Here is a 72,089-nt window from a genome sequence, read left to right as displayed (position 1 = left end):
CTGCATCATAATAATTAGGATCATGACCTGTTGGTGTCTTTTGTCGCAACCTGTTTTCCTGACAGCATCTCTTGATGTAAAGTAGAAGGTGCTTCAAAAGAAGAAAGAGAGAGGAAATGAGGGAGGGAGGGACAGAAGGGGAAAAGAGGATTAGAAAGACGTTTGTCATCGGTTTCAATGAGCAACATGAATAACATTGAAACCATGGTAACTCTTGGAATTTTGCAGCGCAGGCCTGTGACGAATCAGAACGTTGATGTTCTTTCTCTGCCTATAGATGGAAGGGAGGATGGGTGGGCATGGGAAGGAGAGAGGAAGGGAGGATGGGTGGGCATGGGAAGGAGAGAGGAAGGGAGGATGGGTGGGCATGGGAAGGAGAGAGGAAGGGAGGATGGGTGGGCATGGGAAGGAGAGAGGAAGGGAGGATGGGTGGGCATGGGAAGGAGAGAGGAAGGGAGGATGGATGGGCATGGGAAGGAGAGAGGAAGGGAGGATGGATGGGCATGGGAAGGAGAGAGGAAGGGAGGATCGGTGGGCATGGGAAGGAGAGAGGAAGGGAGGATGGGTGGGCATGGGAAGGAGAGAGGAAGGGAGGATGGGTGGGCATGGGAAGGAGAGAGGAAGGGAGGATGGGTGGGCATGGGAAGGAGAGAGGAAGGGAGGATGGGTGGGCATGGGAAGGAGAGAGGAAGGGAGGATGGGTGGGCATGGGAAGGAGAGAGGAAGGGAGGATGGGTGGGCATGGGAAGGAGAGAGGAAGGGAGGATGGGTGGGCATGGGAAGGAGAGAGGAAGGGAGGATGGATGGGCATGGGAAGGAGAAAGGAAGGGAGGAGGAGAAAAAACGGAGAAAAGGGAGGCCAGGAATGTGTTCGCTATTGTTACAATATTATGATTAGAAAACATAACCTCGGGCAAAGCCTTCGCGAAGCCTGTTAAACTCTTTGTAAGGGCTATATTATTCAATAAAATATTTAAAATGATGGCTTATTATGATGATTATTAGGAAACCTTTTCAAGTAGGACTTGAGATGGTGACCTTCAGATGTGGAATAAAACCGTTGCATTGTCACCTGCTGCTGTGGATTTAGAAGGCCAAATGAAGAGTTTGGTCCTAGGGAGCACAAGGACACCTGTCAGCATGTTAGGAACCAAACCAAACAGAGCTGAGAAGTCCTGTGTAATCAACACTTTTCACCCTGTGAATGTGCCGCCACATTCAAGGATAACAGATGAGAGTTTATCAAAATAAATGTTTGTGTAATTATTTGTCGACACCTGTCAACAGTTTTACACCTGATTCAACTGTTACAAAAAATCTTAGGTTTTATTGCATATGAGGATAGAGAGTGTTAGTGATTGGGCAGATGGTTAAATATAGGATCTACCCAAATACACATATCTCCCAACAGATAGGCCTGCTGTAATTGTCAGAAAGGCCAGGAGAGTCCTCAGTCCCAAAGAGATCCCAAATAGCGTCATCCACCAACAATCGATAATGAACAGTTTTTGACTTAAGATGGATGCTTGAGAGTGTTCTGTTTTGGGGCCATGTTTGAGTCCTGTGAGAACAGATGAAAGCTAAGCAAGATGAAGAAATTTGGAATAGTCCAGGAGTCAGGAAACCATGAAAATGAATATGAGGTAAATAGAATCTGTGTCAGAAATGGTACATAGTTCCTAGTGCACTATCATCCTTTGGTCAAACAGAAAAAGTGGTGTACAATATACAATGAATATGGTGCCATGTGAATAATAGACAGAGCCTAGAGAAAGAAGGCTCTTGGGAAGTCCCCCGGCTTTGTTTCCAGCATGACCTGAATTTCCCTTTTATTCCAGAAGACAATTAACCGAACAATTAATAGCAAAATCTGATTAATCCCGTGGAATGAACTTGGTATGTGCATCTCAGGTGACATCCTATTCTCTATGGGTCCTGGTCAAAGTAATACACTACAAAATGAATATGGTCACATTTGGGATGCATCCAGTGACAAGTATTCGGGTGGATCAGGACACATTAATTTAGTCTGCTAAGGCTTTATGTGCCACTGGAAGGGTGCAGTACAGTGTAAATGCTAGGACAGCTTCACCTCGGCTTGAGACTCAGGCTGTTCTAACTTGGCAACTTCTCTTTTAGAAGTGGGGTATTTTAGAGGAACTGAAGAAAGATGTGATAAGAACTATCACAAACTAAAATACTAACATACAGTGTGACCACGGGATACACATGTGGTGGTTCCACTCCTGAGATGCAGAAATGAACTATTATGGTATATTAAACATGACAGTAGTCAGTAGAATTGTTAATGGTATATTAAACATGACAGTAGTCAGTAGAATTGTTAATGGAATATTAAACATGACAGTAGTCAGTAGAATTGTTAATGGTATATTAAACATGACAGTAGTCAGTAGAATTGTTAATGGTATATTAAATATGACAATAGTCTGTAGAATTGAAAGTCAAAATCTGTGGTTGTACATAGAGAGCTGTGTCCCCAAGTCTGATCTTCAAATTTTTGCAAACTGGTACGTTCAGGTTGGAGCATTTAAGCTGATTTTACAAGCCTGTACAATGAAGTCTGAACACATTTTACAAACGTGCAATTCTGTAAGAGCGTTCCTCAGTTATCAATCACAAAATAATTTCTCAGCACGGCCCTGAACCAGTAAGTACATTTTGTAATAGACAGCTACTTGGTTGATCTGCAATGATTCATAGTCAATAGAATAAGCTACTACAATGATTTCTGATGAAGTGTATATATTGTTGCCTAGTTCAGTGGTTGTAAAACCAGAAAAGGAAACAGGCAAGCCTAGTTCAGCTGGATTCAAACCCAGGTCTCCCACATAAGAGGCTATGTCTTTAACCATTATTACAGTGTTATACGTTTGCTGTTTGTTGGTATAACATCTCGAGATTCAATCATTTTTAACATCACGCCAAGTTTGATTATTTCGCTAGACACCATTAAGCATTGTGTTAAACTGACTAACGTTTCTTATTAAGTTTACCTCCACCACAAATAGCATCTATGAACTGTATGGCTTTTGCCACTGGCAGTTTTAACAGCTTATTAGTCAGTAACAGGCTTACTAGTATCTACTAACTTCCTAGGAATAGTCATAAGAATTGAGCAAATGCTAGCAAGACTGAAGATGAGCTTTACACTGCCAAAGCAATTTCATTTCATGGACCACAACGTTTGTTTTTCTTTCATTCGTGAATGACATTGATATAATAACTATCAATATTTTGCACCACCCTAACAACAAAATAGCTTACATTTCAGTAACAAGGATGTAGTGGGTATTAGGTATGCCTCTCTGATGTGGAATATAGGTGGGGATGTTAGGCCATAGGAGGCAAATAAAGATTTCACCAGTCATGATTAGATTTGGTTAGATTCAACTTTATTGTCATTGAACAAGTACAGAAAAACGAAATGCAGTTAGCATCTAACCAGAAATGGAAATAGAAGAGGGCAGATCATTTACAAGTATTAAGTGTATACATAGATGTGCAATGAAGGCAAATGCAGTACACGTATTTACAAGTATTAAGTATACAGCTCTGGAAACCCTTTTTTTTTCCTTTCCAAAAAAGCCAAAAAGCAAGGTTTCGACTGAGGAACAGACGCGTTCAATTTGCAGTAGTCTCTTAATTTAAAAAAAATCCGGAGCTGTATGTACAGGTGCTGGTCATATAATTAGAATATCATCAAAAAGTTTACTTATTACAGTAATTCCATTCAAAAAGTGAAATTTGTATAATGTATACATTCATTCTACACAGACTGATATATTTCAAGTGTTTATTTCTTTTAATTTTGATGATTATAACTGACAACTAATGAAAACCCCAAATTCTGTATCTCAGAAAATCAGCTGTCAAGTCAGCAGTCTTCCCCATGATTGTGTTGCCTACAGAAATAGACTGAGAGACCATTTAAAGATCTTTGCAGGTGTCTTGGGTTAAATAGCTGATTAGAGTGTGGCACCAGGTGTCTTCAATATTGAACCTTTTCACAATATTCAAATTTTCTGAGATACTGAATTTGGGGTTTTCAGTAGTTGTCAGTTATAATCATCAAAATAAAAATAAATAAACACTTGAAATATATCAGTCTGTGTAGAATGAATGTATACATTATAAAAGTTTCACTTTTTGAATGGAATTACTGAAATAAATACACTTTTTGATTATATTTTAATTATATGACCAGCACCTGTATATTTAAAGCGGAATGTATAGATTTGCAATGAAGGCAAATTAAGTACAAAGGGCAATTGTAAATGTGCAAAGAAGGCAAATAGAGGATGGCAGAAAATATATATGTATTAAGTATAATGTATGTACAAGAGGGATAAATAGTTGCGCGGGTCCAAATGGCACTTCTAAATGTACAATCGAGACAAATTGAAGAACTAAGGTAGCATGTGTAACTGAGATGCAGGGACAATAGCAATGAGGTTCCAGAGGTAGACATGTACATGTAACAACTGAAAACCTCCTTATCATACTTTGCAAGGCGGTGTCAGAGTCCTGTAGTACAAAGGAGTAGTGCAACAAATTGCCTAAGAGGCGGTACAAAGCAGTGGGCGGGTGTGTATGGTTAGGGTTACAGTATATGGAAAGATGTAGACTTGTAAGGGTACTGGCTAGTGTGTGAGTTGCATGCTCAAATCGATTAATTCCTAATTAATATATTGCCTGAGTTTATCTTGCTGGAACTGATGTTACCCTACTGGAAAAATGTATGTGGTACATAAATAACCTCCCCACTATCTACTGATTCTAGATTGATAACTAAGGAAGGCTCTTACACAAATGAACACGTTCGTAAAATGTGTTCAGACTTCATTGTACAGGCTTTTAAAATCAGCATACATGCACCAACCTGAATGTGTCAGTTTGCAAAATGTGATCACAGATTTGAGTGTGCTATTTTCATAAATACAAATCATTTGTCAGTGTTCACCAAAAAGAGCAGTTCGTTCACAAACAACCTGTCAGTTGTCCAAAGATGAACTAACTTCACCCCAGTCAGAAACCATCTGGCTGACGCAAAATGGCACACTAATTTGTCTGCCTCTTTCCCCCTGCAAACACACTCATGAGACACCCAGACCAAACGACACTAGCATTTCTTAAATAATTAACAAAATATAAAACAAGGTCAAATGAAGATGCTTAGCAGCCCATTAAGAAGCTTACAGAGCTGTCAAATTTAAAGCCGTAACACGTGCAAATATTTTTAAATACTGAAGGTCGTTACTTCGTTTGTTGCTGTGAACACATTTTTGTTTTTGAGTAGCAGATCCATCCGTTTATTCATTGTTTGAATGGGAGCACTCTGGAGGGTGATACCTGAACTTGCTGTTTTTATTACAACAGCATAATGGTAACTTTAAAGGCGCTTGACTTGTCCAGTGCACCTCAAATGTTATCAGGGATCACTGGTATATTGTGTTGACGCCCACCCCCGTAACAAAACATATGGAGCGATATTCATCCCCTGAAAAAATTAAGAGACCACTGCACCTTTTTCTTTCCTTTCCAAAAAAGTTGAAAAGGAAGGTTTTGAGTGAGGAACAGAAGTGTTCAATTTGTAATACGTGATTTATGTTTTGAATTGAGGTCTTTTTTATGAATTCTATCTCTTTATGCGTTAGTCTGCATTTCTGTTACTACAATGGATACACTTTTCCAAGTTATTGAGATATCTCTTGCATCCCACACCCCAGTCTCCCTCCAAAAACCCATCGAATGAAAAGCTCTGTGGCACCTCCTATAACTCTGATACTCTTCTCCAACTTGTCCCGAGACCGTTGCGTGAATTGCTTGTAGATTGGTACATTTTTGCTAGCCTAAGCCAAGCGTTTGTGCAATCCATATGCCTTTGCATATTATTGTTGTAGTCCACCCTATGCAGTTGGTTGTGGCCAACCATCCATTGTGACAGTTACTGTTCTGTTCTGGATTCTAACCACATTTCAGCTTCAATATCAAAGGACAGTACCTTGAAAAGCAAAGGTGAGATTCAGTGTTGGCTCAAATTCCTGCCCACCCAACCTCAAGATAAGAGCGGCAGATAAGTGTTTTTTAAAGTAGCTGAACATAGTAATTATTGTATTTGGTGCCTTAATCAAGAGCACAATGGTAGGAAATTATAGAAATATTGCCAGAGACCATCAACCATCTATATAGATGTACATGAGCTCCAAATAGATGCTGCCAGTTATTGTGGTATGTTGGTGGCCAATACCCTGGTCTTATAGACTGATTTCAAAAAAAAATATCCAGCTCCTACACTTATTTAATGGACTGTCCATAGTTTACAATGAAACAGTATAACAAAATTCACTGCTATTTTCTTAAACAGAAAATTGTGTTTACAGGGACAAATTTGAATAAATAAAAATTTTATTAGAAGTTTGAAATGAATTCCTTAAAAATGTGTGTATTAGGAAAATGAAGGTAAATGTATTACAACCATGTTTCCAAAATAGTTGGGACACTGCGCAAAATAAATATGAAAACAGAATGCAATTAAATGCAAATAATTTATCCCTATATTTAACTGAAAATAGTACAAAGCCCACAACATGCCCAGTGCTGGCTTTTGAACTGTGCGCCCGATAACCAGCCAAATGCTCCCTCTCCACTTTAGCCCAGAGGACGTGATGATTCATCAGACCACAAGACAGTTTTCCAATTTACCACAGTCCATCTTAAATGAGCTTGTGCCCAGAGAAAGCAGTGGCATTTCTGGATCTTGGAAATATACAGTTAGGTCCGGAAATAAGTGGACACTGACAGATGTTTTGTTGTTTTGGCTGTTTACCAAAATATCTTATGTAAATAATGAATATGGGCATACTGTGCAGTCTCTCGGCTTTAATTTGAGGGTATTCACATCCAAATTGGAGGAAGGGTTTAGGAATTACAGCTCTTTAATATGTAGCCACCACCACATCATCTGTAAAACACGGTGGAGGCAGTGTGAGGGCTGGGCCATGCATGGCTTCCAATGGCACTGGGTCACTAGTGTTTATTGATGATGTGACAGAACACAGAAGCAGCCGGATTAATTCTGAAGTGTATAGGGATATACTGTCTGCTTAGATTCAGCCAAATTCAGCAAAGTTGATCGGAAGACGCTTCACTTTACAGATGTACAATGAAGCGCAACCCAGGAGTTTAAGGCAAAAATATATATATATTCTGAAATGCAGAGCAGATCACCTGATCTCAAACTGATCGAGCATGCATTTCACTTGCTGAAGACAAAACTTAAAGCAGAAAGATCTGCAGTAAAGGCCTGGTAAAGCATCACAAAGGAGGAAACCCAGCAAAGTATAGTAAGTAAACTATGTTAATTTGTCCAATTACATTTGAGCTCCTGAAATAAGGGGACTCTCTATAAAAAAATTGGACTTCCTAAATGTTTCATACAATATTTTTGTTCAACCCCTTTAATTAAAAGACTTGACCCCTCCATGAACTGCCACCTTAAGGTGGTGGAGGGGTTTGAGTACCCGAGTGACCCTAGGAGCTATGTTGTCTGGGGCTATATGCCCCTGGTAGGGTCTCCCAAGGCAAACAGGTCCTAGGCAACGGGTCAGACTAAGAGCGGTTCAAAACCCCTTAATGATGATAAAACTTTTGAGGTCCGTGACGTCGCCCGGTATGGCGCAGCCGGGGCCCCACCCTGGAGCCAGGCCCGGGGTTGGGGCTCGTACAAAGGAGCAACGTGGGGCCGACTTCCCGTGGGCTCACCACTCACAGGAGGGACCATAAGGGGCCGGTGCGGAGAGGATCGGGCGGCAGTCGAAGGCGGGGGCCTAGACAACCCGATCCCTGGACACGGAAACTAGCTCTAGGGCCGTGGAACGTCACCTCGCTGGCAGGGAAGGAACCTGAGATCGTGCGTGAGGTGGAGAGGTTCCGACTAGAGGTGGTCGGGATTACCTCTACGCATGGCTTGGGCTCTGGAACCACACTCCTTGATAGAGGATGGACTCTTCACCACTCTGGAGTTGCCCATGGTGAAAGGCGGCGGGCTGGTGTGGGTTTGCTTATAGCTCCCCAGCTCTGCCGCCATGTGTTGGAGTTTACCCCGGTGAACGAGAGGGTCGTTTCCCTGCGCCTACGGGTCGGGGATAGGTCTCTCACTGTTGTTTATGCCTACGGGCCGAACGGCAGTGCAGAGTACCCAACCTCCTTGGAGTCACTGCACTCTAAAAAAAAATCATAATTTTACAGTAAATTAATCTAAATTTTTTCAGTCGTTTTTCAGTTTTTTTTAAATAGTATAAAAAACAGTAGAATTACAGATATTATCTGTAAATTAACAACCCGCCTGTTATTTTACGTGTTTTGCCAATAATGACAAACTATAGTTATTTCCCAATTTTTTTACAGAAAATGACTGTAATAATTATGATATTTGCCCATTTGTTAAATGTTTTGCTCATTATATAAAGGTTTATCTCCATTCTGACAATTGTCTCATGTCTCATCGTGCCACAAACTGAGGACAACCAGTGGAAACTCGGATACTGTAGTGAACACCAGGACCAGAGTTGTGTGGGTCCAATTGCAGGAGTGCACTGGTAGATTTATTTTTCGTCGCACAAGGGAGTAGGTTAGCACACAAACGATAAAGCCAGGCAGAGAGTCGGAAACCAGAAGATCAGTCCTTGAAGGCAAAGGCACAGGCAGGGATGAGCAGAGACGTGAAACCGAGAAGCAAGCCAGCAGGTCAGGAAGCCGGGTGATCATTCAGCGGAGGCTACAGTACAGGCTGGGAGAGACGGTAAGGATATCCAGGGGCAGGCAGGAAAGTCGGTGTTCCGGGAAGGCAGTCCGTACAGGTAACTACACAGGTAGGGTAGGCAGGGAGAGACACGACGGGGCAAACGAACAGGTCAGGACGCAGGATACTGTAAACGAGGAGAGAGGACGGGACAAGAGGGTAGAGAACACAACAGGCTGGGAATCAACAACGTAATGAGAGCGCACGATAAATTGCTTGGCAGGTCCACTGGGTACAATACCTCACACTGGAGGGGATGTAGAGCACAGGCTAAATAGAGGGGTTAACAGGGCACAGGTGTTCAATATTCAGGTGATTGGGATCTGGAGTGTTGGGTGCGTTCATGCGTGCTGGGAAGTGAACCGGTGGCAGGTGCGGAGCGTGGCGGGGAGGAGTCGGACCGGGAGTGACGGGAAGACCTCACAGATACATATATAAAATAATTGATTTTTTTAAGTTTTTTGTGTTTTTTTTAACACACACACACACACACTCACACACTTACTATTTTATTTATCTATTTTATTTTAATGTATTATTTTCATTTTCTAACACATTCAGTACGCTTACTATTTTATGTATTTATTTAAATTTTTTATATATTATTTTAATTTTCTAACTTTTTTCTTCTTCTTTGTTATTACTGTTATATTGACAACAGACTACTTGTTTTAACTGTAGCCTGTAACTTTACTACTGTTTTAATGACAATTTTAATTGACACAAACGTATTGATAGATAGATTGATTCATTGTGATTAATTACTTATTGACGGAGATTGATTGATTGTGACTGTGATTGAGTCAATCATAGTTACAGTATTACAAAAAGTATAGATTATTATTAATCTATTATAAATATTGTTTCATATTAATGTTATTAATATTTTAACATCCAAACGCTTGCTTTGGCAATATGTACAGTGTTAAAGCCATCTGATAAAGCCATTTGAATTCATATGATTGGTCAATATGGCTGTCATCCAGGAAACAGGCCAATGAGCACTGAGCGCGCCTTCATTTGAAAGTAGCTAAGTCAGTTTGAATGCTGCAGGACTTCAGCACTGCTGTCGCTCCACTCCTAATGAATTACGTGGATCATTACCTGGATTATTTTACATCTGCAAGCCAAATTATTATTTGAGTGAATATGAGTTGTGGGATTTCAACAGAGAACAAAAATGGGAATATGGACACAGTGGAAGAGTCAGGATCTGTTTGCAGTCCTAGCATGAACTTCACACTATAACGTTGTCCTGGAGATATCAGGTAAGAAAACATTTCCCTGTTGTTTTTCTAAGTTAATAACCTAACGTAATGTTTGTGTTCATATCCATAATTTGGACTGTAACATTGTCAGACTGTTAGGTTAGCTAAATGCTGAGTGATTAACGTTAACTGATGTTAAAACCTCCATGAACTGCCACTTTAATGTGGTGGAGGGGTTTGAGTAACCGAGTGACCCTAGGAGCTATGTTGTCTGGGGCTATATGCCCCTGGTAGGGTCTCCCAAGGCAAACAGGTGGGGCCGCCCTCCCGTGGGCTCACCACCCAGAGGAGGGACCATAAGGGGCTGGTGCGGAGAGGATCGGGCACCAGTTGAAGGCGGGGGCCTAGACAACCCGATCCCTGGACACGGAAACTTGCTCTAGTCACCTCGCTGGCGGGGAAGGAGCCTGAGATCCTGCGTGAGGTGGAGAGGTTCCGACTAAAGGTATTCAGGATCACCTCTACGCACGGCTTGGGCTCTGGAACCACAATCCTTGAGAGAGGATGGACTCTTCACCACTCTGGAGTTGCCCATGGTGAGAGGCGGCGGGCTGGGGTGGGTTTGCTTATAGCTCCCCAGCTCTGCCGCCATGTGTTGGAGTTTACCCCGGTGAACGAGAGGGTCGTTTCCCTGCGCCTACGGGTCGGGATAGGTCTCACTGTTGTTTGTGCCTACGGGCCGAACAGCAGTGCAGAGTACCCAACCTTCTTGGAGTCTCTGGGAGGGGTGCTGGAAAGTGCTCTAACTGGGGACTCTATTGTTCTACTGGGGGACTTCAACGCCCACGTGGGCAACAACAGTGACACCTGGAGGGGCGTGATTGGGAGGAACGGCCCCCCTGATCTGAACCCGAGCGGTGTTCAGTTATTGGACTTCTGTGCTAGTCACAGTTTGTCCATAACGAACACCATGTTCAAGCATAAGGGTGTCCATCAGTGCATGTGGCACCAGGACACCCTTGGCCGCAGGTCGATGATCAAATTTGTTGTCATTTCATCTGACCTGCGGCCGTATGTCTTGGACACTCGGGTGAAGAGAGGGGCGGAGCTGTCAACTGATCACCACCTGGTGGTGAGTTGGATCCGATGGCGGGGGAGGAAACTGGACAGACTCGGCAGGCCTAAGAGTACTGTAAGGGTCTGCTGGGAACGTCTGGCCGAGTCTCCTGTCAGAGAGCTCTTTAAATCCCACCTCCGGCAGAGCTTCGACTGGATCCCGAGGGAGGCTGGAGATATTGAGTCCGAGTGGACCATGTTCTCCACCGCCATTGTCGAAGTGGCCGCTCGGAGCTGTGGCCGTAAGGTCTCCGGTGCTGGTCGAGGCGGCAATCCACGAACCTGGTGGTGGACACCGGAAGTAAGGGATGCCGTCAAGCTGAACAAGGAGTCCTATCAGGCCTGGTTGGCTTGTGGGACTCCTGAGGCAGCTGACGGGTACCGACAGGCCAAGCAGACTGCAGCCCGGGTGGTTGTGGAGGCAAAAAATCGGACCTGGGAGGAGTTCGGTGAGGCCATGGAAAAGGATTATCGGCTGGCCTCGAAGAGCTTCTGGCAAACCGTCTGGCGCCTCAGGAGAGGGAAACAGTGCCCTACCAACACTGTTTACAGTAGAGGTGGGCAGCTGTTGACCTCAACTGGGGATGTCGCCGGGCAGTGGAAGGAATACTTCAAGGATCTCCTCAATACCGCCGTCACGTCTTCCATTGAGGAAGCAGAGGATGAGGGCTCAGAGGTGGACTCATCCATCACCCGGGCTGAAGTCACAGAGGTAGTCAAGAAACTCCTCGGTGGCAAGGCACCGGGAGTGGATGAGATCCGCCCTGAGTACCTCAAGTCTCTGGATGTTGTGGAGCTGTCTTGGTTGACACGCCTGTGCAACATCACGTGGCGGTCGGGGACAGTGCCTCTGGGATGGTAGACCGGGGTGCTGGTCCCTCTTTTTAAGAAGGGAGACCGGAGGGTGTGTTACAACTATAGGGGGATCACAGTTCTCAGCCTCCCCGGGAAAGTCTATGCCAGGGTTCTGGAGAGGAGAGTACGGCCGATAGTAGAACCTTGGATTCAGGAGGAACAGTGTGGTTTTCGTCCAGGCCGTTGAACACTGGACCAGCTCTATACCCTCTACGGGGTGATGGAGGGTTCATGGGAGTTTGCCCAACCAATCCACATGTGTTTTGTGGATTTGGAGAAGGCATTCGACTGTGTCCCTCGCGGCATCCTGTGGAGAGTGCTTTGGGAATATGGGGTCCTGGGTCCTTTGCTAAGGGCTGTCAGGTCCCTGTACAACCGAAGCAGGAGCTTGGTTCGCATTGCCGGCAGTAAGTCAGACTTGTTCCCAGTGCATGTTGGAATCCGGCAGGGCTGCCCTTTGTCGCCGGTTCTGTTTTACATTTTTGTGAGGGAAGGATGGAACGGGAGATTGACAGACGGATCGGTGCAGCTTCTGCAGTAATGCGGTCGATGTATCGGTCTGTCGTGGTGAAGAAAGAGCTGAGCCGCAAGGCGAAGACCTACGACATGCTGGAGGGACTATGTCTCTCGGCTGGCCTGGGAACGCCTCGGTGTCCCCCCGGAAGAGCTGGAGGAAGTGTCTAGGGAGAGGGAAGTATGGGTATCCCTGCTTAGACTGCTGATAGTTTAGAATTCTAACAATGGAACAATTTAATAAAGGCCTATTTAGGAAAAGCCATTAAAGGAGGAGGGTGTAACCCTCTGTGACCCAACACTAACCATACCCACCCCCCGAACACTTGGTACTTTTTCTCAGGGACCTTGATGAACTACTCTCTTTGTACTACTGGACTCTAACATAGTACATTATTGATATTGCATGTATACATCTAACTCAGGAACCTCATTGGTGCTATCCTTGCATTTCAGTTGCACATGCTACCTTCAATTCACCTTCACTGCACATTTAGAATTGCCATTTGTACTTGCATTTGCCTTCATTGCACATCTATACATCCCACTTTTAACGTAACATACATTTTCTCTGACTCTGACACTGCTTTGCAAAGTCTGATAAGGACGTTTTCAGTTGCTACCAGGCTTGGTATTTCGTCATTTTAGGGGCCTACTATTAGGCCTAGTAATAATAACAATAATAGAGCATACATTCATATCAGAGGTCTGGTGCCAATTCCCAATTATAGCAATAGCCTAGTAATGATAATAGGCCTACTGATGATGATAATAATAATAATACCAACAATAAAGCATGTAACCTCATAATTATATAGCAATAGCCTAGTAATGATAATAGGCCTACCTAACGCTACTGATGATAATAATAATAATAATTATGTGTGGGCCTAAAAATAATAGCCTAGGGGGCTATTTATCTATCTATCCATCCATCTATGCAAGGTGGTGTAGTGGGGGTGGTGCCGGGAAGGCGGGCCCCAATAACAATGAACCAGCTTTGGGGGGGCCACCAGTTTGCAAAAGGTTGAGAAGCCCTGCTTTAACATAATTATCACCTGCGCTAATGAGTAAGACCCGAAAAAGCGTTCGGGTGTATTCTCCCACTCGGAGGTCAGAACCTTCCCACCTACCAGTTGCTCATGAACGCACCTTCCAGATCAAAGAGGTTTGATTCAGGTAAGCACTAAAGACAGCTATCTATCAGTAACTAACTAGCTTGCTTACCTGCATGCTTGTTCTCAGTTGCGAACTACAAACAAACTTACGAACAAACTGCTGACTGTGAGATTTTGACAGTAGCAGAGGCACAAAGGTCAAGGTGGTCATAGGGCGTACAATGATTTTCGAGGCATCACGGCCAGAGCGAAGGGCAAAAACGGCCATGGGCTATGTGAAATTCCTATGCTGGTTGCTACATGTACATATCTACCTCAGGAACATCTTTGCTGCTATCCCTGCATTTCAGTTGCACATGCACCTTCAATTGTCCATCATTGCACATTTAGAATTGCCAGCTGTACTTGCATTTGCCTTCATTGCACATCTATACATCCAACTTGTAACATACATTATATTTAATACTTCTAAATGTTGTGCCCTCTGCTATTTGCATTTATGGTTACCCAGTGAGCAATGGATGGCGGCCCACCGGCGTTATGTCATACAGCCAGCGGGCCACCAGCTTTTGCCGCTTTTCTCCTGATCTCCATTTGCATCACCTAATTTGCATCTTAGATGGCTTTCCACCAGCGGCCTGACTGTTTTATGCTGGTGGCTAGCCGAGAGAGGGTGTGCGGTGTGAACTGCTCTATCTGCTTGTGTTGTCATTTTCTTCAAGCAGAGACGCTATTGTACCCCTTTTATTCTTGTATTGATTATTTGTATACACATTAATAATAATAAATAATAATACATATTTATGTAGTGCTTTTCTGGGACCCAAAGATGCTGTACAAAAGTGACATGGAACAGAAAACAAATAAATACTATGAGAAAACAACAAAGATTGAGAGTCTGGGATTTGGCGTGGCTATGTGTAGCACTTACTATGAGTAGTAGATAAGTTAGGACCAGGCTCTAGGTTCGGAGGTGCAGTTTGTGGATTAATAATGAATACCCCAGACAGTACGTTTAAATGCCGGCTTGTTTTTACAAAAGATTAGAAAGAATTTAGAAGCAGATGGAAATAGTAAATGGTACCAAATAACACAATTTACATACACAATTCACATAACATGGACACAATATTTACAATTAAATGCAATCTATTCAAGTTTGAACCCCTTCTTTTGAATGGAAAATAAATTAAATACTATATTTCTTGTCTTCAGCTGGATTCAACCTATTTGGTTTCAAGAATGAATTTCAACTAAAGTTAAATTAAAGTTTCTCTTTAATTTGCCATTAAGTTTTTATTATTTTGAGTTAACTCGATTTTCAGTACTATTTTTGTCTCAGTTAACCATAAATTCATGTTTCAACTTATGCAATTTTTTCTCCATCGCTGTTATTTCCCTATTAACATGCTACGCCAGTGAGCTACTGAAGCTAATCTTTTTCAATATCAACCCAATTTGCCAGTTTGGCACAACATAGGCCACATGGAAAACAACACAAGATCCTCCTACTGACACAAAACCCTAAACAACATCGCCCTTGCCTACCTCTCCGACCTTATTCTTCCATATCAACCATCACACACACTTGGTTCCAGTACTGCAGGCCACCTCATAATCCCCAAGTCCAAGCTCAAAGGCTTTGGTGACAGGGCATTCTCAAGGGTTGCTCCTAGGCTCTGAAACTCTCTCCCCAAAACCATCCGTAACTCTGAGACTATCCCCATCATACAGCAACACTTCAGGACTCATCTGTTCAAAATTGCCTACCCATATGTAACCCAGGTTAAAATAGCTTAAGTTAATATTCATTTTAATATAAATATATTTAAATACATATATGCAGTCAAATGTCATAATATTGGTTATAAAGTTCATGATTCGACCAGGTAAAATAAGATTTAACTGTGTGTGTTGAATATTATTCACTATAGTTTTTAATTCTTTTGAACTGTGAATGTTACATTTGATTGTACATTCCTTATGTTGTTTTCCATGTGGCCTATGTTTGATATTGAAAGAGATTAGCTTCAGTAGCTCACTAGTGTAGCATGTTAATAGGGAAATAACAGCGATTGAGTTGATGCGTTGGGAGATAGGAAGCCAGTGTAACTCACAGAGCATAGGGGTGATATGCTGCCAGGACTTGGTGTGTCTGAGTCTGGCCGCAGAGTTTTGAACCATTTGGAGCTTATGGAGGGTAGATTTGATGCCGGTAAGTAAGGGGTTGAGGTAGACAATACGGGAGGTTATGAATGCATGTATTAAGGTTTCAGCAGCAGGTTTGGAGCTGTAAGGCAGCAATTCTTTCAAGAGTTTTTGCCAGGAAGGGGAGGATGGAGATGATTCGGAAATTGTTAAGGATGGTGTGGTCTAGTTCAGGTTTCTTTAGGATGGGGGTGACAGAAGCAGCTTTGTAGCAGTAGGTGACAATACAGAACAGAGAACTATCTGGCAAAATGATGAGAGGGGTCAAATACTAAGTTAATTAACTAAAATGCAAATCAATTAATAAAAATGTTGACACGTTTTTCTGGATTTTTTTTGTTGTTATTCTGTCTCTCACTGTTCAAATAAACCTACCATTAAAATTATAGACTGATAATTTCTTTGTATGTGGGCAAATGTACAAAATCAGCAGGGGATCAAATTTTTTTTCCCTTACTGTAGATGTTTTTCACATGAGAAAGCCCACTGCATCAAGCCCTTTCTCCACATCTTCAGACAGCAGTCCTTTTTCCAGGGCACTGGAGTTCAGGTGGGTGCTGCTAAGGTCTCCCCTTTGTCTCCACCAACGCTCACTGCATTTGCAGACAGGCAGCAATTCCCAGCAAACCACCCTTGGTCAAAAAAGTTTACAGAGATAATAGGTCAAATGATTTGCACTGCTATGTTTTCCAGGGACCGCTTCTGTTTAATCTCTATATGCTCCATCTGCGTCCCATGAGCAGCTTTTGTGCAGAAGAATGCAAATTGTCTGCCAGTATTTTCTAAAAACATGCTGTATTCATCTTGTCATACATTTTCACAACATTCCCCTGCCTTTACAGCTCACACCCCCCCAAAACATCAATGAGCCACCACCATGCATCAAGGTGAGAATGGACCCGTATGTCTTTGGCCCACCACTAACAAATTGAGCGATTCTCTCACCATCCGGTAACTCATCGGTCAAGTCACCCAAGAATGACCCCAGTGGGGGTACCCAATCCCCATGGCGTGTGACAAAGATCACTGAATCAGTGTCTGTGTAGAGTACACGTCTATCCAACTTATCCAAGAGTGAATACAACTCAAGTCTAGCATAAGCAGTTGTGAATGCGGCAATAACATTTTTGCCGTTACACGGTTTGATTGGTGTTTGTTTTGTGTAACGCCACTGTACCATTGCAACTGTGTCTGAGATATAAGAGAAATAACCAACTTCTATTTCACTGGAAAAAAGGTTGTGGCTAAACTTCTGGTATATATGTATATACTGGTCTTTAGCACCGTCGTCAACCACAGGTGGCGGGAAGCCACTAGCTTCCTGCTTGTGCTTTTGGAATGTTTTCATGTAATCTGCAAAAAGATCATCTGATGTCCTGGTGAAATCCCAGACTTCAAATATTTTCACAATGCGATAACCTTTCTCAACAGCCTTAACCAGCTCAATAGAAACCTAGGTACCGGTTAAAGATCTTTCTGAATCAGTATGTGAACAATCAGTTACCTGGTTTTCAGACTCTGCACATAATCTACACAAGGGAAAGAACAGCTTACCGCCAACCCTGTGTGGTAAAACAGGGTGATAAAGGCCTTTCGGTGGACACACTGTAGCCCTAACAATACCAAAGTAGTTGTCTAGTGGTTTGAAATCTCGAAAGATTATGTCTGGATGCCCAATCGGATAAGTCTTTGTCTTGTTGCAGAATGGGTAAAGACTACAGACATCGTTATATTGAATAGTCACCCCTTCTCTGGCCGTAAATTTAAAATGAATTGCGTTGGTACAGCAGCCAAAAGAAGCATCCTGAGGGTCAAGGCGCTCTGGAGCATAAAAGGTCTTCAAGAAAGCTTTGACATCTGAGGATTTGTTTTTAAGCTGATTCCACTCATACTCCCATATGTGTTGAACATGTACATTGTGTTGTTCTTTTAAAGCCTCTAGCTTAGTCAGCCATTGCTGGTGCATCAACCCATACTGAATCTTTCTCACCGGATTGATTCTTGCTGAAGAATGACACTTTGGGTGACTGTGTCAGAAACAGCCTAGAAATTAATAGACTGTGCACAACCCATCGCGTTCAGCATATCCATCAACGTAGTAGGCACCGATTTTCACTACTGTTGCATAAGACTTTCATGCAAGCTGAAGCAATAGTATTTGACCGGAATGGGTCAACACCACCACACTCCAGGAACTTGAGTCTGTAGCGCATACAACCCTCTCTCAAGATGACCACATCATTCACACAGTAAGCCTTTATTTCATCCTGCATGACAAAGGGGTCTGCGGAAACAGTTGCATACCATTGCAAAAACTCATCTTTTTCTTTAGCCATCATAGTATTCACACTGTAGTAATGCTGTTTCGGATAGGGGCCAACATAGTTCTCATTCTCCTAGATCACAGGTGTCGAACCGGTTCCACAAAGGGCCGAGTGTCTGCAGGTTTTTGGTTTTTCCTATAAATTGGTTCCTAGTTCATACCTACACAACCAGGTGAGGGTAGAAACTAACCAATCAGTGACCTAATTAACCAATCAAGTACAAGGAGAGAGCAAAAACCTGCAGACACTCGGCCCTCCGTGGAACCGGTTTGACACCTCTGTATGTTTAACACTCTGTTTGAATGTGCTGTCTGTAAAAATCATGAGCTTGCTACCATTAGCAATAAGTGTCGTGCCAATACCATTGTTAGCAAGGTACTGCATCAAGATGTAACCATCGAAACCTTTAGAGTTGTGTGCTATAAATGTGTAGTCATTATATTTCGGTTGCCTAAACTTTTGGAAAAAACAGCGACACAACCATCTCCAACTGAACACCACATCTCGTTATCAAAGCTTATTGCACACACAAAATTTATGGATTGGCAATTGTCTCAAAATCATAAAATATGTATTGCTCACTGGGGTCCTCAGGCTTGGAGGGTTTTATGAAACACTGATGATTCATTTCAACATTCAGATCCACCTTACAATTGTGACACATGTTAGCCGTGCACTTGTGAGCTTTATAGTTGGTAATACTAACGTTGTAATAACGGCCGCAATCGACACAGTATTTCTTCTGGTCACACCTGTTAACCCAACGAACCACACCTTTGTGCTGCTTCAATTGTTTATGCTGGCTATATCAAAAATCTGAATAACATATCAGTTTACAGTCAGGGCGCTGCTTTGTGTTATGGGTTTGTGTATGACAATCTTCATGATGACAGACACTACAGCTATGTTTACAACCATGATCACCACGGGTGTTGAAACTGGTATAGGACCAGTCACAGACACCCAGAAAACCCTTCAGATTCATGATGCCGTAGAAATGGTTATCGTGTAAGTACAGTGCTAGGGTGGGTGTCCTTGCTGTTTTGACCATCCTGTGTTCGATGAAAGACAACAGTTTTACACCCTGTCCTTTCTTCAAACCGAACAATATCTGTGAATGACACATTCATCTAACGCTAAACCAGCCCCCTTATGTAGCTCACGACCACTAACCAGGGACTCAGGATATGTGTACTGCGGGTTCAACATACCCATCAAACAAACAGAAAAACACATAGAATCATTATTCACAGCCACATATAAATGTCTTCTTTTTTTATTGATAATCTGCTCTATCAACAATGTTTGAGCTTTACGTCGCGGGGCACCACCATCACGGTTTTTGACAATTTGTACCACCAGGTCTAGTGATTCATCAATCATATTCTCAGCATTACTCTGCATAACACTTTCAAGTAAATTATCAAACGTGCGTTCATGTGACGGTGAGGTGACGGACAGTCCCGTCATATCCCTCTTTTCCCGGTTTACTTTTCCTTTATGAACACATCCTGGACTTGTCTAGTGTCTTTGATTATTACTCACGCCTGGCGATATGAAAAAAAAACTGAAATCAAGACGATTAGCAGCTCAATAAGAAGTTTTTTGCTTTAGAAATATATATTTATCAGGATAATGAAAGAACGGTCAACATGTTTTACATTTTAAAGTGTTTTATTGCAATTCAGATTTCCTTACATACTGAAGATATTTCTGTGAGATTCAGCGATCTTCTGAAATCTCAAGGCCAAGTCACATGTATATTATATTTCTTCTTAGAACTGTACCAAATATTTCTCTTTGAATTTAAGGAACTGAAAGAGATTTCAAAATAGCCTGCTATGTACTTTATAAAAGGTTCATCAACTCATTCTGTGTGTGAAGATCAATTCATTTCTTACTTGACTGTAGAACATTTGAAACTGAATTTACCTTTGAAACAGTACAAACCTAGACAATGACTTTATAAGCATGAAAAATCATGCTATTGCAAAGTGGATGGGCAGAATATTGGAATTACAGAAAGCTGTGATCATGGGAGAAAAAGAGGAAAATTAACACCATTATGCTTACATTAATTGTGTAAAAGAATCAACAACAAAAAAAATCCAACATTTTTTTATTCTACCAAATCAAAGTATCCCAGAAGAGTTGACTGACATTGGAAGAGATGAGGGTTGTGTTTTCCAACTCTGTCCTTCTGTTACTGTGGATTCAGAGTTTAAATGGATGGATGCATCCTAAATGCAACATTTATGACTACGCTGAAGAAGGTGAAGACATTTCAGACAGCGATTGCTTACAAGACTATTCAAAAGGTCTTACTGCTTCTTGTCAATATGTCACAGCCATCGAAGAGGATCTACATGGACTCCCTCAAAACATCAATACTCTCTGCATATCCATGACTACGGATAAAAGTGGTATCATGTCTCTCGATTTTTTTTCTCAGTTTCAGGATCTGGAGTACCTGTATATTCAAGGTTGTTTTTCACAAATCCTTCCAATTGGGAATAGCCAGGGTCTTCCAAATCTGGAATATATGAAGTTAAGTGGACAACACACTGGGTGCTGTGATTGCCATATTGGGCCTCACACATTCAGAGATCTAGTCAAGCTAAGTAATCTGATCATATATGACTTTAGGTTATCAGCAATGGCACCAGATGTGTTTAATGGCATACCTAATTTACGAAATGTCTCCATTGGTAACTCCTGTGTAAAATATTTGTCAGAGATACTATGCAGATTAATGTATATAAAGTCACTTACTGATTTAGTTGTAGATGCACAGGAAATACAGACATTAAATCAATCAAACTGCCCAATCTTAAACACAAATGAGAGCATGACACCTGTTTTTAACAACCTAACAGGGTGTTCTTTAATATTTGGTAAAATAACACATATAGAGGAAGGTGCGCTGGCTTGTTTTAAGAACCTGGCATATTTAGAATCTTACCTAAACAAGAAACTGCTATTAAAACTTCCACTGTCTGGAATAAAACAAATCCATTCTTTGATAAACGGCGGTGAAAATAACATTGACATTAAAAGCATCTGTAATGTAGTATTTTTAATTTCAATCAAATACTTAGTATTTAATAATGTCAATACAATTAGCCTTTCAATGTACAGTGTTGACTTGTGCATTGGTCTGGAATTTTTTGGCCTTAGTACTGGAATATGTGATGCTATTCATCCTATTATACAAATTAAATGGAATTTTATTTCCACTCTAAAGAAAGTTAAACATTATCTGTATATGACCGCACACAAAACAGTCTTGATATATGCACCTTCCAAAAACATCCAATCACATGGTTAACCAAACTTATTTTATATTTGAACATACAAATATTTTATTCAAATCAATTTAGTTGTCTTGTAAACCTGTTAAACCTTAAATATAATGGTAAATTATCAAATATTGAAGACTTTGCTTTCCTGGGTTTGACACATCTGGAGTCCTTAGACCTGTCAAATAATAACATTACACACATTCATGCAAATACATTTTTTGGTTTATATAGTTTGACATGGTTGGATCTCAGGGAAAATCCACTTATTCACAATACTGAGGCACTGTCTTTCACACATCTTACATCTTTAAGAGAAGTGTTTCTTGGAAAATTGAACAGCCCACTAACAGAACCTGCAATAAAGCTAAATCTAACACTGATATTTGGTGACATTTTGAGTCAACTGACTCACCTGTATATTACTTCAAGTATGAGACCAATGTATTTGATTATTGGCAGTAACATTGAATCCAAACAGAACATGAGTCTTATACTGAAAGGCCAGACTGTGTCCTTTGAGGACTGCGGACGACCATTCTTTAAGTCTGTAATCCATCTTGATGTTCATGCTGAAGAATTCCTTTGTGGGTCTGAATTCATGGGAAAGTATTTTCAATCTGTAAAAACTTTTGTGTACAGATCACGGCTTTCAGCTAAAAGTGTTGATTTAACACTGATTAATCAACTGATTCAGCTACGGAAACTGACTCTAATTTCAGTGGATCTTATAAAACAACCTTCTGCTGACCTCATTTTCCACAACCTGACAAAGCTGGATGTATTGGAACTTTTAGACTGCAAGATTTATTCAGTGGAGGGTAGTTTAACTAAAGATTTAAAATCATTGAAAAGATTGCATTTACAAATCAAGAACATATATAATGTATTCTACAGCTTTACTGAATCTCTCTCTGGTCTTAAGTATTTGCTTTTTAATCAGTTACATTTGTTTTGCAGTTGTGACAATGCTTGGCTTATTGCATGGGCAAAGAGGAACAGGCAGGTTGAAGTTATCTTGACTTCTGTTGAATTATTAAGTTGGAGGACTTGACATGCTTGTCAGACAATGGAATAGACACACCTAACTTTGTCAAGTACACAGAAGCCAACTGCACAACAGAGATAGACTTTATTCTCTTTACTGTGACTGGCCTGGGAGTCCTGTTCTTCATGCTGGTGGTGTTTCTCCATAACCTGTCTGGCCACTATCTTCTTCCCCTCTACCACATCACTCTTGGCTGGCTCTCAGAGGCCATGAGATCCAACACCAGGGGGCGCTACGACTACGACACCTTTGTCTCCTACAGCGGGAAGGACGAGCTCTGGGTGGTGGAGGAGCTGCTGCCCAACCTGGAGCAGAGGGGTCCCCCTTTCCTGAACCTCTGTCTGCACAGCAGAGACTTCCAGCTGGGGAAGGACATTGTGGAGAACATCACAGACAGCCTCTACCGGAGCCGCCACACCCTCTGTCTGGTCAGCCGCCACTACCTTCACAGTAACTGGTGCTCCCTGGAGATGAAGCTGGCCACCGCCAGACTGCAGGTGGAGCAAAGAGACATCCTCCTCCTGGTCTTCCTGGAGAAGATCCCCCCTCGCTGGCTCTCAGCCCACCACAGACTGGCTCGTCTGGTAAAGACCAGGACCTATCTGGACTGGCCTCAGGACCCCCATCAGCACCAGGCATTCTGGGACAGACTGTGGGAGAAACTGAAACCTCCCACCGAGGCTTGATTTTAAAATATAAAATAAAATGTGCATGTTAAGGCTGAGGTCAGTAATATTGGAAGGTGTGTGGAGATATAGAATTTGTCATTGAAAGTCCAAAGTACAAATTTTCTCAAATATTTGAAACTTAATTAATTAACTTTTTTTTATCTGTAAACATCTTATCGCTAACACGTTTTTACATACTGTCTGTAGAGTAGGAACTGAAAAGGTCTGTTTGTGGTTTTGTTCTTTTTAAAGGTAAAAAGTAGTGAGCAATCGCTGGCGTGCCGCCGGCGGCTATAATGTCGTACAGCCAGTGGCCCACCAGCTTTTGTCACTTTTCTCCTGATCTCAATTTGCATAAGCTAATTTGCATCTCAGGCAGCTTTCCACCAGCGGCCCGACTGCGTTACGCTGGCGGCTAGCCGCCGAAAAGAGGGCGTGCGCTTTAGTCTGCTTTATCTGCTTGTGTTGCCATTTTTTCCAGTAGAGATGCTATTCTATCCCTTTTATTCTTGTACTGATTATTTATTTTAATATTGTAAAATCTTAGTGTACATAATTTTGATCAACATTGGTAGTTTATAAATAAAATAGACTTTGACTATTGCACTATTGCTTGTGTAAAGGACCTTTGTGTAGACATGTACAGTAAACACATCTCGCCATTGCTTATCATAATATTTTCCCGAACTAATGGCCATTTTCCACTGCATGGTACCAGCTCAACTCATCTATAGCCTCGACTTTAATGCTTCATGGGGGACAGTTCTATACTGTATTTAAACAGTGCCGTGTCCGTAGATGGCGCTATAGCAACAAATTGCACATGTGTAAGGCAAGACCTTATGTGTATGGGCAAGACAGTCGCCATCTGGATCCCACGCTGTTGTACCGTAAAAACTAGAAGGAACATTCCTTTTAGCGACTTGGTTCTCTCGTCAACTCTTGTTCAAAGTGTATAAGGTATAAGCTATATGCTCTGAATTGGAAAATACAACATGTGGATTATCACATTGTTTTACTACAATTTGATGAACATCAGACCGAAAATTGTTGAACGCCGAGTCACCTACATCTATGGTGAGTTCTGTTCTATTATAAATAACTAGCGTTAAGTGTTGTTAGGTTACTGAGTAAGAATGTAATGACTGTTTTGTATTAAACAATGACTGTTTGCAATATTCTATTAACATTAAAATTATTTTTGTCAAGTTACTGGTAGCTGAACCCAAGTACTAAACCATTGGCGGGAAAACAAGTTATAGAAACTGAGCTTGAAAATTAGATTAAATACCTACAGTAACCCTTGTTTCTTTGTGTGCCCACAAGTTTGGTTGCTTACTATTTTTTGTTTCTTCTTTTATCCTCAAGTTCAGATGTGTTGTGCTTCTTCGCCTATCAACAGTTCAACCGGTATGGTAACATCGTATCAACATGTTAGAATTTTATAATATCTGCTAACTTTCATCAACTGATATGTAACGTTGGCTAAATCGTGTTTCTTTGTGTAACGTTATCCACATCATGTGGATAACGTTACTCTTGGTAGTAAATTTAGATAAACCTGGACCTGTTGTCTGTGTATCCACATTGTTCTTAGCTAGCCTGTGTGTGTCTTATGCTGACGGTTTTTTTAGCTTATTTTCTAAACATTGCTTTCAGGTGATGACGTTTTCTGTAGTTTTGTTCCTGGAGGAGGATGACTGTGAGGCAGCAGTTCCACGCCAGGTATGTGAATTACATGTTGATCTCATAATTGCTGCAATGTTTACTTGGTTTCACCATATTTACCTGTTCCCCCACCTTTATGTTTATTTTAAGGATGGAGCAAACACAGTACTCCAAGGCACCAGAGAGGTACTCCACGCCACCATGTAGAGGATGGCTACATAGGTAAGTGTGGGTTCATTCACTTAACCCAGATGCTTAACTTGTTATTAAAGCATGTTGTTTCCAATTTTATTTGTCAATTTCAATTTATTTTTAAGGCCAAGAAGGCAGAGGTAGGGGGAAGTTTTAGTTGTGCACATGAAGGTAAGAATGAAAATGTTGGTGGACACTGCGATTTGTGTTCTGATTGTAAAATAACCAGATATTTATGACTGAATAATTAACTGTCTGTCTTTACATTCAGAACATTTGGAGAAGATCAAGTGGCTGACTGAAGAGAAGGTCGAGCTGAGGGCACAGCTGGCTCTACAATCAGGTAAAAACAAGACTATAGTTACGCTAGCATCTTGTCTTAATGAAACTGCATTTGTCTGAACATGTGCCCTTTACTGAAATGCAATGCTGTACAGCCTTTCTGAAATTACTATTTCACTATTAAGCTATTGACATTTCATTGTGCCTTTTAACTTCTGATAAACGTCAATGTCAAGCCGAGGACACAGCTGGCTCTACAATCAGATAAAAACAAGACTATAGTTGACTAGCATGTTGTCTTCATGAAATATTTCATTTTTCTTGAATGTCATGCAATTCTCAAAATCATGTCAGACCATTTAAGTACAATATCTGATTATTGTATTACAGGACCCATAAGGAAGAATCTTTCCAACCGGGATGCCACTGATGAGGCTGTCCAGAACCAGGTCCCCAGGTACCAGAAAGGGGCAGCTGACCGTGCAGGTGGGAGATGTTGCGGCGGTACAAGGGACCTGGCGTGAATATGAATGACATCTCCAGCACAACCAATATTGCTGCTAAGCAGCAGTACTGCATTTCTTTCTTTTTTTAACTGCTGCTATGTACAGTGTTATATATATGATTGCATTATCCTCTTAATATATTTATAGCTCTGTGTGAACGTTCTTAATTCTGACTGTAGTTGTAGTGTTATGCCACCATTTATAAGCTTATTGCACTGATGTATCTGATATTCAATAACTATTGATTGCTGCTAGGTCATACTTATGTATATTACTGCCATTCTAGCCCTTGTTTATTTTGTATTGTATTATGTTTATTTTGTACTTTCACATTCAAATACTGTAATTTTACTATCTGTTGCTGGACACATTTTCTTGCACTATTTGATTTAGTAAATGTTTTATTTCAATTCATTTGCACATGTTTATTTTGTATGCTTACTGTATAATGCATGTTTTTTTTGTATGCATCTTGCACTATTTGAAATAAATTGTTTAGATTTTATTCAGTTCATTGTCATTTGTTATATAATCAAAATTATTATAAAGGATTATTATAAATAAGACCTAATATTGGGGCGTGAGGCATCACTACGACGCACAATGTAAAAAAAAGCGGCTGCCGCAGGCGCTTTGCAGAAACACTCTGTGGCCGCAGCTGCAAAAAGGTAGTGGGCCGCCGGTGTGTTGGTTGCTGGGTTATTGTGTACTGAACACTTCTTCAAATTAACAGTGAATGACCAATGACCAGAGGTGGAAAAAGTACTGGAAAACCCTACTCAAGTGGAAGTACGGTTACTTTAATGAAATCGTAATTATGTAGAAATATATGTACGGGTGAAAAAAAAATACTCAAGTACAAATGTAGCACATTTAGGCTATCAATGATATTGGAAGGTGTGTGGATATATATACAGTGGATATAAAAAGTCTGCACACCCCTTAAAATGCCATATTTTTGTGATGTAAAAGAATGAGACAAAGATAAATCATGTCAGAACCTTTTCCACTTTTAATGTGACCTATTATGTGAACAATTCATTTGAAAAATCTGAACAATTGAACAATTCAACTGAAATCTTCAAGGGGGAAAAGTGAAAGGGGTGTGGCAATTGAATGCAAGCTTCACAAACAAATTATTATAAAAACTGTTTATTTTCTACAGGTGCATCACCAAATATTTGAATATTGTTCTCCATTGTTCTCCATAATTCAAATCAAAAACTGACACGTTCATATATTCTAGATTAATTACACAAAGTGAAACAAATCAAGCATTTTTTGCTTCAGGGTTGATGATTACAGCTTACAGCTCATGATTATCAAAAATCCAGTATCTCAAAATATTACCAAAACAATTTATAATACCGAAATGCCGACCTGAGAGGAGATCTTTTCAGCTAATTTACTCAAAACTAAGATCTCAAGAGGGGACACTATACTAAGCCATATAAGGTTAGGATAAAGAATACACTTATGTGATTGGAAGACAGCCAGATACTGGAGGGGATGTGCTGGAGGATAATGGACTGTGTAGTGGTTGGCTATGACCACTGACCGCCTCCTATGTGTTGTGGCATAAAAGATTGTGTTCAATTTATAATTATTGGAGAACATGTAAGAACTATGGAAGATCAACATCTTGGAATAATTTGGTTCATGGATCAAAAGTGGACAGATTCTAACAATCTGAAGGGAGGATTTTGGACCATTGAGCAATGGTCCAGTTCTTTTTCTTGTCCCCCACAGCATCTTCCTCGACTGGGGAACTCTCAAAGCTCTTCCATTCTTCCTCCCGGCGAGCTTTCGGCAAATAGACGGCCTAGGCACTGCTGGTCGGCATCCGGATCCCGTCCGGCTTCCCTTAGCTCCCCTCGCGCTCCCAGCAATCCGTCTAGCTCCAGGTGACGGTCGGTAGCCGTCTTCCTGGGCCGTCTGTGGCTGTTTGTCAAGTGGGCCTGTCCGGTGCGCCCAACCACATTCCCCTTCTTCCTCTGGTCTCGTGTGCTTCTCTCAGCCTTCGCCCACAGTGCGCTGAATAATGGGCAGTCTCGCCCCAGCAACATGAGTGGGCATCTCTCTCAGTCATTTGTCTATCACCAACGTCTCAAACACCTCGGTGACAGTCTTGGCGGGCCCCAGCCAACACTTTGTAAGCCGAAAAAAGCTGGTGCAACTGGCCTCTCGGGGACTTACCCTCGCAATACTTCCACTCATGGAACCTACACGCCAGGAACTTAGCCTTCAGCTTGCGATAGTCCTCTCCTCCTTCTTCTGGGATGGACCCTTCAGCTGTGGGGCAAGGAGCCCCGCCCATTCCGCCACAGGCCATGCCTCTCTCCTCGCTGTCCTCTCAAAGGCCGTCAGGTACGTCTCAAAAGCCCGAAACGTTCATCCGGTGAGGCACCCAGACAGTAAGTAACAGTTGAATCGAAGTATTTTTCTTCATTTATCAGGTTGACATATGACATATGGTGACAAGACAGAGACACACGGCCTTTACAAGGCTTCGCGCGCATGGCAACAAAACATCAAAGAAAACTGCTCAAAACATAAAGCAAAACCAACACCCAAAAGGGGGGGTCAGACGGTCCATGCCCCTCTGCTCTCCGTGTCTCTCTCGCATCCTCCTAATCGGAACCTTTTTCAGGGAAACATAATCAAGGCAAACCTTTTACACCTGTTCACTCCCTCCCATTATCTACTCAGCTGTCTCGGATGTCCTTGGGTCTACCTCCCAGGAGCGGGTGTCCAGTCCAAGGCCCATACATATCACGTGAACCATCACATAAACCTTCCTTTCCTCACTCAAAACCTTATTTTCCAACTTTTTTGGGAAGGATAGAAAAAGGTTCAGTGTTCTGTAAATTATTTCCAGAGCTGTAGCCTATATGATAAACTGTCCTGGCAGCAGGCAATACACCAGAAGACAAATATGTTTTGAGTAGAAAGACAGACATCTGGATAAGAGTAAAATGAGCCATCATCACAGGAAGCAGTTACAGGTTTCGGTAAGTGCGTTGGAGATTTTGTGTTTGAATCTGTCAGTGGTGACAGAAGTTGATAAGTTGTTTTTTCTAGTTGATGACAATCAGAAGGTGCTGAAAGGAGGACCAACCCCAGGATGTTGGGATCGTTTTAGGCTTTTGGGATTTTTAACTGGATTTTTTTAGCAGAGCAGGTGGTGTATGTAGGTGTAGATAGATGAAGTAGACATCTCAGTTAAGGGGGAGAGAGGCCTAAGAGTGTTTTGTAAATAAGGGTGAGCCAGTGGATTTTGCATCGGGTATGTAATGAAGGCCAGTTTATGGTGCTATACAGAGTGCAGTGATGAGTCCAGTAAGGGGCACTGGTGGCAAATCTGATGGCTGAATGATAGAGAACATCAAGCCGCTCAAGAGCTGCCTCACCTGTGGACCTGTAAACTACATCTCCAAAATCTAGGATGAGTAAGACTCATCTGAACCAGGGTGAGTCTAGATGATAGGGTGAAGAATGAACAATTACAGTAGAGAAAGCCACCACTACCCTTTACCTTGGCCTGTAGCTTAGTGATGTGATTGTAGAAAGCCACATCTACCCTTAACGTTGGCCTGTAGCTTAGTGATGTGGTAAGAGAAAGAGACTGTGCTGTCGAGCCAAACTCCCAAGTACTTGTATTTGGTGACTTGCTCAAGCTCCTTACCCTCAGCTGTAGTAATCACACCAGGGGAAAATGAGCTACCAAACTTTACAAAGGGGGTCTTTCTACCAAGTCAGAATGTGTTCTCTCACACTATGCCTTCACTCAGGATGACTGATTGGGGGAACCGATACACAGGGGGTGATTATTTTTAAAGTTAAGTAAAAAACATGGCTTTCCATGAGCACAGAATTTGATTCTAATGTCTTATAATTTGGTTTTAGACAAATCATAGGGATTAGTTGTGTGAAATGAGCATTTTCTACAATTGCAAAAAATTATGAATTGGATAGGAAAAATGTATCTTTAGTTAACATATGGTTACTTAAGTTGCAGAAAAAAAATAATCTATAGACAATTTTAGCAGATTTTAAAAGGTGCCTAATTTGGGTTAAAGGGATAATCAAACATTATTTAAGAGCTAGTAACACTAACCACCTAATAGCTTTAACACAGGAAGGATAGCAAATTTAAATCTTAAACAGACACAAAGGCACAGTTGTGAATTCTTTAAAAGGTGTGGTCACATGGTAAAACTCCACTGAAGGCAAGGTATGGGTGATCTAGCCTTACCCCAGAGGGAAAACAATTATTTTGTTTAGGTATGTGCCAAAATACCAAGAACTTATAAAATATTACATTATTTTACAGATCTTAGAAAAGGTATGAAAAAATAATCTGTGAGTTGTTTAGCTAAATGAAGAACATTTGTGGTTAATTCGACTGCTTTACAGAGGGAAAGAATTGTTGAACACATGACAAACTTTGTGTTGTTGCATGTTTTTGTTTTTAATATGTCAACTTTGGTTTTCTTGAATATGTTATGTACACATTATCAAATGGATGTTAGGTCCATACCAGGTACCAATGCCTATTTTAATATACATCCTGGAATTAACTGTTAAGTAATAATAACGAATGGGGGCCCAGGATGGTTCTGTCCTGTAGCTTCATATAATGTTTTTCTGTGCTTTCTCTCGTGTCATTTTCCATTGACTAATGAAGAGAAAGCAGGGGGTTGTATGATTATTAATTATTAGGGATTGGGTGGGCTGAACTAAAAAAGTGAACTGGTTTGGTATGTGTAAAGACTTACATGACATAACATGTAGAATCATTTACGTGGACATAACGGAACATTCACATACGTTTTTGCTCACATTCTCATTTGTTTTATTTGATTGATTCCATTTCTTATTTGGGTTTTGAAAAGTTGTATATATATTTTTTTCATGTTAAGTATAACATTTCAATGGTTGAATGGAACAGATCTAACCATTTTGATGAGGCTGAGCAAAGTCTAGTCTGATCAGACAATGGGATCATATTCCCCTGCCAGGCATTAACAGACATTAATATAGCACAAGAAATCAAACATCAACCAAGTCAGTTCTGGATCGTAAAGAACATTTGACATAGCCTTATGGATACTTGCCTTTAATTGAGTGTAAGCTTTACCCTAACAAGGGAATTTATGAGATCCACAAGTTTTCAGGACTGATTCAGTCTCTATTTTTTGGAGCTAATGATACTTTACTCAGTGGATGATAGTCTGATGGATTGTTGTAGGATATAAACCGTTTGTGTTGCAGGTATACATTCAACAGGTTGGGACATAAACCCCTTTCTGGTGACAAATCTCACCACTGACTGGACACAGACAACAGAGTGTGAGTACAACAACATGTTCTATAAGGATCACTACAACTACATTGATCAAACTTGTTCCAAATCTACCTGACCACTCAGATGGCAGAAGGATGTTAGGGTCAGATCACTTGGATTCACACATACTCATATTACAGAAAAACTATGGACAACGAGATGAGAGGAGAATTTAACTACGTCTGGTTGGGCTCCACACATTACAGGTCAGAGAACCATTTGGGCCAGATAACTAGAAAGGTCACATGGTCCCGACCATGGTGGGAAACACTGCTGGTGTTAAAACACTGAATCTAAGTGCAGAGCTGGAAACCTCTGACTATCCAGATACACATCTACAACATTTTTAGAAAGATCCGGTACCTTGTTAGGTCCTAGGGTAGGGATTCACCAATTAGAACTCATGCTAAGGCAGGTAAACACCATAACAGTTTTATTATTATATTTGCAAAGAGACTGAAAGAAACTAACACATGATCAGTGGAAGTCTGTCTGAGGTACAGTTCAGAAAAGTTTATTTTCGTATAGGTAAGGTGTGACAACGTCTCACAAAATAACTGACATGTCATCAATACATGTTAATCTAGTATAAACCAGTCAGGCTTGTTCTTTTTATCAGGTTCACTCTCTACCAAAGGCACTGTTGCCCACCACTCTCTTCACCCAAATGCAGGTTGCCCACCAGCATTTTACAAATACCTTTTGATTTCAATTGTCCATCCATGTTTTTTCTCTCTTCTAATTATAACACCATTAACATATCTTGCATTCCTTATACTTGTCAGAATACAGGTTTGGTACCTTCCTAATCAGCCCAATACTAAACTAGTAATTCACTATTTCCACTATAACAGTCCACATCAAATTGAGTTCAATAACTGATATAGGAACTTGGCAAAACTGATGCAAGACAGAAGATGGAAGAAACGAAAAACAGGACACGACTGTAACCTAGCTTCATTCCTCCCAATCAATGAAGCTAGATTTTCCTAAAATAATTGTTATTTTGATTATTATGTTCATTTCTAGGGCTGGTAGAGGACTTCATGTGATCACTATCCCAACAATGGTCAGTGATACTTGCTTTTTTGTGAAGGTGTTCAGACAATTTGTACCATTTCAGTACCTCAACATACCTTCCAACATTATTAGTCTTAGTATTTAAATAACACTTTAATTTCAAACATCAGTGGGAGGTTTCAGTTTCTCCCACAGTCTGTCCCAGAATGCCTGGTGCTGATGGGGGTCCTGAGGCCAGTCCAGATAGGTCCTGGTCTTTACCAGACGAGCCAGTCTGTGGTGGGCTGAGAGCCAGCGAGGGGGGATCTTCTCCAGGAAGACCAGGAGGAGGATGTCTCTTTGCTCCACCTGCAGTCTGGCGGTGGCCAGCTTCAACTCCAGGGAGCACCAGTTACTGCGAAGGTAGTGGCGGCTGACCAGACAGAGGGTGTGGCGGCTCCGATAGAGGCTGTCTGTGATGTTCTCCACAATGTCCTTCCCCAACTGGAAGTCCCTGCTGTGCAGACAGAGGTTCAGGAAAGGGGGACCCCTCTGCTCCAGGTTGGGCAGCAGCTCCTCCACCACCCAGAGCTCGTCCTTCCCGCTGTAGGAGACAAAGGTGTCGTAGTCGTAGCGCCCCCTGGTGTTGGATCTCATGGCCTCTGACAGCCAGCCAAGGGTGATGTGGTAGAGGGGAAGAAGGTAGTGGCCAGACATGTTATGGAGAAACACCACCAGCATGAAGAACAGGACTCCCAGGCCAGTTACAGTAAAGAGAATAAAGTCTATCTCTGTTGTGCAGTTGGCTTCTGTGTACTTGACAAAGTTAGGTGTGTCTATTCCATTGTCTGACAAGCATGTCAAGTTGTCCCACATAATGTGTCTAATAGAAGTCAAGATAACTTCAACCTGCCTGTTCCTCTTTGCCCATGCAGTAAGCCAAGCATTGTCACAACTGCAAAACAAATGTAACTCATAAAGTACCAAATACTTAAGGCTAGCGAGAGATTCAGTAAAGCTGTATAATACATTATATGTGTTTGCGATTTGCAGATCCAATATTTTCAATGATTTTAAATCTTTAGTTAAACTACCCTCCATAGAATAAATCTTGCAGTCTAAAAGTTTCAGAACCTCCAACTTTGTCAGGTTGTGGAAAATGATGTCAGCAGATGTTCTTTTTATTAGATCCACTGACATTAGTGTCAGTTTCCGTAGATTAATAAGTTGATTAATCGGTGTTAAATCAAAACTTTTAGCTGAAAGCTTTGATCTGTACTCAAATGTCTCCACAGATTTGAAATACTTTCCCATGAATTCAGACCCACAAAGGAATTCTTCAGCATCAACATCAAGATGGATTACAGACTTAAAGAATGGTCTTTCACAGTCCTCAAAGGACACAGTCTGGCCTTTCAGTATAAGACTCAGGTTCTGTTTGGATTCAATGTTACTGCCAATAATCAAATACATTGGTCTCATACTTGAAGTAATATACAGGTGAGTCAGTTGACTCAAAATGTCACCAAATATGAGTGTTAGATTTAGCTTTATCACAGGTTCTGTTAGTGGAGAGTTCAATTTCCCAAGAGACACTTCTCTTAAAGATGTAAGATGTGTGAAAGACCGTGCCTCAATGTGGCAAATAAGTGGATTTTCCCTGAGATCCAACCATGTCAAACTATGTAAACCAAAAAATGTATTTGCATGGATGTGTGTAATGTTATTATTTGACAGGTCTAAGTACTCCAGATGTGTCAAACCCAGGAAAGCATAGTTTTCAATATTGGATAATAATTTACCATTATATCTCAGGAAGTTCAGGTTTACAAGACAACTAAATTGATTTGAAAAAAGTATTTGTATGTTCAAATATAAAACAAGATTGGTTAACCATGTGATTGGTTGTTTTTGGAAGGAGCACAAATCAAGACTGTTTTCTATACGGTCATATACAAATAAGAATTCAACGTTCTTAAGAGTGGAAATAAAATTCCATTTAATTTGGGAGATACGATGGAAAGCATGATTTGTAGTAAGGACAATAGATTCCAGTCCAACGCACAAGTCAACACTGGACATTGAAAATCTAATTGGATTGTTTGTAGAAAAATCTATTCTTTTGATTGAAAGCAAAAACACTAGATTGCAGAGGCTTTTAAAATCAATGTGTTCATTATCTGTGTTTGTCAACAAATGAATTTGCTTAATTCCAGACAGCAGAAGTTGAAGTAACTGTTTCTTTTTTAGCCGAGATTCAAAAATTGTCACGTTCTTAAAACAAGCCAGAGCACCTTCCTCTATATGTGTTATTTCACCAAATTTTAAAGAACACCCTGTTAGGTTGTTAAAAACAGGTGTCATGCTCTCATTTGTGTTCAAGATTGGGCAGTTTGATTGATTTAATGTCTGTATTTCCTGTGCATCTACAAATAAATCAGTAAGTGACTTTATATACATTAATCTGCATAGTATCTCTGACAAATCTTTTACACAGGAGTTACCAATGGAGACATTTCGTAAATTAGGTATGCCATTAAACACATCTGGTGCCATTGCTGATAACCTAAAGCCGGATATGATCAATTTACTTAGTTTGACTAGATCTCTGAATGTGTGAGGCCCAATATGGCAATCACAGCACCCAGCATATTGTCCACTCAACTCCATGTATTGCAGATTTGGAAGGCCCTGGCTATTCCCAATTGGAAGGATTTGTGAAAAACAGCCTTGAATATACAGGAACTCCAGATCCTGAAACCGAGAGAAAAAGCCCAGAGACATGACACCCATATTACCGTCAGTCATGTATATGCAGAGAGAATTTATGTTTTCAGGGACTCCATGAAAATCTTCTTTGATGGTTGTGACATACTGACAGGAAGCTGTGACACCCTTTGAAACACTGTGTAAGCAATAGCCATCTGGCATGTATTCAATGTCTTCAGGGTTATCATAAATGTAGCATTTAGAATGCATCCATCCATATACACTCTGAATCCACAGTAACAGGAGGACAGGTTTAGAAAACAGACCCCTCATCTCTTCCAATGTCAGTCAACTCTTCTGGGATACTTTGATTTGGTTGTAGTTTGGTTGTAATAGTTCATAAAACTTTGTTTTGATTCTTTAACACACTTAATGCAAGCAGAATTTCTTCTTTTTCCTCCAATGATCACAGCTTTCTGTAGTTCCAATATTCTGCCCATCCACTTTGCAGTAGAATGATTTTTCATGCTTTTAAAGTCATTGTCTAGGTTTGTATGGTTCCAAAAGTAAATTCAGTTTCAAATGTTCTACAGTCAAGTAAGAAATGAATTGATCTCCACACACAGAATGAGTTGATGAACCTTTTATACAGTACAGAGCAGGCTATTTTGAAATCTCTATTTTTCAGTTCCTTAAATTTAAAACAGACATTAGTTATAGTTTTTAGAAAAAAGAAAAAGCCCATGTAACTTGGGCTTGAGATTTCAGAGGATTGTTGAGTCTCACAAAAATATCTTCAGTTTGTAAGGAAATCTGAATTGCAATAAAACACTTGTAAATCATATTTACCTTTGATTTATTTTCCTGATAAATATATATTTCTAAAGCAAAAAAGTGTAACTTCTTATAGAGCTGTGAAGCGTCTTGATTTGTGCTTGTTTTACATTTGGTTAATTCAGTAGGAGATGCTAGTGACCATAATTGATTTCAAACGCAAGTTGGTTTTGGGATGTTGCAGGGGGGATGAGTTATTTTGCTATTTCTCTTGGTTCAAATTTGGACAGCATGTACATGTACATATGTTATTGGCACAAATTCGTCCTTCCTATTGGTCTGCATGTTTGTTTTCGCATTGAGATTTGGCATATCAGTTTCCGATTTACTTAAGGCAATCACTTATGTCGCCCAAAATTTCTGTTTTAAGTAGATGTCTCCAAGACCTGCCTAAAATAAGCATTAGTGATGTCCATTGAATTGTTGATGCCTGGTCCCCTGCTCCAACAAGCAAGCGGAACAAGGGATTCAAACTCTACGTATCGAGTTATCTGCACAACTACGAGGGTAAGTAGTTTACTGTGGTGTGCCGGCCGGCTATCGGCTAAGCTAGTTAGCGACGTGTTCCTTTTTAGTGTAGTATTAGGCAGGACAATAGAACGCATAAAAATTCACCCCGCCTCAAAAACGGCAAAAGAACGCTGGCTGAGCTGGAATTCACTCCCTATAGCAAGTGAATTGAAACAAACCTTCGTTCAGCCTCTTCTAACCTGAATGAAGCTTAAAATTCCATAGCCTCAAAAAAGCACCAAAACAGGTCTCCTCTTTTATTTTACTACTGTAACCTCATTTCACAACAAAACTGAAAAATGACAACTGGCATAGGAAGTAAACATCTGGTCCTATATGGTATTAATTGCACTTAAACCTGCGTTACGTGGAAGTATATAAAAAATAGCGTTTGAAGTCATTGAATGGCGAATGCCATATTTTATTAAAAAGAGGACATTATCCTGATTAAAATAATGCCCCACTTGTACCTTGAAACTTAAATGAGTCACATACATTATATATATATATATTTTTTTTTTCGTACAACAGCATCACTCATCTTGTGAGTTGGCGTTTCTCAATGTCAAGGAAGGATCATTCGAAGCCAGAATTTGAAGGATGCTACGTCATCGACGTCCGTTGAAGGACCGTTCCAATGTCGAGGATCCTCCGAATCCTACCAAGGACTGAGTCCTTCGTTCGGAGAATTTCCCATAGACGGCGAAGGATGCATAAGTGCATAAGTGCATCCTTCGCGGGCCCAAATCACCCACAATCCAATGAGCACAGCTTTTGCCAGCTTGTAAAAATTAATTAAATGGCGGAACTAAGCGGGGAGTTGGAGCGGCATCGCTCACGGCGAAATAATAATTTAAATGTAAGTATCTTTAGTGTTTGCCGTACATTTGTTAAATCAATATAAAGCTTAACGCTTTAATGCTGGTACAAATAGCTATCATAATTAGGTATATATATATATATATATATATATATATATATATATATATATATATATATATATATAACGTTAGCTAACTGAACCTATCTTTTAACATTAGGCTGTTAGCTAGCTTGCCGTCTTTTTTACCATTTGTGTTTGTAAAGTTTAATGTCCGGGGGCATTTTCATCTCTTTTTATAAGCCGTTAATGTCACGGCACGTCACGTTAGCAGATATTTTGAAAATGATGTGTTTATCAGTTGTAGCTTCAGGATGGTAGGTAACGCTGCACCTTGTTAACTTCACTAGCAACGTTAAATGAAAGCTAAAATGTATGTGTAGTTTCCCATGTTACAAGTATAATGTTCTGTAACGTTTCGTTATAGCATTCATAACTGTAAACATATTTTTCTTGTGTTTGATCTCTGTTAACAGGGACTTAAGGAACAAACGTAGACTGTCACTGGGGATGGGAAAGCCAAAGACAGCCGGGAGACAGATGTTGAATAGATTATTTGCTATATTTGAGATTGACATTCTAAAAATAAATGCATTAAATTAACTGGTTTGTCTGTGTAATGAATTTTTTGGGTGTGTATATTATGTAAACTGTTGTTCAATGTGTATTTTTCCATCAAATTGTGATCTGCACATAGGAAACTTGTAGCTGAATAATTATTAAGATTGTACCCGTTTTAATAACTCGTTAGGTATACAAGCTCTAAAAAGACATTAACGAAACATATATTTATTATAACATTTATTCAAACATGACTATAAGCTGTACACAAGTATATTTAACATGAAGCAGCGATCAGACTCCGCTGATGGGGATGCTTCCAGACTGTAGACAGAAGGAGAAAGCTTTAGGTTAGTCTAATTATCCAACCTGTTCTGGTAAGATAACAATTGTATAAAGTATATTTACACATGCTGTAACATAATGGTAATTTCTTCATCATGGTCTTATTTGACAACTGCTGACCATTTGACACACTTACACCTACCTTTACTGTGTTAGTGTTTGTTTATCAATGGTGTTATGACTTTTCCTATGTTGGTTGTAGCTTGTGCGTTTACAGTACTATTTAACCTTTCTCACTTGCAGTTTACTGCTTATCATACTGCCTGTTGCAACCTTTATTAGCAGGTAGCGTTTACCTTGTTGTTCATGTTTTGCACCTCATTTGTCTGAAAGCTAGAAGCTACTGGACAATGAGCTAATGTTACATACATGCAGTAAACTACAAGCTAATGTAAACGGTTAGCTACTGAAAGCTTAATGTAATTAAGATAAATTAATGCAATTCTCCTTACCGGTAAGTGTTATGAAAACTACAAACATTAACTCCCACGAGGGTTTACTTTATTGACATGAAATTAATAACACAAAACGACCATTGCTTATATTATAGCTTATTAGTGTCGGTAACGTTACCTACCTTCGCACGTTGCGGGCAAAGTTGTCGACAGAGTATTCTCCTCCTGCAAGCAGACTGACGCTGATTCACCTCCTCCATCGCAACAAAAAATTGAACAGCACCGTTTACAGTTCCAACTCGATTTCGTTCAGTGTTTTGAAATGTAGCGCGGAAAAGAAGGCGAAACATTTTCAATGACGCAAGCACGCAATGACGTGCACTTGCTAGCCTGTTCCATTGTACGTGTTCTTCGAATGCTTAGGAGGAGCCTGTCCTAGCCTCTGAAGGATCCTTCCTTGGAAGGACTAGTCCTACCAAGGAAGGATCCTTGACATTGAGAAACACTTAGTGACAACGAACGCCACCCCCCCAACATGAGGGATGTAACCATGTCGAAAGACCTCATGGGACAGTTCGGGATGGCCCAGCAGCGCGACCCGGATGTACGCAGCGCAATGAGCGAAGTGGCGATGGTGGACGGGAACCGGATCATAGCAGAGGGTGAGTTGAAGGACCCATTCTTCGCCATAACCAAAGGATTGTTGTATTGGGTTTGAAGGCGCAGGGGGGAGATATACAACCTTTTGATGGTGCCGCGCACGTATCGGGACACCGTTCTGTACCTGGCGCACTCCCACGTCCTCGGAGGGCACCTAGGAAGAGAGAAGACAGCGGAAAGAGTGTTGGCCCGCTTCTACTGGCCCAGAGTAACAAAGGACATAGGTAAGTACTGTGCGTCGTGTGACTCCTGTCAACGTACAGCCCCCAAAGTGCCGGAACCCTCTGATTCCTCTCCCCATTATAGAGACTCCGTTCGAGAGGATTGGCATGGACCTGGTGGGACCTCTGTCACGCTCAGCTCGCGGCCACAAATACATATTGGTGGTGGTGGACTACGCTACGAAATTCCCGGAAGTGATCCCCCTAAAGTCAATGGCTACCAAAGGGATAGCCAGGGAGCTGTACCTGTTGTTCTCCTGAGTCGTCCTGCCCTCCACCATCTTTACAGATCAAGGTACCTCGTTCATGGCCAGGTTCATGAGGGACCTGTGCAACCTGTATACAGAACAGATACGCACCAGTGCCTATCATCCGCAGACAGATGGGCTGTGTGAGCGCCTGAATAAGACCATTAAAGGAATATTGAGGAGGGTAGTCGACAAGGACGGGAGAAATTGGGATATGCTTCTACCCCACCTGATGTTTGCGTTGCGGGAGGTCCCCCAGGCATCCACAGGCTTCTCCCTGTTTGAACTATTGTAAGGTCGACGCTGCCGGGATATTTTGGATTTGGCACACGAAGCTTGGGAAAACAAGCCCTGTCCCTATAGAGCCCTGGCAGACCACGTAGTAGTAATGAGGGACAGGATGGCTACGGTGTGGCCGGTGGTCCGGGAACATATGGCAAAGGCACAAGGAACCCAGGCAAGGGCTTATGACAGGACAGCCCAGCTGTGAGAGTTCCAGCCTGGGGATAAGGTGATGCTGTTTGTCCCTACATCAAAGCATGAACTGCTGGCTCAGTGGCAGGGCCCATATGAAGTAGTGGAAGTCTCCTCGGTGAACTATAGGGTAAAACAGCCCGGTAGGAGAAAGCCAGAGCAGATTTATCACATTAACCTGTTGAAAGCTTATCAGGAACGAGGAGTGCCGGCGCTGTATGGGGGCACAGTGGAGAAGGGCCCTGCCCCAACTGAGGTCCCCTTGGGGACTAAGCTCACAGTGCAACAGAGGAGAGAGATGGACACGCTGGTGAGGAGGAACAGCCGGGTGTTCTCCAAGACACCCGGCCAGATGACAGCCATCCAGCACCACATTGCCACAGAAATGGAGAAAAAGGTACACCTACGCCCCTATTGGCTACCCCAGGCACGCAGGGTACTGGCCAAAAAGGAGGTGAGGGAGATGTTAAGGATGGGAGTGGTAGAGCCCTCATCCAGTGCCTGGTCCAGTCCCGTAGTTCTCGTACCCAAACCGGACGGATCGTTAAGGTTTTGCAATGACTTTAGAGGCCTCAACGCCATTTCAAAGTTTGATGCGTATCCCATGCCCATCCCATGCCCACGAAATGATCGAGCGATTAGGGAAGATTGCCATAATTTGTCTGTTTTCCATTTGGGTTGCACGGAGCGGCTGCAACCTTCCGACTGACGGACACACTATAGACAAAAAAGGAGTATGGGCATTCTTGGGCATCACTGGCTACTACCGGAGGTTCGTGCCCGACTATGCGGGCATTGCTGCCCCGCTCACAGAACTGACGAGGAAGGCCGAGCCCACCCAAGTCCGGTGGAATGCCCAGGCAGAAGAGGCCTTTCAGAGGCTCCAGACCATCTTGAGTAGTGAGCCTGTATTAAGAATGCCTGATTTTAATGAAACCTTCTGTCTCCCCAGATGCCTCTGACACGGGGATAGGGGTGGTGCTCTCCCAAGGGGAAGGGGAGGAAGCCCACCCTATCCTCTTCATTACTAGGAAACTGACACACAGGGAGCGTAATTACGCAACGGTGGAGAGGGAAGCCCTCGCAATAAGGGAGGAGATTCCACCTGATCACGGATCACACACCCCTACAGTGGATGGCTGGGAAGAGAGACTCCAAATATACAAATGGTACACACATTACCAATTCTCCAAGGGTATGCAAACTTTTGAGCACAACTGTAGGTGGGGATATTAGGCAAATTATTTATTTTTGCACATTGACCAGTCCTGATGTAGTTACGGCAGTGGTGGCCTTGACATTGTCAGAAACGTATTGTATAAAACATTTTGGTAAAGTTTGTTTCACTTTGGATTTTCTCACAGGTTTTGTCTTTTGGGACTACTACTGTAAGTAAATTAGACACACAGGTTGTGATGGGAATTCCAAGTCTTTCTGGTGTTCTGCCTCTGTTCACGTGAAAGTGCCTGCTCATTTGGCTCCCAAATGTCTTTTAGTTGAAAAATAACCTCAAAACAATGAAAATATGTCCAATGATAATGCAAAATCACTCCTCGCCTGTGCAAATTATAGATTGCCGGGAAGCAAGATGTCCTTACAGGACCCATCAATAGTCCAAAGTCGAACTAACTTTGTCCTGATCAGAAACCATCGGCTTGATGCAAAATGGCACAATAACTTGTCTGAATCTTCCCCACTGCAAACACTCACGAGAAAGACACCCAGATCAAATGACACTAACATTTCTTAATTCATTACTTATTAATTCATTTTTAAAAGAAGATCAAATCAAGATCTTTAGCAGCCCATTGAGACATTTCTAGATCTGTCAAATGTAAAGCATTAACAAGTGCAATTAATATAAAAAAAACAAAAAAACAACGCCGTTATTACAATGCCATTAACACATATTTGTTTTTGAGCCTCAGAAACATTCATTTATTCAATGTTTGAATGGGAGCTCTCTCGAGGGCCGTACATACACCTATTGTTTTTTTTTGGTTTTTTTGCAACAGCATAATGGTAACTTCAAAGGCGCTTGACTTGTCCAGTGCATTTCAAATTATTTCAATTTATAATTGGATAGCAGGGATCCCTGGCGCAGCGTCATCCATCTTAATGAGCTTTAGGCCCAGAGAAGGCAGCGGCATTTCTGGATCTTATTTATACATGGTAAAGTTTTAAAATGCATTTGCATGAAGCGACATGCACAATGTTGTCTTTATACTATTTTCTATTGAATATAGGGTTTAAATGACATGCACAACATTGCATTCTGTTTTTCTTTAAATGTCCCAGTGTTTTTGGAAACAGGTTTCTAAATGTACTGCAATTCATATTTCATTACAAACATCTGGTATTACAGTCTTATCTATCTTCTGAAATCTCAAGCCCAAATCATGTCCTTCATGTAAATTATATTTTTAAAGAACTATTCCAATTTTATTTTCAGGAAGTGAGAATGATAGTTGTAAAAATATAGTACAGTAGAAAAAGTGGATCCTGAGTGTGGGGACATCAACTAATTTCTAATTTGACTGTTTGACATTAATACCTAATTGACTTTAAGAACAAACAAACCTTGACAATGACTTTAAAACTAGCCAGTGGAAGGGCAGAATATTGGAATAACTTAAAGCTTTGGAGCCTTCCAAAGCTGGAATATATGATGTTAAAGGGGAAGGACAATGGCTGCTGTGATTGTCGTATTGGGCCTCACACATTCAGAGATCTAGTCAAGCTAAGTAATTTGATCATAATCAGCTTTAGGTTATCATCAATGGCACCAGATGTGTTTAATGGCATACCTAATTTACTAACTGTCTCCATTGGTAAGTCCTGTGTAAATGATATGTCAGAGATACTATGCAGATTATTGTATATAAAGTCATTTACTGATTTAGTTGTAGAGGCACGGGAGATACAGACATTAAATCAATCAAACTGCCCAATCATAAACACAAATGAGAGCAAGACACCTGTTTTTAACAACCTAACAGGGTGTTCTTTAATATTCTGTGAAATAATACATATAGAGGGAGGGGCTCTGGCTTCTTTTAAGAACCTGACAGTTTTTGAATCTCGGCTAAAAAAGAAACAGTTACTTCAACTTCCCCTGTCTGGATTTAAACAAATTCATTTCTGGATAAACAACTGTAAAAATTACATTGATTTTAAAAGCATCTGTAATGTTGTGTTTTTGCTTTCAATCAAAGAGATAGAATTTACTAGTATTGATCCAGGCAGCCTTTCAATGTATAGTGTTGACTTGTGCATTGGACTGGAATGTATATATATTTCTAGAGATTATGCTATCTATCCTATTAACCAAATTATTTGGAATTTTATATCCACTCTAAAGAATGTTAAAACAATACATGTATATCACCACAAACAAAACAGTCTAGATGTATGCTCCTTCCAAAAAAACAAAAACACATGGTTATACAAAGTATTTTTATATTTGAACATAAACACTTTTTTGAAAAACAATTTAGTTGTCTTGTTAACCTGAACCACCTGAAATATAATGGTAAATTATCAAATATTGAAGACTCAGCTTTCTTGGGCTTCAGAAATCTGGAGTCCTTAGACCTGTCAAAGAATGATATTACACATATTAATGCAAATACATTTTTTGGTTTATATAGTTTGATTTGGTTGGATCTCAGGGAAAATCCACTTATTCAAAACATTGAGACATCTTACATCTTTAAGAGAAGTGTTTCTTGGGAAATTGAACACTCCACTAACAGAACCTACGATAAGGATGAATCTAACACTCATATTTGGTGACATTTTGAGTCAACTGACTCATCTGTATATCTCTACATGGATGAGGCCAATGTATTTGATTGTTGGCAGTAACATTGAATCTGAACAGAACATGAGTCTTATACTGAAAGGCCAGACTGTGTCCTTTGAGGACTGCGGACGACCATTCTTTAAGTCTGTAATCCATCTTGATGTTCATGCTGAAGAATTCCTTTGTGGATCTGAATTCATGTGAAAGTATTTCAAATCTGTGGAGACATTTGAGTACAGATCAAAACTTTCACCTAAAAGTGCTGATTTAACTCCGCTTAATCAACTGATTCAGCTACAGAAACTGACTCTATATTCAGTGGATCTTATACAACAACCTTCTGCTGACATCATTTTCCACAACCTGACAAAGTTGGAGGTTCTGAAACTTTTAGACTGGAAGATTTATTCTATAGAGGGTAGTTTAACTAAAGATTTAAAATATTTAAAAATATTGGATCTGCAAATCGTAAACACTCAAATATTATACAGCTTTACGGAATCTCTCTCTAGCCTTAAGTATTTGGTACTTAATCAGTTACATTTGTTTTGCAGTTGTGACAATGTTTGGTTTATTGCATGGACAAAGAGGAACAGGCAGGTTGAAGTGATCATGATTATTTATGAAACTAAACTTTGGACAACTTGACATGCTTGTCAGACAATGGAATAGACACACCTAACTTTGTCAAGTACACAGAAGCCAACTGCACAACAGAGATAGACTTTATTCTCTTTACTGTGACTGGCCTGGGAGTCCTGTTCTTCATGCTGGTGGTGTTTGTCCATAACCTGTCTGGCCACTACCTTCTCCCCCTCTACCACATCACCCTTGGCTTGCTGTCAGAGGCCATGAGATCCAACACCAGGGGGCGCTATGACTACGACACCTTTGTCTCCTACAGCGGGAAGGACGAGCTCTGGGTGGTGGAGGAGCTGCTGCCCAACCTGGAGCAGAGGGGTCCCCCTTTCCTGAACCTCTGTCTGCACAGCAGAGACTTCCAGCTGGGGAAGGACATTGTGGAGAACATCACAGACAGCCTCTACCGGAGCCGCCACACCCTCTGTCTGGTCAGCCGCCACTACCTTCACAGTAACTGGTGCTTCCTGGAGATGAAGCTGGCCAGACTGCAGGTGGAGCAAAGAGACATCCTCCTCCTGGTCTTCCTGGAGAAGATCCCCCCTCGCTGGCTCTCAGCCCACCACAGACTGGCTCGTCTGGTGAAGACCAGGACCTATCTGGACTGCCCTCAGGACCCCCATCAGCACCAGGAATTCTGGGACAGACTGTGGGAGAAACTGAAACCTCCCACTGAGGCTTGATTTTAAAATATAAAATTAAAGTTGCATGTTAAGGCTAAGGTATATTGGAAGGTGTGTGGAGATATAGAAAATGTGTACTTTGAAGTCCAAAGTACACATTTTCTCAAATATTTGAAGCTTGCATTATTTTGCAATACTTTAAAATAACTTTTTTTTAAATCTGTAAACATCTTATCGCTAACATGTTTTTACATACTGTGTGTAGAGTAGGAACTGAAAAGGTCTGTTTGTGGTTTTGTTCTTTTTAAAGGTAAATTGTTTTACTTCTTGTGTACTGAAAACTTCTTCAAATTATTAGTAAATGACTAATGACCAGGGGTGGAAAGATTTAATTGTAATCAATTAGAAATAAAAGTACTGATGCAAAAAAACTTAAGTACAAATGTAGCATATTTAAAAAGTACTCAGAGTGAAAGATACTAAGTATGAAATAATTTGCTATTTTCATTTTGATGGTTATTTTTTTTCTCCTTTAACAAGAATGGAAGTTCATGTTAGAAGGTTGTGGCAGTTGAATGCAAGCTTCACAAACAAATTAAAATAAAAAATAATATGTACTACTGCAGAGGCATCGTTAGGCCAGGGCGTCCGGGGTTATAGCCCTAGATCTTTTATGAATAGCCCCAGATCTCAAATTATTCATATTTATTTATGCTTTCCTTTTGATGAAACATACAGTCTCAACAAAAGAGTGTCACATTAAAAGTGGAAAAAGTTCTGACATGATTTATCTTTGTCTTTTAGTTTTACATCACAAAAACCTGGCATTTTAACAAGGGTGTGTAGACTTTTTATATCCACTGTAAGTGTTCTTAAGGGACCTTAATATAAAGTATTACCAAAATGTCTAATTTGCTATTCCACCATTTGTCCCCAGTCCAATTTCTCCCTGACTATTAATGCACAATTAAGCTGTCAATTGTCCTTACACCCTTGACACGTGTACATACACCGGAAGTGGAGTCATCCACCATTTGGAAAACATTTCATGTGCCATCTCAAAGAGGAACAAATATTTTGTGGATTTCTGCAAATACGGGACTCACGGTTCGGTTTCAAATGAAGAAAAATCCTGGCGTACATTTGCCTGGTATTCCGGCATTAGGCTAGTATGGTCACTCCCCACATGTTGGAACTGCGTTTTTTGTCCGTTTTTCCAAATAAATTGTACCTCGGGCGCTGTGGGTACCTCTGACCTTTCCCTTTGACTCTGTCAAACGTTAAGATAGTCTCTTCATCTCCACGTTGACTGAATATTTTTAAAATGAAGAAAGAAAGAGGGGGACAAGGCAGACGTGAGGCCGGTATAAAATCCTAACTTTTACATGGCCTCCACCAATTTAAGTATTACTGTAGACATGTTGACTGATCACACAGTCTAATTTTCAGCAATGACAGCAGTATTGTATTTCTTCATAAAAATTTTAGGGACCAATATCATACCATTATTTTTATTGGGATCAAATCCACACAATTGTTTACCTAAACTTCCATTACTTGACTTTTGATAGGAACACATCCTCCAATAATAATCATAGTGTTGTTCCAAGTCATGATAAAACATGACTTGGAACAACACTGTAAAACATGATACAATATCTTCTTAATTCAGGGGCATCAATTCATTTCTTTACAAACTGTCCAAGCTGATCTGATGGAACCACAGTTGTATAATACAGTGGGGAGAACAAGTATTTGAAACACTGCCGATTTTGCAGGTTTTCCTACTTACAAAGCATGTAGAGGTCTGTAATTATTATCATAGGTACACTTCCACTGTGAGACTGAATCTAAAACCAAAATCCAGAAAATCACTTTGTATGATTTTTAATAATTAATTTGCATTTTATTGCATGACATAAGTATTTGATCACCTACCAACCAGTAAGAATTCCGGCTCTCACAGACCTGTTAGTTTTTCTTTAAGGAGCCCTCCTTTTCTCCACTCATAACCTGTATTAACTGCACCTGGTTGAACTAGTTACCTGTATAAAAGACACCTGTCCACACATTCAATCAAACAGACTCTAACCTCTCCACAATGGCCAAGACCAGAGAGCTGTGTAAGGACATCAGGGATAAAATTGTAGACCTGCACAAGGCTGGGATGGGCTACAGGACAATAGGCAAGCAGCTTGATGAGCAGGAAACAACTGTTGTCACAATTATTAGAAAAGATGACGATCTCCCTCGGTCTGGGGCTCCATGCAAGATCGCCCCTCGTGCGGCATCAATGATCATGAGGAAGGTGCGGGATCAGTCCAGAACTACACGGCAGGACCTGGTCAATGACCTGAAGAGAGCTGGGAACACAGTCTCAAAGAAAACCATTAGTAACACACTACGCCGTCATGGATTTAAATCCTGCAGCGCACACAAGGTCCCCCTGCTCAAGCCAGTGCTTGTTCAGACCCGTCTGAAGTTTCCCAATGTCCATCTGGATGATCCAGAGGAGGAATAGGAGAAGGTCATGTGGTCTGATGAGACAAAAATAGAGCTTTTTGGTCTAAACTACACTCTCCGTGTTTGGAAGAAGTAAAAGGATTAGTACAACCCCTCAGGCTTCTGAGCTTGAAACGGCGTCTGTTGGACCTGGCACCAGACTATCAATTACTTGCTAAAAGTTTGCCAGCATTAATTAAATGTTGGCTAAAACTGGAACAATGTAAAAAAAGTAATAAATCTATTGAGATGTAACTAAAGTTAGGGGAGCTAAAGTAGCCTATTTCACAATGGACTAAGCTAACATGTTAATTTACACAACTCAAAGACTACACTGACCTTCCTTTTTGACATGCTGTTGCCCCCTTTCTTTTCTTTCTCGTCTTTCTTTTTTTCATTTGAGGAAGCCAGATCTTTATTTACAATAGTAAGCTGAGATATCATTGATGCTCCCCCAGCAATCCTTCACTACTAGCAAGTAACGTTCGCGCCTGCACCGAACAATTTAATGTTTGTGTGTGTGTGTGTGTGGGGGGGGGGGGGGGGCTGTCAGTCAGTCAGTCACAGGCCGTTAGAATCACCCTAACTTCCCCCATACGGCGCCCCTGTCTACGGCCATGTTTGATCACATATCCCAACAGGCTGAAGACAATTCTTCTTAGGTATCAGAACAAAGGCATTCTGCCAATCAAGAAGTCACATGGATCAAGGTGCGTCATAGGACACTCTCTCCATATTGACGTAATTTAATTTGAGGATGCCCCTCCAGACAGAGAGAGACATTAGAGGGGGAAGAGACTAGTAAAACCCTGCTGAAGATAGCTCCCATAAACCCAGGGTGATGCTGCCCCATTTGAATCACCACTTGGGGCTTCTCAGCCACAGTCAAGACTTGAACCTAGACCGGGGTGGCCAATATACTGCTACATCTGTATCAAGGCACTCTGTGGCCTCATCCACACCGCAATACTGAGCTACTGTAAGCAGCAGAAAACATTTCCACAAGAAAGGACAGTAATCAATGTGGGTGGATTGATTTCCTGCCTGTTGGGCCCTGTCCGGGGCCTCCCCCAGATAGGGCCACAGTGTCACCGGACCCCCCTGTCTCAGCCCCAAGGTCTTACGCTGCTATATTATTGTGCTGTGGGAGTAGGGTCAGTTCTCCTTCTGCACCTTAAGTTCTCCTTCTCCACTATAAATCCTTGTAGATATAAGGAATGCATTTTTTAAATTTTCCGTGTCTCCTGGCGTTTTAAACTTAGGAGGACATGAGGTCCAGGCCCACACCTGCGGAGTAGCTGGCTTGAAAGACCCGTGGCTGTCCCTGACGATTTCAGCTGCCAAACGTGCTGATACCTCCCCCTTCCCCGTGTTGTCCCTGTCCTTGTCCATCTGGTCATGCTTCCAACCTGGACTAAGTTTAAATAGACTCTGGACTCAGCCCACATGCATTTATTATTTATTACAATTGTACTCTTAATATGTTCACCCGGCACAGCCAGAAGAAGACTGGTCATCCCTCTGAGTCTGGGTCCTCTCTAGGTTTCTTCCTAAATTCCAGCATTCTTAGGGAGTTTTTCCTTGCCACTGAAATTCAACACTGCCATTGTTTACTCCTTGGGGTTTAAAGAGTAAAAAAAGAAAGTTATGTTTACTATAAAAACTCTTGTTCATGGTTTGTACTTCATGTGTTCATTGATTCATATATTTTTTTTAAATAGTTCTCTTACTCTTGTTAACAGAAACATTAACCTGAAGCTCAATTCTGAGGCTGTTTCATAAATAGTTTGTTTTACACCTAAAACAGATACTTCTGATTTCAGGCTTATATTAAAAACTTCCGGTTTGCTCCACCCACTTCTGGTTTAAGCTGCGCCCTTTCCGAGTATGAATACAGATAGAGATTATTTAGTTGGTTGAACAGATACAGACAATGGTGTGCTCTCTCATTCCAAGTAATAAATATTTGTTGATCTGCCTAATAAAAATGTAACCCTACTCATTCTGCATTTAGATTAATTGTTACCCTAATATGTTGTTGTGCTAAAAAAAATGTGTTACAGGGGCACCATTCTTTAACCTGTTTCCCAAAAAGTTAGGATGCTGTGTAACATGTTAAGAAAAATGAAATGCAATGGTTTGCAAATAATTTAAACCCAATATATAGAAAGTGGTACATAAAAACATAATCAATTGTTGAAACTGATACATTTCATTGTTTCTTGAAAAATATATGCCCACTTTGAATTTGATGCCAGCAACATGTTTAATGTTAAGAAATTTACTGGAAGGAACATCTCACAACTGATTAGGTCCCAGAGAGGATGAGTCTTTCAGCAGTAAAGATGGGGAGGGGTTCACCACTCCATGAAAGACTGTGAAGGAAAATGGTGCATCAATTTAAGAATAACATTTCTCAACGTAAAATTGCAATAAGTTTGGGGATCTCATCATCCACAGTACATAATACTATTAAAAGATTTAGAGAATCCAGAGAATTCTCTGTAGGCAGGGGACAAGGCCGAAAACCAATATTGGACGGCAGTGATCTTCGGGCGGCACTGCATTAAAAACAGATACGATTCTGTAGTGGACATCACTGTATGGGCTCAGGAACACATACAGAAACCATTGTCTGTGAGCACAGTATCTAGTTGCATCTACAAATGCAAGTTAAAACTCTATCATGCAAAGAAGAAACCATATATAAAACCATATAGAAGATACAGAAACCATGTATAAAAAAGATACAGAAACGGTGCCACCTTCTTTGGGCCCAAGCGCATTTAAGATGGACTGAGGCAAAGTGGAAAACTGTCCTGTTGTCTGACAAATCAACAATGTAAATAATTTTGTGGAATCATGAACGCCACTTCCTCCAGACTAAAGAGGAGAGGGACTATCCTGTTTGTCATCAGCACACAGTTCAAACGCCAGCATCCGTGATGGTATGGGGGTGCATTAGTGTACAAGGCACCATTAATGCTAAACAAGGTATACAGGTTTTGGAGCAAGATATGTTGCCATCCAGATGGCATCTTTTTCAAGGAGGGCCTCACTAATTTCAGCAAGACAATGCCAAACCACATTCTGCACGTGTTACAACAGCATGGCTCCATAGTAAAATAGTCTGGGTGCTAAACTGGCCTGCCTGCAGTCTAGACCTGTCACCCATTGAAAACCTTTGGCGCATTATGACAAAAAATACTACAATGGAGATCTACAAATACTACAAATGAAATCCTATATCAAGCAAGAATGGAAAAACATTTCACACTAAAACTATAGGAATTGGTATTGTTAAAAGAAGCGGTGATGCAACACTGTGGTAAACATGGACCTGTCCCAACTTTTTTGAAACATGTTGCTGACATTCGAAACGGGCATGTATTTTTCCAAAAGTAATAACATTTCTCAGTTTCTACATTTGACAGGTTGTTTTTTAACTATTGTCAATAGAATATAAGGAGAAATGATTTGCACATCATTGCATTCTGTTTTTATTTGCATTTTACGCAGCGTCCCAACCTGTTTGGGAATGGGATTGTAATATCCCAGATAATTACTGCTAGCCTCTCTGCGCCAACGGCCTACCCCTTGTACTTTAGTTTATCTGTTTATTTTCTAATTTGCTTTAATAAACACAGTCAGGCACAGCATCCAGACTTGCTTTTGTATCTTTGTCTCTTGGCATCCTACAATGTTTTCCGTATATATACACTCACCAGCCACTTCATTAGCTACACCCTTCTAGTAGCAGGCTGGACCCCCTTTTGTCTTCAGAACTGCCTTAATTCTCGGCAGGCTGTTAAACAATTCTCAGATTGTACTTAGGGGCCAAAAGTGTGCCAAGAAAAATACCCCCCCCATCATTACACCACCACCACTAGCCTGGACCATTGATACCTGGCAGGATGGATCCATGCTTTCAAGCTGTTTACGTAAAATTCCAACACTACCATCTGAATGTCGCAGCAGGAATCGGGACTCATCAGGCCAGGCAAAGTTTTTCCAATCCAATGTGCCTTGCAAATATATATCGGATTTTGTCTGGTATACCCTGGGGACATACCGAGACAAAATCAAGAGAGCCATGTATGCTTGGAAGTCTGTCCAGTCAACCTCCTTCCAGTTGTCTTTGTAAACGCATCTCCCCTCCAAGTTGGTTATGTTTATCTCAACAATTTCAGCTGCCTCTATCAGGAACAGTTTTGGTTGCCTCTATCAGGAAGCAGGATTTTATGTCATCAACCCGGTATATGGCGTTTCTTGTTGGCCCTGGGGTCATCCTGAAAATCTCTGTAGCCGATGGCCATCCTCTCCTCTCAGGTGGGGATGAAGACCAGGACAAATTCCCATTCTTTGACTAAAATGTAACAACAACCTCTGCAGGGCCCTCTTCCTCATCACCGGACCTCTTCCTCATCACTGGATTGTTCCACATCGGTTGTCTCTTGGTCTGGATCATATTCTGTGTTGCCTTTAACTTCTGATACTTCCTCCTCTAATGCATCTTCACTGTCAGTTTCCTGGACTTTATCCTCCTCACCAGCTTCATCATCAAAGATATGATCAAAAGCCTCACATAAAGTATATCATTTGGTCATTGTGCTGACACAGAATGAATTGTGAGCAAGGCCTCAAGAATGCTTTATATACCATAGCTGCGAGATAGCAGATATTATTGAAACATCGTTGCAATTGTGTTTGTGAGAATGCCAACAGGTTTTTGTTGCTGTGGGGGAAAGATTGTATTGGGGTTCCCATGGAAGCCAAGAATGCGAATGAGGTGTGTGTGTGTGCACGCGTGCTGAAACACACAGGCATGTGGGCATCTGGGAGAGGAAGTGCGTCCATCGCATGAATGGACATGTGCCTAAAATAAAATGTATGTAGTAAATGTAGTCTCACCCATTCATTTCTAATGATGGGATATTTATGACTAGAAACACCACAGGTGTACAACAAATTATCAACCTTTATTTTTTCTGTTCAGATGCTCTGTGTGTAACCTTATGACTATCAGATTAAATGAAATTCTTTCCCATAAATCAGATTAAATAAACGTGTTTCCCTTTTCAATGGTCACACTGTTGCACCGCAAAATATTTTACAACAATACGTGAAAAAACTGATTTTTATTTTCTAACCTGAAGATGTCACTTTTGAGTCAATGTTTTGAGTGTTTCGTAAACCCGTGACACGTTTTGTTTTAGAGCAGGGGAGTCCAAACCATTCCATGGAGGGCCATGTGTCTGCAGGTTTTTGGTTTTTCCTATAAATTGGTTCCCAGTTCAGACCTAAGAAACCAGGTGAGGGTAGAAACTAACCAATCAGTAGCCTAATTAGTCAATCAAGTACAAGGAGAGAGCGAAAACCTGCAGACACTCGGCCCTCTGTGGAATAGTTTGGACACCCCTGTTTTAGAGAGTTGTTCTGTCCATCACTAGTATTTCCAGAACTTTCCAGAGCAGTTTGTGCCCATTACACACATACATACTGTCAAAAAGTGAACTAAGAGAAATAGCACTTCACTACATCACCCCTGCTGCAAACACATAATAAGCGATACACACACATGAATCTAAGTTGCGTTTGAAATACATTTTGGTCACTAGCATCTCCTAATGAATTAACCAAAACTAAATCAAGACGTTTAGCAGCCCAATAAGAGTTTACACTACTTTGCTTTAGAAATATATATTTATCAGGATAATAAATCAAAGGTACACATATTTAACAAATGTTTTATTACAATTCAGATTTCCTTACAAACTGAAGATTTTTTTGTGACACTCAACAAACTTCTGAAATCTGAAGCCCAAGTCCTCTTCTTCTGTTTTTATTTTAAGGAACTGAAAAGAGAGATTTTAAATTAGACTGCTATGTACTGCAGAAAGGTTCATCTACTCATTCTGTGCATGTGGAGATCAACTCTTTTTTTTTTTGACTGTTGAACATTTAAAACAAATTGTACTTTTGGAACCATAAAAACCAAGATAATGACTTTATAAGCATGAAAAACAATCCAGTGGACAGCGAAAGGGCAGAATATTGGAATAACAGAAAGCAGTGATCGTCTGACAAAAAAAAGAAAAACACCATTCTGTTTGCATGCGTTGACTGAAATTGGAAGAGATGAGGGTTGTGTTTTTCAAAACTGTCCTCCTGTTACTGTGGATTCTGAGGGTAAATGGATGGATGCATTCTAAATGCAACATTTATGACTACGTTGATGACATGCCAGACAGAGATTGCTTACAAGGCTATTCAAAAGGTCTCATAGCTTCCTGTAAATATGTCACAGACATCGAAGAAGATCTACATGGACTCCCTCAAAACATCAATAATCTCTGCATATCCATGACTATGGATGAAAATGGTATCATGTCTCTAGATTTTTTCTCTCAGTTTCACGACCTGGAATACTTGGATATTAATGGCTGTTTTTCACAAATCCTTCCAACTGGAAATAGCCAGGCTCTTTCAAATCTGGAATATATGAGGTTACAAGCACTGTGGGTGACTGGGTGCTGTGATTGTAATGTTGGGTCTAACACATTCAGATATCTAGTGAAGCTAAGTAATTTGACCATATCCAAATTTAGGTTATCATCAATGGCACCAGATGTGTTTAATGGCATACCTAATTTACGAAATGTCTCCATTGGTAACTCCTGTGTAAAAGATTTGTCAGAGATACTATGCAGATTAATGTATATAAAGTCACTTACTGATTTAGTCATAGAGGCACAGGAAATACAGACATTAAATCAATCAAATTGCCCAATCTTAAACACAAATGAGAGCATGACACCTGTTTTTAACAACCTAACAGGGTGTTCTTTAATATTTGGTGAAATAACACATATAGAGGAAGGTGCTCTGGATTGTTTTAAGAACCTGGAAAAATTCAGTTCTTACCTAAACGAGGAACTGCTACTACAACTGCCCCTGTCTGGAATAAAGCAAATTCATTTGTTGAGATACTTTGGTAGTGAACACATTGATTTTAGAAGCATCTGTAATCTAGTGTTTTTGCTTTCAATCAAAAAATTAGAATTTAATACAAACTATCCAATCAGCTTTTCAATGTACCATGTTGACTTGTGCGTAGGACTGGAATCTATTGTTCTTACTAGAACTCTTCATTTCTATACATCCATCTCCCAAATTAAATGGAATTTTATTTCCACTCTTAAGAACGTTACATACTTATCTGTATATGACCGCACAGAAAACAGTCTTGATTTGTGCTCCTTCCAAAAACAACCAATCACATGGTTAAATAAACTTGTTTTATATTTGAACATACAATTTTTTTTTTCAAATCAATTTAGTTGTCTTGTAAACCTGTTATACCTTAAATATAAAAGTAAATTATCAAATATTGAAGACTTTGCTTTCCTGGGCTTGAGACTTCTGGAGTACTTAGACCTGTCAAATAATAACATTACACACATCCATGCAAATACATTTTATGGTTTATATAGTTTGATTTGGTTGGATCTCAGGGAAAATCCACTTATTCACAATACTGAGGCACTGTCTTTCACACATCTTACATCTTTAAGAGAAGTGTTTCTTGGGAAATTGAACAGTCCACTAAGAGAACCTGTGATAAAGCTAAATCTAACACTGATATTTGGTGACATTTTGAGTCAACTGACTCAGCTGTATATTACTTCAAGTATGAGGCCAATGTATTTGATTATTGGCAGTAACATTGAATCCAAACAGAACATGAGTCTTATACTGAAAGGCCAGACTGTGTCCTTTGAGGACTGTGGACGACCATTCTTTAAGTCTGTAATCCATCTTGATGTTTATGCTGAAGAATTCCTTTGTGGATCTGAATTCATGGGAAAGTATTTCAAATCTGTGGAGACATTTGTGTACAGATCAAAGCTTTCAGCTAAAAGTTATGATATGACAACGATTAATCAACTGATTCAGCTACAGAAACTGACTCTATATTCAGTGGATCTTATACAACAACCTTCTGCTGACATCATTTTCCACAACCTGACAAAGTTGGAGGTTCTGAAACTTTTAGACTGCAAGATTTATTCTATGGAGGGTAGTTTAACTAAAGATTTAAAATCTTTAAAAAGATTGCATTTACACATTGAGAACATATATAATGTATTCTACAGCTTTACTGAATCTCTTTCTGGTCTTAAGTATTTGCTATTTAATGAGTTACATTTGTTTTGCAGTTGTGACAATGCTTGGCTTATTGCATGGGCAAAGAGGAACAGGCAGGTTGAAGTGATCTTGACTTCTTTTAGACACATTATGTGGGACAACTTGACATGCTTGTCAGACAATGGAATAGACACACCTAACTTTGTCAAGTACACAGAAGCCAACTGCACAACAGAGATAGACTTTATTCTCTTTACTGTGACTGGCCTGGGAGTCCTGTTCTTCATGCTGGTGGTGTTTCTCCATAACCTGTCTGGCCACTACCTTCTTCCCCTCTACCACATCACTCTTGGCTGGCTGTCAGAGGCCATGAGATCCAACACCAGGGGGCGCTACGACTACGACACCTTTGTCTCCTACAGCGGGAAGGACGAGCTCTGGGTGGTGGAGGAGCTGCTGCCCAACCTGGAGCAGAGGGGTCCCCCTTTCCTGAACCTCTGTCTGCACAGCAGGGACTTCCAGCTGGGGAAGGACATTGTGGAGAACATCACAGACAGCCTCTACCGGAGCCGCCACACCCTCTGTCTGGTCAGCCGCCACTACCTTCACAGTAACTGGTGCTCCCTGGAGATGAAGCTGGCCACCGCCAGACTGCAGGTGGAGCAAAGAGACATCCTCCTCCTGGTCTTCCTGGAGAAGATCCCCCCTCGCTGGCTCTCAGCCCACCACAGACTGGCTCGTCTGGTGAAGACCAGGACCTATCTGGACTGGCCTCAGGACCCCCATCAGCACCAGGCATTCTGGGACAGACTGTGGGAGAAACTGAAACCTCCCACTGAGGCTTGATTTTACAATATAAAATTAAAGTTGCATGTTAAGGCTAAGGTATATTGGAAGGTGTGTGGAGATATAGAAAATGTGTACTTTGAAGTCCGAATTCTAACTTTTTAAAAATCTGTAAACATCTTATCGCTAACATGTTTTTACATACTTTGTGTAGAGTAGGAACCGAAAAGGTCTGTTTGTGGTTTTGTTCTTTTTAAAGGTAATTTTTTTTATTTCTTGTGTACTGAAAACTTCAAATTATTAGTAAATGACCAATGACCAGGGGTGGAAAGAGTACTGGAAAACCCTACTCAAGTAGAAGTACTGTTACTTAAATGAAATTGTAATCAATTAGTATGAAATATTTTGTATTCTCCTTTAACAAGAATGGAAGTTCATGTTAGAAGGTTGTGGCAGTTGAATGCAAGCTTCACAAACAAATTAAAATAAAAAATACTATGTACTACTGCAGAGGCATCGTTAGGCCTGGGCGTCCAGGGTTATAGCCCTAGATCTTTTATGAATAGCCCCAGATCTCAAATTATTCATATTTATTTATGCTTTCCTTTTGATGAAACATACCGTCTCAACAAAAGAGTGTCACATTAAAAGTGGAAAAAGTTCTGAAATGATTTATCTTTGTCTTATACTTTAACATCACAAAAACCTGGCATTTTAACAAGGGTGTGTAGACTTGTTATATCCACTGTACGTGTTCTTAAGAGTCCTTAATATAAAGTATTACCAAAATGTCTAATTTGCTATTCCACCATTTGTCCCCACTCCAATTTCTCCCTGACTATTAATGCACAATTTACGCCGTCAGTTGTCCTTACACCCTTGACACGTATACATACACCGGAAGTGGAGTCATCCACCATTTGGAAAACATTTCATGTGCCATCTCAAAGAGGAACAAATATTTTGTGGATTTCGGCAAATACGGGACTCACGGTTTGGTTTCAAATGAAGAAAAATCCTGGCGTACATTTGCCTGGTATTCCGGCATTAGGCTAGTATGGTCACTCCCCACGTGTCAGTTTTTCCAAAGAAATTGTACCTCGGGCGCTGTGGGTACCTCTGACCATTCCCTTTGACTCTGTCAAATGTTAAGATAGTCTCTTCATCTCCACGTTGACTGAATATTTTTAAAATGAAGAAAGAAAGAGGGGGAGAAGGCAGACGTGAGGCCGGTATAAAATCCTAACTTTTACATGGCCTCCACCAATTTAAGTATTACTGTAGGCATGTTGACTGATAATTTTCAGCAATGACAGCAGTATTGTATTTCTTCATAACATTTTTAGGGACCAATATCATACGATTATTTTTAGTCTTTTCTATTAAGAAATTAATGGGATCAAATCCACACATTTGTTTACCTAAACTTGCATTACTTGACTTTTGATAGGAACACATCCTCCAATAATAATCATAGTGTTGTTCCAAGTCATGATAAAACATGACTTGGAACAACACTGTAAAACATGATACAATATCTTCTTAATTCAGGGGCATCAATTCATTTCTTTACAAACTGTCCAAGCTGATCTGATGGAACCACAGTTGTATAATACAGTGGGGAGAACAAGTATTTGAAACACTGCCGATTTTGCAGGTTTTCCTACTTACAAAGCATGTAGAGGTCTGTAATTATTATCATAGGTACACTTCCACTGTGAGAGACTGAATCTAAAACCAAAATCCAGAAAATCTCCAGACCTGAACCCAATAGAAAATCTTTGGAGGGAGCTGAAAAGTCTGTATTGCCCAGCGACAGCCCCGAAACCTGAAGGATCTGGAGGTCTGCATGGAGGAGTGGGCCAAAATCCCTGCTGCAGTGTGCGAACCTGGTCAAGAACTACAGGAAATTTATGTAATTGCAAACAAAGTTTCTGTACTAAATATTAAGTCCTGCTTTTCTGATGTATCAAAAACATATGTCATGCAATTAAATGCAAATACATTTTTAAAAAATCATACAATGTGATTTTCTGGATTTTTGTTTTAGATTCCGTCACAGTTGAAGAGTACCAATGATAAAAGTTACTGACTTCTACATGCTTTGTAAGTTGGAATACCTGCAAAATCGGCAGTGTATCAAATACTTGTTCTCCCCACTGTATATACTGTGTTGGTTATTGAAAACATGGAAACATTGGAAACCCTTTTGACAAAACATACAGTCTCAACAGAAGAGTGTCTCTAAAACACTGGAAACACTTTTGATGAAACATACAGTCTCAACAGAAGAGTGTCTCTAAAACATTGGAAACCCTTTTGATGAAACATACAGTCTCAACAGAAGAGTGTCTCTAAAACATTGGAAACCCTTTTGATGAAACATACAGTCTCAACAGAAGAGTGTCTCTGAAACACTGGAAACCCTTTTGAAGAAACATACAGTCTCAACAGAAGAGTGTCTCTGAAACATTGGAAACCCTTTTGATGAAACATACAGTCTCAACAGAAGAGTGTCTCTGAAACACTGGAAACCCTTTTGATGAAACATACAGTCTCAACAGAAGAGTGTCTCTGAAACACTGGAAACCCTTTTGATGAAACATACAGGCTCAACAGAAGAGTGTCTCTGAAATATTGGAAACCCTTTTGATGAAACATACAGTCTCAACAGAAGAGTGTCTCTGAAACATTGGAAACCCTTTTGATGAAAAATACTGTCTCAACAGAAGAGTGTCTCTGAAACACTGGAAACCCTTTTCATGAAACATACAGTCTCAACAGAAGAGTGTCTCTGAAACATTGGAAACCCTTTTGATGAAACATACAGTCTCAGGACAGAAAGACATGGATTGGCTGCCGAAACCACCTCCTCACTTCGTCATGGTGAAATAACTCATGTTAATGGACTCATTCTTAAGATATTATTTCAGAATAAAAGTCCCCTATTTTGCATCTATTTAGTCTTTGTGTTTTGGTTGTTGTGGGTCTCAGCTGGTCACAATAATGAAATAAATCCCACAGACCCCCTGCCATTATGCCTACTGACATACTCCTTCCGTTGGGAGTAGGGCTGGTTCAGGGGTATGGGGATGGACAGACAGGGAGTAGGGCTGGTTCAGGGGTATGGGGATGGACAGACAGGGAGTAGGGCTGGTTCAGGGGTATGGGGATGGACAGACAGGGAGTAGGGCTGGTTCAGGGGTATGGGGATGGACAGACAGGGAGTAGGGCTGGTTCAGGGGTATGGGGATGGACAGACAGGGAGTAGGGCTGGTTCAGGGGTATGGGTTGGACAGACAGACAGGGAGTAGGAATGGTTAGGGGTATGAGGAGGGACAGACAGGGAGTAGGAATGGTTAGGGGTATGGGGATGGGCAGACAGGGAGTAGGGCTGGTTCAGGGTGATGGGGACAGGGCTTCTGAGCTTGAAACGACGTCTGTTGGACCTGGCACAAGACTATCAATTACTTGCTTAAAGTTTGCCAGCATTAATTAAATGTTGGAAAAAACTGGAGCAATGTAAAAATGTAATACATTTATTGAGATATAACTAAAGTTAGGGGAGCTAAAGTAGCCTATATCACAATTGACTAAGCTAACATGTTTATTTATACAACTCAAAGACTACACTGACCTTCCTTTTTGACATGATGTTGCCCCCTTTCTTTTCTCTCTCGTCTTTCTTTTTCTTCTTTTCATTTGAGGAAGCCAGATCATTATTTACAATAGTAAGCTGAGATATCATTGATGCTCCCCCAGCAATCCTTCACTACTAGCAAGTAACGTTTGCGCCTGCACGGAACAATGTAATGTTTGTGTGTGTGTGGGGGGGGGTGGGGGGGGGGTCCATCCATCCATCTTCTTCCGCTTATTCGGGGCCGGGTCGCGGGGGCAGCAGTGTAAGCAGGCATGCCCAGACTTCCCTCTCCCCAGACACTTCCTCTAGCTCTTCCGGGGGGACACCGAGGCGTTCCCAGGCCAGCCGGGAGACATAGTCCCTCCAGCGTGTCCTAGGTCTTCCCCTGGGTCTCCTCTCGGTGGGACGGGACCGGAACACCTTCCCAGGAAGGCGTTCCGGAGGCATCCGAAAAAGATGCCCAAGCCACCTCAGCTGACCCCTCTCGATGTGGAGGAACAGCGGCTCTACTCTGAGCTCCTCCCGGGTGACCGAGCTTCTCACCCTATCTCTAAGGGATCGCCCGGCCACCCTGCGGAGAAATCGATCGCCCGGCCACCCTGCTCATTTCGGCCGCCTGTATCCGGGATCTTGTCCTTTCGGTCATGACCCAAAGCTCATGACCATAGGTGAGAGTAGGAACGTAGATTGACTGGTAAATCGAGAGCTTCGCCTTGCGGCTCAGCTCTTTCTTCACCACGACAGACCGATACATCGACTGCATTACTGCAGAAGCTGCACCGATCCGTCTGTCAATCTCCCGTTCCATCCTTCCCTCACTCGTGAACAAGACCCCTAGATACTTAAACTCCTCCACTTGAGGCAGGCACTCTCCACCAACCTGAAGTGGGCAAGCCACCCTTTTCCGACTGAGGACCATGGCCTCGGATTTGGAGGTACTGATTTTCATCCCCACCGCTTCACACTCGACTGCAAACCGTCCCAGTGCATGCTGAAGGTCCTGGTTAGAAGGGGCCAACACGACAACATCATCTGCAAAGAGCAGAGACGAAATTGTGTGGTCCCCAAACCTGACACCCTCCGGCCCCTGGCTGCGCCTAGAAATTCTGTCCATAAAAATTACGAACAGAACCGGTGACAAAGGGCAGCCCTGCCGGAGTCCAACATGCACTGGGAACAAGTCTGACTTACTGCCGGCAATGCGGACCAAGCTCCTGCTTCGGTTGTACAGGGACCTGACTGCCCTTAGCAAAGGACCCAGGACCCCATATTCCCCAAGCACCCTCCACAAGATGCCGCGAGGGACACAGTCGAATGCCTTCTCCAAATCCACAAAACACATGTGGATTGGTTGGGCAAACTCCCATGAACCCTCCAACACCCCGTAGAGGGTATAGAGCTGGTCCAGTGTTCCACGGCCCGGACGAAAACCACACTGTTCCTCCTGAATCCGAGGTTCTACTATCGGCCGTATTCTTCTCTCCAGAACCCTGGCATATACTTTCCCGGGGAGGCTGAGAAGAGTGATCCCCCTATGGTTGAAACACACCCTCCGGTCCCCCTTCTTAAAAAGAGGGACCACCACCCCGGTCTGCCATCCCAGTGGCACTGTCCCCGACCGCCACGCGATGTTGCACAGGCGTGTCAACCAAGACAGCCCCACAACATCCAGAGACTTGAGGTACTCAGGGCGGATCTCATCCACCCCCGGTGCCTTGCCACCGAGAAGTTTCTTGACCACCTCTGTGACTTCAGCCCGGGTGATGGACGAGTCCACCTCTGAGCCCTCATCCTCTGCTTCCTCAATGGAAGACGTGTCAGCGGGATTGAGGAGATCCTCGAAGTACTCCTTCCACCGCCCGACGACATCCTCAGTTGAGGTCAACAGCTGCCCACCTCTACTGTAAACAGCGTTGGTAGGGCACTGTTTCCCTCTCCTGAGGCGCCGGATGGTTTGCCAGAATCTCTTTGAGGCCAGCCGATAGTCCTTCTCCATGGCCTCACCAAACTCCTCCCAGGCCCGAGTTTTTGCCTCCACAACCACCCGGGCTGCAGCCCTTTTGGCCTGTCGGTACCCGTCAGCTGCCTCAGGAGTCCCACAAGCCAACCAGGCCTGATAGGACTCCTTCTTCAGCTTGACGGCATCCCTTACTTCCGGTGTCCACCACCGGGTTCGGGGATTGCCGCCTCGACAGGCACCGGAGACCTTACGGCCACAGCTCCGAGCGGCCGCTTCGACAATGGCGGTGGAGAACATGGTCCACTCGGACTCAATATCTCCAACCTCCCTCGGGATCCAGCCGAAACTCTGCCGGAGGTGGGAGTTAAAGATCTCTCTGACAGGAGACTCGGCCAGACGTTCCCAGCAGACCCTTACAGTACGCTTGGTCCAGCTTCCTCCCCCGCCATCGGATCCAACTCACCACCAGGTGGTGATCAGTTGACAGCTCCGCCCCCCTCTTCACCCGAGTGTCCAAGACATACGGCCGCAGGTCAGATGAGACGACAACAAAGTCGATCATCGACCTGCGGCCTAGGGTGTCCTGGTGCCACGTGCACTGATGGACACCCTTATGCTTGAACATGGTGTTCGTTATGGACAAACTGTGGCTAGCACAGAAGTCCAATAACTGAACACCACTCGGGTTCAGATCCGGGGGGCCGTTCCTCCCAATCACGCCCCTCCAGGTGTCACTGTCGTTGCCCACGTGGGCGTTGAAGTCCCCCAGTAGAACAATAGAGTCCCCAGTTGGAGCACTTTCCAGCACCCCTCCCAGAGACTCCAAGAAGGTCGGGTACTCTGCACTGCCGTTCGGCCCGTAGGCACAAACAACAGTGAGAGACCTATCCCCGACCCGTAGGCGCAGGGAAACGACCCTCTCGTTCACCGGGGTAAACTCCAACACATGGCAGCAGAGCTGGGGAGCTATAAGCAAACCCACACCAGCCCGCCGCCTCTCACCATGGTCAACTCCAGAGTGGTGAAGAGTCCATCCTCTCTCAAGTAGTGTGGTTCCAGAGCCCAAGCCGTGCGTAGAGGTGATTCCACTATAAGTTCTCCTTCTCCACTATAAATCCTTGTAGATATATAATTTTCCCTGTCTCCTGGCGTTTTAAACTTAGGAAGACATGAGGTCCAGGCCCACTCCTGCGGAGTAGCTGGCTTGAAAGACCTGTGGCTGTCCCTGTCCAAAGTCCTCCTGGTTGTGTTGCAGATCAAGACGATACCTGACGATTTCAACTGCCAAACGTGCTGATACCTCCCCCTTCCCCGTGTTGTCCCTGTCCTTGTCCATCTGGTCATGCTTCCAAACTGGACTAAGTTTAAATAGACTCTGGACTCAGCCCACATGCATTTATTATTTATTATAATTGTACTCTTAATATGTTCACCCGGCACAGCCAGAAGAGGACTGGTCACCCCTCTGAGCCTGGGTCCTCTCTAGGTTTCTTCCTAATTTCCGGCCTTCTTAGGGAGATTTTCCTTGCCACTGAAATTCAACACTACCGTTGTTCGCTCCTTGGGGTTTAAAGAGTAAAAAAAGAAAGTTATGTTTATGTCACAAAAGGTGGTGTAGTGCAGTGTTGCAAGAGCAAGGAACCAGGTGCAGGCAGGTGTAGTCGGTGTAGTCTTTAATTTATAAGAAATAAACAAACACAGAGCACAAATCACACAAAAGCAAAGGGCTGACTAAAGCAGCAAAAACAACTAAGAAATGATACAAGTACTTACACTAAATGGCAACACACACAACATCCAAACATGACAATGAGCCACAATGTGGGTAGCAGAGGGGAAACATACATACACATACAAATTAGCTAGATTGGGACCTGGTGTGGAAGATTGGAAACATGTGACAGTCCGGGATGTGTTCGTGAGATATGGAAACTGAGAAACTATGGCACGGTGGCGCTGCTGCTCACCGCACCATGACAGTTTACTATAAAAACTCTTGTTCATGGTTTGTACTTCATGTGTTCATTGATTCATATATATTTTTTTTTTACTTTAAAAAAACTTTAAATAGTTCTCTTACTCTTGTTAACAGAAACATTAACCTGAAGCTCAATTCTGAGGCTGTTTCATAAATAGTTTGTTTTTCACCTAAAACAGATACTTCTGATTTCAGGCTTATATTAAAAACTTCCGGTTTGCTCCACCCACTTCTGGTTTAAGCCGCGCCCTACACACTTTTACTTGAGACAGGTCAAAATAAAAGTCCCGTCTCTTCACACATGCGCACAATTAACTCTTGCACAATTTTGGGTATACAACAGTCAGTATCATAATTAAACAACATAATATAACATAAATGATGAGAACACATAACTCAACAGTTACCCTAATATGTTGTTGTGCTAAAAAAAATGTGTTACAGAAGCACCATTCTTCAACCCATTTCCCAAAAAGTTAGGATGCTGTGTAAAATGTTAAGAAATATTAAATGCAATGTTTGCAAATAATTTAAACCCAATATATAGAAAGTGGTATATAAAAACATAATCATGTTACATTTCATTGTGTCTTGAAAAATATATGCCCACTTTGAATTTGATGCCAGCAACATGTTTAATGTTAAGAAATTTACTGGAAGGAACATCTCACAACTGATTAGGTCCCAGAGAGGATGAGTCTTTCAGCAGTAAAGATGGGGAGGGGTTCACCACTCCGTGAAAGACTGTGAAGGAAAATGGTGCATCAATTTAAGAATAACATTTCTCAACCTAAAATTGCAATGAGTTTGGGGATCTCATCATCCACATTACATAATATAATTAAAATGTTCAGAGAATCCAGAGAAATCTCTATAGGCAGGGGACAAGGCCGAAAACCAATATTGGACGGCTGTGATCTTCAGGAGGCACTGCATTAAAAACAGATACGATTCTGTAGTGGACATCACTGTATGGGCTCAGGAACACATACGGAAACAATTGTCTGTGAGCACAGTATCTAGTTGCATCTACAAATGCAAATTAAAACTCTACCATGCAAAGAAGAAACCATATATAAAACCATGTAGAAGATATAGAAACCTTGTAAACTGAGGCAAAGTGGAAGCAAAGTGGAAAACTGTCCTGTGGTCTGACAAATCAAAAATGTAAATAATTTTGGGGAATCATGAACGCCACTTCCTCCAGACGAAAGAGGAGAGGGACAATCCTGTTTGTCATCAGCACACAGTTCAAACGCCAGCATCCGTGATGGTATGGGGGTGCATTAATGTACATGGCATGGGTGACTTGCACATCTGTGAAGGCTCCATCCCCGACCTACAGACAGAATGAATTGTGAGCAAGGCCTCAAGAATGCTTTATATACCATAGCTGCGAGAAAGTTTCTAGATATTATTGAAACATCGTTGCAATTGTGTTTGTGAGAATGCCAACAGGTTTTTGTTGCTGTGGGGGAAAGATTGTATTGGGGTTCCCATGGAAGCCAAGAATGGGAGTGAGGTGTGTGTGTGTGTGTGTGCACACGTGCTGAAACACACAGGCATGTGGGCATCTGGGAGAGGTCATGCGTCCATCTCATGAATGGGCATGTGCCTAAAATAACATGTATGCAGTAATTGTAGTCTCACCCATTCGTTTCTAATGATGGGACATTTATGACTAGAAACACCACAGCTGTACAACAAATTATCAACCTTTATTTTTTCTGTTCAGATGCTCTGTGTGGACAGAGTAACTTGTAACCTTATGACAATCAGATTAAATTTACTTATTTCCCTTAAATCAGAATAAATAAACGTGTTTCCCTTTTCAATGGGCACACAGACCACACTGTTGCACCACAAAATATTTTACAACAATACGTGGAAAAACTTGATTTTTATTTCTAACCTGAAGATGTCAGTTTTGAGTCAATGTTTTGTTTTAGAGCAGGGGAGTCCAAACCATTCCACAGAGGGCCATGTTTCTACAGGTTTTTGGTTTTTCCTATAAATTGGTTCCCGATTCACACCTAAGAAACCAGGTGAGGGTAGAAACTAACCAATCAGTAGTCAATCAAGTACAAGGAGAGAGCGAAAACCTGCAGACACTCGGCCCTCTGTGGAATAGTTTGGACACCCCTGTTTTAGAGAGTTATTCTGTCCATCACTAGTATTTCCAGAACTTTGTGCTCATACATCCTCTATCATGCTCATCTCAACTAGTCATTAATTGCGGATTAGCATCAGCTGGTCCTCCAATCCAGTCCTTTTAGCAGGGGTGCGTTCAAGAACAATCTCCTCCAGCCTAATGGCTATAATAGAGCTCCTTGTGCTCCCCTGTAGGCAAGGTGCAATACATCACTTAGTGTAAAACAAACAATAGCAGAGCAGTTTGTGCCCATTACATACATTCATACTGTCAAAAAGTGAACTAAGAGAAATAGCACTTCACTACATCACCCCTGCTGCAAACACATAATAAGCGATACACACACATGAATCCCAGTTGCGTTTGAAATACATTTTGGTCACTAGCATCTCCTAATGAATTAACCTAAACTAAATCAAGACGTTTAGCAGCCCAATAAGAGTTTACACTACTTTGCTTTAGAAATATATATTTATCAGGATAATAAATCAAAGGTACACATATTTAACAAATGTTTTATTACAATTCAGATTTCCTTACAAACTGAAGATTTTTTTGTGACACTCAACAAACTTCTGAAATCTGAAGCCCAAGTCCTCTTCTTCTGTTTTTTTTTCAGGAACTGAAAAGAGAGATTTTAAATTAAACTGCTATGTACTGCCGAAAGGTTCATCTACTCATTCTGTGCATGTGGAGATCAACTCGTTTTTTTATTTGACTGTTGAACATTTAAAACAAATTGTACTTTTGGAACCGTAAAAACCAAGATAATGACTTTATAAGCATGAAAAACAATCCAGTGGACAGCGAAAGGGCAGAATATTGGAATAACAGAAAGCAGTGATCGTCTGACAAAAAAAAGAAAAACACCATTCTGTTTGCATGCGTTGACTGAAATTGGAAGAGATGAGGGTTGTGTTTTTCAAACCTGTCCTCCTGTTACTGTGGATTCAGAGTGTATATGGATGGATGCATCCTAAATGCACCATTTATGATAACCCTGAAGACATGGAAGACATTAAATACATGCCAGACAGCGATTGCTTACAAGGCTATTCAAAAGGTCTCATAGCTTCCTGTCAATATGTCACAGACATCGAAGAAGATCTACATGGACTCCCTCAAAACATCAATAATCTCTGCATATCCATGACTACGGATGAAAATGGTATCATGTCTCTAGATTTTTTCTCTCAGTTTCACGACCTGGAGTACTTGGATATTAATGGCTGTTTTTCACAAATCCTTCCAACTGGGAATAGCCAGGCTCTTTCAAATCTGGAATATATGAGGTTACACGCACTGTGGGTGACTGGGTGCTGTGATTGTAATGTTGGGTCTAACACTTTCAGATATCTAGTCAAGCTAAGTAATTTGACCATATCCAAATTTAGTTTATCATCAATGGCACCAGATGTGTTTAATGGCATACCTAATTTACGAAATGTCTCCATTGGTAACTCCTGTGTAAAAGATTTGTCAGAGATACTATGCAGATTAATGTATATAAAGTCACTTACTGATTTAGTTGTAGATGAAAAGGAAATACAGACATTAAATCAATCAAACTGCCCAATCTTAAACACAAATGAGAGCATGACACCTGTTTTTAACAACCTAACAGGGTGTTCTTTAATATTTGGTGAAATAACACATATAGAGGAAGGTGCTCTGGATTGTTTTAAGAACCTGGCATATTTCGAATCTTACCTAAACAAGAAACTGCTACTACATCTGCCCCTGTCTGGAATTAAGCAAATTCATTTGTTAAAATACTTAGTTAGAGAACACATTGATTTTAAAAGCATCTGTATTCTAGTGTTTTTGCTTTCAATCAAAAAATTAGAATTTGTTTCAAACTTTCCAATCAGCTTTTCAATGTACCATGTTGACTTGTGCGTTGGACTGGAATCTATTAATCTTTTCAGAAATTATGGTTTGCATCCGTCCATCTCCCAAATTAAATGGAATTTTATTTCCACTCTTAAGAACGTTACATACTTATCTGTATATGACCGCACAGAAAACAGTCTTGATTTGTGCTCCTTCCAAAAACAACCAATCACATGGTTAAACAAACTTGTTTTATATTTGAACGTACATTTTTTTTTTTCAAATCAATTTAGTTGTCTTGTAAACCTGTTACACCTTAAATATAATGGTAAATTATCAAATATTGAAGACTTTGCTTTCCTGGGCTTGAGACATCTGGAGTCCTTAGACCTGTCAAATAATAACATTACACACATCCATGCAAATACATTTTTTGGTTTATATAGTTTGACATGGTTGGATCTCAGGGAAAATCCACTTATTCAAAACATTGAGACATTATCTTTTACACATCTTACATCATTAAGAGAAGTGTTTCTTGGTAAAATAAACAGTCCACTAAGACAACCTGCGATAAAGCTAAATCTAACACTGATATTTGGTGACATTTTGAGTCAACTGACTCACCTGTATATTACTTCAAGTATGAGGCCAATGTATTTGATTATTGGCAGTAACATTGAATCCAAACAGAACATGAGTCTTATACTGAAAGGCCAGACTGTGTCCTTTGAGGACTGTGGAAGACCATTCTTTAAGTCTGTAATCCATCTTGATGTTCATGCTGAAGAATTTCTGTGTGGATCTGAATTCATGGGAAAGTATTTCAAATCTGTGGAGACATTTAAGTACAGATCAAAGCTTTCAGCTAAAAGTTATGATATGACAACAATTAATCAACTGATTCAGCTACAGAAACTGACTCTATATTCAGTGGATCTTATACAACAACCTTCTGCTGACATCATTTTCCACAACCTGACAAAGTTGGAGGTTCTGAAACTTTTAGACTGCAAGATTTATTCTATGGAGGGTAGTTTAACTAAAGATTTAAAATATTTGAAAATATTGCATTTACGAATTAAGAACATATATAATGTATTCTACAGCTTTACTGAATCTCTTTCTGGTCTTAAGTATGTGCAATTTAATCAGTTACATTTGTTTTGCAGTTGTGACAATGCTTGGCTTATTGCATGGGCAAAGAGGAACAGGCAGGTTGAAGTGATCTTGCGTTCTATTAGACACATTATGTGGGACAACTTGACATGCTTGTTAGACAATGGAATAGACACACCTAACTTTGTCAAGTACACAGAAGCCAACTGCACAACAGAGATAGACTTTATTCTCTTTACTGTGACTGGCCTGGGAGTCCTGTTCTTCATGCTGGTGGTGTTTGTCCATTACCTGTCTGGCCACTACCTTCTTCCCCTCTACCACATCACTCTTGGCTGGCTCTCGGAGGCCATGAGATCCAACACTAGGGGGCGCTACGACTACGACACCTTTGTCTCCTACAGCGGGAAGGACGAGCTCTGGGTGGTGGAGGAGCTGCTGCCCAACCTGGAGCAGAGGGGTCCCCCTTTCCTGAACCTCTGTCTGCACAGCAGGGACTTCCAGCTGGGGAAGGACATTGTGGAGAACATCACAGACAGCCTCTATCGGAGCCGCCACACCCTCTGTCTGGTCAGCCGCCACTACCTTCACAGTAACTGGTGCTCCCTGGAGTTGAAGCTGGCCACCGCCAGACTGCAGGTGGAGCAAAGAGACATCCTCCTCCTGGTCTTCCTGGAGAAGATCCCCCCTCACTGGCTCTCAGCCCACCACAGACTGGCTCGTCTGGTAAAGACCAGGACCTATCTGGACTGGCCTCAGGACCCCCATCAGCACCAGGCATTCTGGGACAGACTGTGGGAGAAACTGAAACCTCCCACTGATGTTTGAAATTAAAGTATAATGTAAATACTAAGACTAATAATGTTGGAAGGTATGTTGAGTTACAGAAATTGTAATTTAAAGGTCTAAGTACAAATTGTCTGAACAATTTGAAGTGTGTCTTTAATTTATTTAGTCATTAGTTTATATTGAGTTTTAATACATTTTTGTTCATAAAAATCATATTGCTAACATATGTATTATGTATTCTGTGTGTAGTGTAGGAACTGAAAAGGTCTATTTGGGCTTTTGTTATTTTTCAGGTTAAAAACGAGTTGGTTCATGTTGTCTACTGAGTACTTCTTCAAATAACATCTGATTAACCAATTATTTTAATATCTTTATAGTTCTGTTCAGATGAGTAGTTGGTAGTTAATCAAAAATTCCATACTTGAGTAATGTCTCTGTGGTTTCACCATAGTCAGAAAATCATTTAGCGCTGATTGTTTTGAGTTTAGAAGTTTAATTCACATTCCTTTAGGCTTTTCTATTATGTTTTTTATTGGAACAAATCCATTACAGAACTTTTGATAGAAATACATCATCCAATAAAAATCCTACAGCATTGTTCCAAGTCATGATTTTTTGGGGTATAATGCACTAATCTTTTAAATTCGGGTGCAATAATAAATAAAATAAAAAGCAAAATGTATTAGCTGAAGGAACCACAGTTCTATAGCATTTTTTTATTATTAAAAACTTAGAAACAATGGAAACCCTCTTGATAAACAACATTGGATACCAACTTCTATTTCTTCTTTTAATTGTGTTATTTTTTTGTCCCTGGTACTGCTTTAAAACATTTAGTGTTTTTTCTTAATTTTAAAGATAAAGGTCCACTTTATCACTGCACCTTTTTATTTCCTTTCCAAAAAGTCAAAAAGGAAGGTTTTGGGTGAGGAATAGAAGGGTTAAAATGAATAGATCACTGCAAATTGAAAGCCTCTGTTCCTCACTCAAATCTTTCTTTTTCAACTTTTTTTTGTGATTAGATTTTTTGAGCAGTGTATTTATATAATTCATTAAAATATGTTCAAATAAAAGGGTTTAAGAAACTGATTAGGTTGTATTAATAATTGATGGATTGCAGCACATTAACAACAAAAAGAAGAACATGAACAACTCTGCAAATTGAATTGTACAATGTCGGGTGATAAAGTTGGCTTCACTTTGGATTTTCCTCTGAGGATCTTTAGTTGAAGCCAGTTTAAATAAAATAGAAATGGCATTGCACAGTGCACATGTTACTGGGTGTTGAATTCTGTCCACTTTTGATGCATGAAAATGATAAAATAATGTTGATCTTTTTAGGACTTACATTTTCTCAAAAAATTTAAGGTTTAGCACAATCTTTTATGCCAGAACATATATAAACAATTGGTCATCAGAATGTTTGGAGGGGATGAGGTGACAAGACGTGTGGAAAGGATGTATGGACTGGATGAGTGGACAGAATGTGTGGACAGGATGTATGGACAGTATGTACGGGGCCCATCAGTTATGGAGCATCACATGTCCTAACTATTGTCCTTCAATGACTGATAGTAGTCAGTACTATCAGTCATTGTTTCAAGCCCATAATCTCACAGTCCCACCTCACACATTTAAAAAAAACATTACTCAAATAACTGGACTGAAAATGTCCAAACATTTCCATTAAAAACAATAAAGAAAAATAATAGAATTTATTATCTGACCAATGAGGCTTTATTATTTCTATTATATTTATATTATTTGAAGAAGTGTTAAATACACAATAAGTGCTATTTTTTTCCTATAAATAAACAAAAAAAACAAACAGACCTTTTCAGTTCCTACTCTACACACAGTGTGTAAAAACGTGTTAGCAATAAGTTGTTTACAGATAAAAAGTTATTTTAAAGTACTTTAAAATAATTGAAAGACAAGTTTCAAATATCAGCTTTAACATGCAACTTAAATTTTATATTTTAAAATCAAGCCACGGTTGGAGGTTTCAGTTTCTCCCACAGTCTGTCCCAGAATGGCTGGTGCTGATGGGGGTCCTGCACTGTAAAAATTATTTGATCAGGATTATTTGAGAGGAGGACAGCT

At 41.1% G+C, this 72,089-nt stretch overlaps 3 protein-coding genes, 1 long non-coding RNA gene and 2 pseudogenes across 4 annotated transcripts in view; 5 read left to right on the top strand and 1 right to left on the bottom strand.

Moving 5' to 3' along the window:
• The first annotated feature begins 21,949 nt into the window (after window positions 1-21,949).
• On the top strand, window positions 21,950-23,199 carry LOC105012860 (annotated as a pseudogene).
• Window positions 23,200-32,211: 9,012 nt separating this feature from the next.
• LOC105010124 (toll-like receptor 13) lies at window positions 32,212-35,217 on the bottom strand. Its single transcript, XM_020050879.3, has 2 exons — window positions 33,578-35,217; window positions 32,212-33,352 (listed from the first exon to the last, which is right to left on the bottom strand). The coding sequence occupies exons 1-2, from the start codon at window positions 35,215-35,217 to the stop codon at window positions 32,356-32,358; spliced, it is 2,637 nt and encodes an 878-aa protein (XP_019906438.3). The 3' UTR covers window positions 32,212-32,355.
• A 3,685-nt stretch (window positions 35,218-38,902) lies between these two features.
• On the top strand, window positions 38,903-45,139 carry LOC106023699 (annotated as a pseudogene).
• Window positions 45,140-53,650: 8,511 nt separating this feature from the next.
• On the top strand, window positions 53,651-56,575 carry LOC105008926 (toll-like receptor 13). Its single transcript, XM_029123219.2, has 2 exons — window positions 53,651-55,301; window positions 55,563-56,575. Exons 1-2 carry the CDS (start codon window positions 53,720-53,722, stop codon window positions 56,573-56,575), a joined length of 2,595 nt encoding a protein of 864 aa, XP_028979052.2. The 5' UTR covers window positions 53,651-53,719.
• A 10,576-nt stretch (window positions 56,576-67,151) lies between these two features.
• Window positions 67,152-70,044, top strand: LOC114840403 (toll-like receptor 13). Its single transcript, XM_029123620.2, has 2 exons — window positions 67,152-68,751; window positions 69,013-70,044. The coding sequence occupies exons 1-2, from the start codon at window positions 67,152-67,154 to the stop codon at window positions 70,023-70,025; spliced, it is 2,613 nt and encodes an 870-aa protein (XP_028979453.2). The 3' UTR covers window positions 70,026-70,044.
• A 2,025-nt stretch (window positions 70,045-72,069) lies between these two features.
• LOC114840402 overlaps window positions 72,070-72,089 on the top strand; it is a 3,229-nt gene continuing 3,209 nt past the window's right edge. Inside the window, exon 1 of the long non-coding RNA XR_003782593.2 lies at window positions 72,070-72,089. This exon is cut by the window's right edge and continues 150 nt beyond it. This is a non-coding gene — a long non-coding RNA (uncharacterized LOC114840402).

This window comes from Esox lucius, chromosome 11, assembly GCF_011004845.1.
Source record: "Esox lucius isolate fEsoLuc1 chromosome 11, fEsoLuc1.pri, whole genome shotgun sequence".
Lineage (NCBI taxonomy): Eukaryota > Metazoa > Chordata > Actinopteri > Esociformes > Esocidae > Esox > Esox lucius.
Note: the sequence above shows the minus strand (reverse complement) of the source record. Positions and strands in the feature narration are given on the sequence as shown.

What these genes read in the sequence shown, in the direction of transcription:
- LOC105010124 (XM_020050879.3), bottom strand. Translation starts at nt 35,217, where the DNA reads ATGAGGGGTCTGTTTTCTAAACCTGTCCTCCTGTTACTGTGGATTCAG. An exon ending in ATACTGAAAGGCCAGACTGT is followed by an intron (nt 33,353 to 33,577) that starts GTCCTTTGAGGA and finishes TCTAATAAAAAG; the next exon opens with AACATCTGCTGACATCATTT.
- LOC105008926 (XM_029123219.2), top strand. Translation starts at nt 53,720, where the DNA reads ATGAGGGTTGTGTTTTTCAAAACTGTCCTCCTGTTACTGTGGATTCTG. An exon ending in AATGTATTTGATTATTGGCA is followed by an intron (nt 55,302 to 55,562) that starts GTAACATTGAAT and finishes CTCTATATTCAG; the next exon opens with TGGATCTTATACAACAACCT.
- LOC114840403 (XM_029123620.2), top strand. Translation starts at nt 67,152, where the DNA reads ATGAGGGTTGTGTTTTTCAAACCTGTCCTCCTGTTACTGTGGATTCAG. An exon ending in AATGTATTTGATTATTGGCA is followed by an intron (nt 68,752 to 69,012) that starts GTAACATTGAAT and finishes CTCTATATTCAG; the next exon opens with TGGATCTTATACAACAACCT.